Source organism: Biomphalaria glabrata, chromosome 1 (genome assembly GCF_947242115.1).
Source record: "Biomphalaria glabrata chromosome 1, xgBioGlab47.1, whole genome shotgun sequence".
NCBI classification, from domain to species: Eukaryota; Metazoa; Mollusca; class Gastropoda; family Planorbidae; genus Biomphalaria; species Biomphalaria glabrata.
In genome coordinates this window covers 50,518,100-50,579,047 of record NC_074711.1, presented here as the reverse complement: position 1 = coordinate 50,579,047, position 60,948 = coordinate 50,518,100, and the positions used below count along the sequence as shown (strand labels likewise).

General features: G+C 35.3%; 2 protein-coding genes across 15 annotated transcripts in view; both read left to right on the top strand.

Moving 5' to 3' along the window:
- The first annotated feature begins 3,243 nt into the window (after positions 1-3,243).
- On the top strand, positions 3,244-49,050 carry LOC106066414 (myosin-IIIb-like). 5 transcript variants are annotated; one of them, XM_056041917.1, is made up of 30 exons: positions 3,245-3,451; positions 12,514-12,669; positions 23,570-23,635; positions 23,758-23,888; positions 28,261-28,363; positions 30,164-30,266; positions 33,176-33,323; positions 34,090-34,186; positions 34,324-34,446; positions 35,465-35,573; positions 38,283-38,393; positions 38,638-38,837; positions 38,962-39,027; positions 39,142-39,258; positions 40,875-40,986; positions 41,215-41,270; positions 42,251-42,322; positions 42,952-43,071; positions 43,494-43,579; positions 43,673-43,765; positions 44,099-44,190; positions 44,501-44,710; positions 45,657-45,670; positions 45,845-46,020; positions 46,596-46,685; positions 46,890-47,007; positions 47,331-47,378; positions 47,917-47,982; positions 48,296-48,415; positions 48,500-49,050. In XM_056041917.1, the coding sequence occupies exons 2-29, from the start codon at positions 12,562-12,564 to the stop codon at positions 48,398-48,400; spliced, it is 2,940 nt and encodes a 979-aa protein (XP_055897892.1). In that variant the 5' UTR covers positions 3,245-3,451; positions 12,514-12,561; the 3' UTR covers positions 48,401-48,415; positions 48,500-49,050. The 5 variants fall into 5 exon arrangements, with proteins under 5 accessions (XP_055897907.1, XP_055897892.1, XP_055897886.1 ...); XM_056041932.1 differs by having other exon boundaries at positions 3,244-3,451; positions 41,215-41,274; positions 42,255-42,322; positions 48,296-49,050; XM_056041911.1 differs by having other exon boundaries at positions 3,246-3,451; positions 48,296-49,050.
- Positions 49,051-54,750: 5,700 nt separating this feature from the next.
- Positions 54,751-60,948, top strand: part of LOC106080036 (lachesin-like) — a 137,513-nt gene continuing 131,315 nt past the window's right edge. Inside the window, exons 1-2 of one of the 10 annotated variants that reach the window (XM_056041735.1) lie at positions 54,751-55,101; positions 57,258-57,610. The gene's annotated coding sequence lies outside the window, so the exon portion shown is untranslated. Of the gene's footprint in view, positions 55,102-55,196; positions 55,216-55,767; positions 55,786-57,257; positions 57,611-60,948 lie in introns of those variants that run through there. The other 9 variants (XM_056041724.1, XM_056041697.1, XM_056041704.1 and 6 more) reach the window with 9 other exon arrangements.

Here is a 60,948-nt window from a genome sequence, read left to right as displayed (position 1 = left end):
GAGTCAGTAGCTGACGGTTTTCAGAGAGGTACGGTGATGTGGAAAGGCGAATCGACACTGGCAGTATTTTTAAATCTAAAACAAAGTCTGGAGGCAGGGTCGAAACGATCGTGAAAGGGGATGATAAGGCCAAGGTAGCAAGACAAGACTCCCGTTAGGGTTGCCAAAGATGTTGCGAGAGCATCCTCATTGCACTGTGTGGAGTTGTAAAAGAGCTCCCGCAATTTTTGTCAACGTCCAGGCGCCGTCTCTCAATAGACTGTTACATAAAAGGCGTGTCCCGCATGGTTAGCCTGGTAGAGAAAATGAATATGGCGGGGTTCCGGTGTACGCGGCCTCCGACCGTCTAGTTTCTGGAAGTGCGCACGTTCTGCACTATCTTGAATGGCGTTGCGCATGGCGGGGTTATAACAATATACTATAATAGTCTATGTGTATACTGTTCATTCAGGCCGGTGAGAGGAAGCTCTTGTTCGCTTTTACTAGCCTTAAGGTTCCGAGTGCAATGCACAACTCTACACAATAATTTCAAATGGAGGCAGGGATTGTTGTTGAAATTGATGAACCTGAGAGTATGCTAAGTTCCTAACGGACAAGACGGTTCACAAACGCTACAGATCTAGCATGTCACGCAAAAGAACGCTGAAGTAAGGTTTACCGCAAGGCTCGTCATTACCATGCACGTTACTCTTAGTCTACATAAACGATCTTACATAACGAGTGTAGTGTCGATCTATGCTCTTTGCCGACGACCTATTAAGACCGGGAGATCCGCTGCAGCTCTCATGGCGGAAAGCCAATGTGACCTCGTCACGATTTCATGCTACACCCGTATGTGGAAAATGGAAATAAACTGCTCAAAGACGGTCTACCTGCCCTATTCACTTTGGGAAAAGACATCCACCAAGAAAACATAAACATGACAATTGATGGGACAAGGCTCCAATTAGACCCACGACACAGGTACTTGGGAGTAACTCTGGATCCTAATCTGGTTATGTCTTATCATGTGCAAGAAGTACGACTAAATACCTCAGCAAGATTGGACGTTATAAAGTGGATGGCCACGACGAAATGGGGCGCCAAAGCAAACGTGCTAAGTACGCTCTATGTACGGTAAGGTCGCAGGTCGAGTAAAGTCTCTTAGCACAAGTCTACGCTTCGCAATCGTCTCTAACAAGCCTAGACTCTGTGCAGAATCAGGCTGAATCTGTGGTACATTTCAGACAACGCCAATTGGTGAACTCATGGCAGACATCTCTGGCGGAGGGAACGAGCCGTTTTGTTAGCGTACGAGAAATAGTGCACTGTAAACCTAATAGGAATGTGTTCCTAAAATGTAGAAATGAAGGTAAACACTTGGACGTCGCTGGGTTGAAGCGCTCCCCCGGACTATGACGGCTGTGAACGTCATTGTTTGGGTCTTGGTGGTTCTCCTAATAACATTGTACTGTGTGAGACGCTATAGTCTAATGTAAAACCGTTTCGGTAAAGTCTAAAAGTCTTGAACTAACCACTAATAAATAAAACATGTTAGTTGGTGTTAAGTCTGTTTCAAATCTTAATATATAACTAATAAGTAGGCCTATTTAAATATTGATTAAATGTCATAAAAAAAAAGAATCATCACTCAACCCATTTTTGTAACTATAAATGAATGTATAAATTAATTAACTCAATGGTTAATAAAATTACAAGGTGATAATTTTTATTGTAAATTTTTGGAGGAAAATTGAAATTGAGGGGTGGGATGACACCCTGAGCAAACCGCACTGGTTTACACTGACCCTAGAAAGGCCACTGGTTAAACCTCAAATCACCCCCTTGCTACGCTCATGGAATTTGGTGTTTGATTTAGTTTTTTTTATATTTGAGGAGGGTGCTTCCCCCTCCAACTCTAAAAATTGTTGACTAGTTTTCTTTAGTTTATCTCAGGCTGTATAGCTTGACTTGAATCAGGGATTCACTTTGTTTAATGGAGCCCAGCGACTGGTAAGAAAATAGACCAATGTGGAAGATATTTCGAACAGGGGGAAGGAATATTTTATTATATATTTTTTTAACACATTTTGTTTTTACATAAACCGCAACGAAGACCCCCCCACACACACACACACACTAATTGGATGAGATAAATCTCGGTCAGTCGTTGATCCCTGCAAGATTGGTTGGTCACGTGGTACAGCTTTGCTCCAATGTGTCACTAATATGTTAAGGTAAGTGTAAGGGAACTCGGGGTGAGTTCTTTACTACATTCATATGGCTCGATAATCTAGGGTATGATTCTTACATGCAGACCTTACATGTGCAAATATTACAAAATATCACTCAACGAAGGTGTATAAAATTAGTCTTTATTTACAGCCCACAGCAAGTACACATATAATATTGAATACGTAATCATCAATAACTGAAATACTAAAATGTGCCCATCTGACACACTACAGGGTGCTTAGACTAGATTCATTGAACAAAAGGCTATCAATGCCATACATAATATTACCCACAAATAGTCAGTTCTCATACATAACAATGAATAGAAATATAAGTTATGACATCTCCTTACGCTAGGTATAAAACTGGTAAACAAAACACAAACACCCTACTCAGACCAGGTCAGCTCTCCAACTGCTAGATTGACCGCTAGAAACCTAATTGTCCCCCCTTGAAAATCTCGTGATAAAAACAATTCACACACCAACCAACAAAATAAACCAAAACACACACACAATCTCACATCTTACACACCCCCACTCTTGACAGTAAGTCACTTTGACAACAACCCAGACCGACAGATCATGTTCACTGGCGCAAGACGCAACTATTTGTCTATTTCACTTCCTGCTCTAAATGTTGAACACTGTGTCTTGTCATTGTTATGTTTACATTTTATTTATCAGGTATAACATCTAGATCCAATACTCTCTGCATTATTTTATATTCAAGAGTGGAGTTCTTTATACAAGGCCTATATATTTATATAAAAGAAAGTCCAAGAAAATGACCAACTATAATAACTTAGCTACGATCAATTTCGATTCACAATAAAATCAAAGACTCAAATGCGTCACATTCGTATTCCTTGGTTAAAAAATCTCACCATCCCCCAATAATAAACAAACAAACTTTAAATTCATTTTTAAAAAGTATACGTTCCTAATAAATAAGGTTAAATCTGTTAACTAGTGTAAATGTGTAGGCCAGTGCCTACCGCAAAGTGTGGACTGTGTGCGTGTGTTACCTCAGCTAGAGAAACGAGTCTATATTAAGTCAACTAATTCAACTGCCATTCACGATCTCTCGTACAATAATGAAGCCCGCAATAAAAATGAAAGGGAATCCCCGGTCTAATATCCTGTCCTTTAAGGATTACTTTCTCAAGACAGTCGAGGTACATAACAAACCTGTTCAGATTATTCTGCATGGTACAGAATCCTTTCAAATTAATAAGGTAAGTAGACATTTTCGAATCAATTAGTAGACATAAGCCTTTTTAGGCACTTAATTGAAGAAATTACTATCAGAACTATAAGTAGTTCAAGGCCGGAGACATTCTAATTAGCAACCATTGAAAGGCAGAGTCGAGTTTCTCACCTTTTTAAAGATAGCTGAAGGCCTATATTTGAACGTTGTTTTTCAATTCATGAAAATGTAAATCACCGAAACTGTGAGCAGAAACTTTAATAAGTGATCATTAAAATATTTTTGTATAAATAGATATATTATGAAAATTTCTCTAGAAACTAGAAACAACTTTATTATGAGAATTGTTTTGAGTTTTGACTCCTAAGATTAAGAAAGATGACAATATTTCGCTATGTTAACCCTATCCGCCTGTGACCCCAATAGTGTAAGTCTACATCCTAGCTCTAACACTTTTTTTTGATGTTATACTTAGCACTAGATACTATCGACAAGCATAAAATATGCATGTTAATAAAACAATTGTAATTTGCTAACAAATAAGATTTACAAATTTGCCTTTAATTTTATGCCTCCTAATTTCTATATAGTAATGATGCCTTTGCTGTACTATCTATCTACGTAGCTATGATGTTGTTTTATCAATCAACGTAGCTATAATGTCATTGCTAAACTATCAATCTACGTAGCTATAATGTCATTGCTAAACTATCAATCTACGTAGCTATAATGTCATTGCTAAACTATCAATCTACGTAGCTATGATGTCATTACTGAACTATCAATCTACGTAGCTATGATGTCATTGCTAAACTATCAATCTACGTAGCTATGATGTCATTGCTAAACTATCAATCTACGTAGCTAAGATGTCATTGCTAAACTATCAATCTACGTAGCTATGATGTCATTGCTAAACTATCAATCTACGTAGCTATGATGTCATTGCTAAACTATCAATCTACGTAGCTATGATGTCATTGCTAAACTATCAATCTACGAAGTTATGATGTCATTGCTAAACTATCAATCTACGTAGTTATGATGTCATTGCTAAACTATCAATCTAAGTAGTTATGATGTCATTGCTTAGCTTACTATTATTCCGCCTATCTATTACAATTATCTACTAGCAATCTATTGTGCACTAAATACTCTTCCCTTTGTCATCTGTACTTGAATTGGTCTTGAATCAGACCAGAAGAACTATGTCAGAAATAGAAAAGGATATGCTCCTCTTGTGACGGTAACACTATCCTTGACTATAGGGGATTTTCCTAAATGGAGTCCCGGGTGTTTACAAAATACGGAAGCACCGATAAGCTATTTAGTTTTAAAAGCACTTGATCGTTATTGCGCATATTTTAGCACCGCAGAAACAAAATAAAATTAAAACTGTGCTGTTTGTATCTTAAAGTAATTACAAAGTTTAGACCAACTCACTCTGTTTGTGTGTCTGGTAAAAATGTTTGTACACATTATTTCTCCCACACACTTATTTCGGATCAAGTTGAAATTTCGCACAATTGTTTCTTGTAACTTAAAAAAAAGAATCAGTAAAAAAAAAAAATAATTAACCAATTAGTTAATTAAATAATGGTATTTAATTATCTCGTTTTGGTATCGAACAAGGGAAAGAAATTGTACTTGGCAGATGTGGTAGTATAAGTTGAATTAGTCCCCTTAATAATTTGTGTAGAGAATTACGTCGTCACTTAAAAGTTTGAAACTAACAATAGCTATGAAACATTCTATTCTCATAAGCACTTAGCAGGCACAGTGGTTAGTGTATTGGCTTGAGGAGGCTTAAGCCATCGTGTTGGCATTAAAGTCGTACAACTTTTTTTTTTTTAAATGCATTTCAAAAGCGATGACGGTAACATTCACACAGATCACAGATGCCTTCTTCTTTCTCTCTTTCCCCGCTTTTTTGTTTTTCCAACTGGCCCAGACAAGTGATAGGCACTTAGAGTATTGAGAAACTGATAGGCACTTAGAGCATTGAGAAAGTGATAGGCACTTAGAGCATTGAGAAAGTGATAGGCACTTAGAGCATTGAGAAAGTGATAGGCACTTAGAGCATTGAGAAAGTGATAGGCACTTAGAGTATTGAGAAAGTGATAGGCACTTAGAGCATTGAGAAAGTGATAGGCACTTAGAGTATTGAGAAAGTGATAGGCACTTAGAGCATTGAGAAAGTGATAGCCACTTAGAGCATTGAGAAAGTGATAGGCACTTAGAGCATTGAGAAAGTGATAGGCACTTAGAGCATTGAGAAAGTGATAGGCACTTAGAGTATTGAGAAAGTGATAGGCACTTAGAGCATTGAGAAAGTGATAGGCACTTAGAGTATTGAGAAACTGATAGGCACTAAGAGCATTGAGAAAGTGATAGGCACTTAGAGCATTGAGAAAGTGATAGGCACTTAGAGCATTGAGAAAGTGATAGGCACTTAGAGCATTGAGAAAGTGATAGGCACATAGAGTATTGAGAAACTGATAGGCACTTAGAGTATTGAGAAAGTGATAGGCACTTAGAGCATTGAGAAAGTGATAGGCACTTAGAGCATTGAGAAAGTGATAGGCACTTAGAGCATTGAGACAGTGATAGGCACTTAGAGTATTGAGAAAGCTAAAAGAATGAAATTGCGCTAAACAAAAACAATTGGTAAAATATTTCTAATCGCAAAGATGTATTATTGTTAATCTAGATTGATTACGAATTTCATCACATGACTGATCCAAGCAGATTGTCACAATTACACTTAAGCTTTGTTTAAAAAAAGGATTTGTGTGCATTTTTCCAATTGTGTAATTTAGTTGACAATCTCTTTTAGCTTCCTAACGTTTGTCATAGGGTCCATTGATTCTATAGCGTCCTTAAATGTCTACATATTGCTTTCTCTTCTTTTTATCTCTTACTTTATATTATTCCTTAAAGGCAGGGTCAGTTTCACTCGGTGCGGTGATTTCACGGTGTCACCCCCCCCCCCTCAACTTTCTCCTATAAATTCATTTCCCAAATAAAACGTTCATTTGTTCTTATAGTTGAGTTACAATACAGTCAGCTGATGACACGACTTTAAAATGAGTGTTATAGTTGAGTTACAATACAGTCAGCTGATGACACGACTTTAAAATGAGTGTTATAGTTGAGTTACAATACAGTCAGCTGATGGCACGACTTTAAAATGAGTGTTATAGTTGAGTTACAATACAGTCAGCTGATGGCACGACTTTAAAATGAGTGTTATAGTTGAGTTACAATACAGTCAGCTGATGGCACGACTTTAAAATGAGTGTTATAGTTGAGTTACAATACAGTCAGCTGATGACACGACTTTAAAATGAGTGTTATAGTTGAGTTACAATACAGTCAGCTGATGGCACGACTTTAAAATGAGTGTCGATCGGTACGTGACGTTTTGGCGCCGCCGTTTTGGCGACGGGACGTTTTGGCGCGAGCCGTTTTGGCGACGGGACGTTTTGGCGCGAGATATCATTTGACGATAATTTAATAAGCACGTAGCTTTTTTTTTAATGAACCCTTGAATTCCAGCGACTTAGGCAAATAACCATGGTGTCTATGTATACTTAACTTAAAGTATTTTGAGAAACATGGTACATGTATTATATTTTTACTTATATTAGCAAGTGTTTGGTATGTATAGCTGGAGATACCATACAGTCATTCAATACACCAATGTTAATGTAAACAAATAATTGCATCAATTTTTAGTCTATCATCGTTTCATTTTGTTTTTAATTTTAAAGTAATATCTTAAAAAACGTTTTTGAAAATAAAAGTGTGCCTCTTAATAAACACACATAGGCCTACACCAGCCAAAATGTTTATTAAAGAAAATGATGTGAAAAACAAACACACATTTACATTTAGTACGTGAAAAATATGTCTTAACACAAACACTCATGCAAAACCAAGATATGAATAATTCTTTTAAAAGAAATAATACAATAAACTTACATAATGTATTTCGCGCCAAAACGAAGCCTTAGCATGGCACTAGCGGATCCAGAACTTTGGAGTGGGGGGGGGGGGGCGATTTTTTTCCAAACCCTAACCCTAACGCCCAGTAAACCCTAACCCTAACGCCCAGTAAACCCTAACCCTAACGCCCAGTAAACCCTAACCCTAACGCCCAGTAAACCCTAACCCTATGCATAAACGTCCGTAAAGCATATATATATATATATAAGAATAATTCAGCAGTATTTCTCAGTATTTTCTTGCATTCTTCACTGCAGAAACGCATTCTCCTGACATCTACAGCTCTTTATCCATCAGTGGAGTTCGGGGCGTAGCCCCGACGCCAAAAGCGTTTTCTTGCATTCTTCACTGCAGAAACGCCTGCTCCTGACATCTACAGCTCTTTATCTATCAGTGGAGTTCGGGGCGTAGCCCCGACGCCAAAAGCGTTTTCTTGCATTCTTCACTGCAGAAACGCCTGCTCCTGACATCTACAGCTCACTATTCATCAGTGAAATTCGTGGCGAAGCCCCGACGATAAAAGCGTTTTCTTGCATTTTTCACTGCAGAAACGCCTGCTCCTGACAACTTCAGCTCACTATTCATCAGTGAGTTTCGGGGCGAAGCCCCGACGCTAAAAGCGTTTTCTTGCATTCTTCACTGAATAAACGCATTCTCCTTACCTAAAGCTCATTATTCACCCTATTAAAAAAGGACTTTTTGAATAATGTTGTACTTGAAAAATATTCTAATTTGAATTTATACGCCCTTAATACATTGCAAATAAAACCGATTTGTTCCTTGAAAAGATCAGATACCCCACATATTTAGATTAAGGCTTTGAGGATCGCCTCCGAAAAAAAAATTCGATAAATAATATTCAATAAAATTCAAGCATAAATTGTGAGTTATAGTCCCAAATTTAACTAGAAAAATATTAGATTGAGTAAAGGTTGGAAAAAAAGGTACTCATCTCAATCGTGACTCATACTGAAAATTTTTGTTTGAATTCTAACTTTTCCAAAGTCTTTCTTAAAATAATTATGATAAAATCATGTGAAATTACATAAACTCTGTCTGGAAATGGGAGGGGCGGTAGAATGAAAACGATTTATCCTCGCTCCTTTTTATAATTTCTGCTAATGATTGCATTTGGCATTAAAGAATAAGGGTGGGGTGACTCGATATAAGAATTTAATTTACAGCATATATAAATTATATTAGTGGCTGATTTTTTTTACATTTTGTAATTTCTTAACTATAATACAAAAAGAAAAATTATTGCTTTGTCCGATGAGGGAAAGGAGATGGCATGTATCGCCCCTCCCACCTTTTTCCTTTTTCATTTTATGTTTACTAATCATAAAATTTGAGATTAGAGTGTGGTGCGACATAATATACAAATGGTTTCACATATCAATTATATAGATATTCAACTATTTTTGTTCACAAACTATGATTCCTCCATACAAATAGGACCACTCCCCACTCAGAGGGCTAGAGCGGGGAGGGCAGTACATGCAATCGCCCCCCCCTTACCCCACCGAATCGGCCAAGATACCAGAAGGGGAGCGACATAATATCAAATTTATATATCAATTCAACTAATCTTGTTCACAAACTATGATTTCTCCATAAAAGTAGGACCGCCCCCCCCCCCCCACTCAAAGGGTTTAGGTGGGAAGGGCAGTAGAGGTTTCGCCCCCCCCCACACACACACACCAATCGAACAACAGGGAAACGACATAATATAAAGATCGGTTAAAATATCAATAACATGTTTTAATCATATAGATATTTAACTGATTCTTTTAGCAAGCTGTGATTTCTACAAATAAATTGGACCGCCCCCCCCCACTCAAAAGTTTATGGTTGGGGGGGGGGCGGATTGATTTCTATCGCCCCCTCCCGACCCCACCAAATCGGCCAACATACTAGAGAGGGGGGGCGAAATAATCTAAAAATAGTTTGAAATATAAATAATTAGTATATATTATTAACATAAGTAATAAATTCGTATATAAATTGTGTGACTTCTATACTAAAATTCGTCCGCCCCCCCCCCTTCGGCCGAGTGGGGGGGGGCGATCGCCCCTACCGCCCCCCCCCTGGATCCGCCAGTGTAGCATGGTGTAATAAGAAAAAAGGGCCCAGGCCAAACAATATCATAGAACCTATCAAATATCATATAGTGTAAATAAGACTATGTCCTTTTATTTACCGAGGAGAGTTGGGGGGGGGGGGAGGGATAGGGGAAGTGATACTCGAATTTACGGGCTAGTCCAATGCAACGCAATACATACTAGAATTAAATAAGTATGGGGGGGGGGGGCGTTTAACTTTTTCTAGGTATATTGTTATAAGTAAACAAAAAAGGGAGGGGCTCCATTATAATGTTGAGGGAGGGGTCCATGGCAAAATAAACACACAGCCTGGATAGAAATCAACGGACGAAGTCGGTGGGTAATACTGGTTTGTATAGTATAGTCAGAAAAGTAAATACTTATTACATTACATAGATTGTGTAAAAAGTTCTATGAAAATTCGCCGGGCCGGGCCGGGCCGGGCGGGGGGGGGGGGCGCTCCCTCTGGATCCGCCAGTGATACAGACGTATGTCTTAACAGTGAGCTCATACTTGCTAGAAGTGTTGACACTCGCTGTCAAGAGAGTTAAAAATAACAGTCAACGAAACAATAGTCATACAAAAAATGCTTTGCAACGTCAAGTGCATTGTCCATGTGTCACGGTCACGCGTTGATTGATCTCTAAAGGATTTACGATGTGTAGGCTACCTGTAAGCTCGAACTAAGCAAAAAAAAAAAAAAGAGTGTATACCATTATGACCATGATGTAGCGCTATGTCTCGTGTAGATGTGATCTTCTGGTGTCAACTTGATCATATGGTGTTGTTTATTTACACACAAGTTGTTAGACTTGAAAGTCACGTGACAAAAGCTTTCTTGTGAGTAGTGTGTTTTTTTTTAATGCTCTCTATTTTGTGTGTGTGTGTGCAAAAGGGGATGGGAGGGGGTTTAACAGAATCAATACAGTTCATTGGTATGGACAATATATAATGAATACATTAGTGTGACTAAAGTGAGGAGGTGGGGCCGGAAAGAGAGAGAGACAAAGAGAGGGTAGCAGTAATTATCTCTTTGTCTTAATGGAGTCAGTAAGTTTTTCAATAGTCCATTGACTATAAATCTGTTTCATTGCAGAAGGGTATTGGTTATGTGACATAGTTTTATTATTCAACCTATGGAGACTGTCATTAATAAATTGTTAATGCGACCCATACAATTTAGCCGAGATCATTCCATGGGCTTACCTCTAAATAATGGCTGAAGTAGATATTTGTAATAAGCAGCCTAGCAATAAATCATCAGTAAACTTTTTTTTAACTGTCGCTGGCTTTGTAAAGTTTCAACACAGCGTACAGAGATCGAATCTCTTTTCAATGTATTTAACTAGAACAAAAAAAAAAAACAATACTTTAAAAAAAACAAAGCTTATAGATATTAAGTGTAATTGTATCAATAGGTTCAATCAAATGTGTAATTAAATTTGTTATTGATCTAGACTCTAGACTAACAATAATAAATCTGTGCGATTAGAAAAATTTTCACCAAATTGTTTTTGTTTAGCGCAATTTGATGTTTCTCAATGCGCTATGATCCTATCACTTGTCTCAGTACGCTATGATCCTATCACTTGTCTCAGTACGTTATGATCCTATCACTTGTCTCAGTACGTTATGATCCTATCACTTGTCTCAGTACGCTATGATCCTATCACTTGTCTCAGTACGCTATGATCCTATCACTTGTCTCAGTACGCTATGATCCTATCACTTGTCTCAGTACGCTATGATCCTATCACTTGTCTCAGTACGCTATGATCCTATCACTTGTCTCAGTACGCTATGATCCTATCACTTGTCTCAGTACGCTATGATCCTATCACTTGTCTCAGTACGCTATGATCCTATCACTTGTCTCAGTACGCTATGATCCTATCACTTGTCTGGACCAGTCGAGAAGAAGAAGGGAGGGGAGAAAGAAGGAGGTTAAAGGTTGAAGGTTACCGTGGTAGCTTTTTAAATGTATCTTATTTAAAAAAATTGCACGACTAGAATTTCAATTGGAGGGTTCAAGCCTCTTCAAGCCAATACACTAACCACTGTGCCAGCGATGCTATCTAGTGTTAGTCTCAAGCTTTTAAGCGACGACCTAATTCTCTACATAAAGTATAAAGGGAACTAAATCAGCTTATACCACCACTTCTGTCAAGAACTATTTCTTTCCTTTGTTCGATACCAAACAGAATAATTAATGACCAATTGACACTTTTTTTTTTGCTTTTTTTTTTTTTTTATTCATTGTTGTGCAAAGTTTTGACTTAAGCCGAGATTGAAGAAGTAACGTTTACAAACATTTGACCAGACAGACAGACAGAGTTGATATAAGCTTTATAATCAAAATGAAAGAAAAACAACAGTCAAAAATAGGGATTGAAACCCGATCTCCCTCCCCTGGCTACTGCCATGACGAAGATAATCTTTATCACTGAAAGCGGTTTTATAAAAACAACATGACAATCAAAGTGTCATTCTATAGATGAGTTTCATTTGTCATGTAAAATGTTTCAAATAGGCGCCTTACAACCTTTTCAAGCACTCCTTCTTAGCCTAATTTTATAAGTACCTCTCAGCATTTCTTGTTATTGTCAACAATTCATTCAACTATAGTTTGTTTTAACCACACATTGTGTTTCTTATTGGCAACAATTCATTCAACTATAGTTTGTTTTAACCACACATTGTGTTTCTTATTGTTCATGTTTGCATACATTCAGGTGTCAAGCTGACCGGCCTGGGAGAGGGTCTCTTAAAAAATCTTGACGCAGAAACCTAGGTCTATTTCTAAATATCGAAATCTGATCCATCTGTAATTGGAAAAGTTGGCGACCTTATACATTTAACATTGCAAAACTCCCTCTGTGATTATATTCAAGTCAGCTTCAGACGTTTCCATTTAGATCTAGTTCAAATCTTACTGTAACTAATTTAGTTGATTAGGTCTGTTTTTAAATCTTTATTTCAGAGGTAGCACTAACATGTTATTGTAAATTTGGAACTAAACTGATGTACGATGGACTCAGAAAGAGGAGACATTGAAGATTTGTCCACTATAGCTGATTTAGATGAAGATATCTTATTGCGTGAGATATCATCCAGATATCTCCAGGACAAAATATATGTAAGTACATCAGATACATTAGATAGTGGAATACAAACATTGTGATGTAGACCTAGGTAGTGCAATACAAACATTGTGATGCAGACGTAGATAGTGCAATACAAACATTGTGATGCAGACGTAGGTAGTGGAATACAAACATTGTGATGTAGACGTAGGTAGTGGAATACAAACATTGTGATGCAGACGTAGATAGTGCAATACAAACATTGTGATGCAGACGTAGGTAGTGCAATACAAACATTGTGATGCAGACGTAGGTAGTGGAATACAAACATTGTGATGCAGACGTAGGTAGTGCAATACAAACATTGTTATGAATACGTAGGTAGTGGAATACAAACATTGTGATGCAGACGTAGGTAGTGCAATACAAACATTGTGATGTAGACCTAGGTAGTGCAATACAAACATTGTGATGCAGACGTAGGTAGTGCAATACAAACATTGTGATGCAGACGTAGGTAGTGGAATACAAACATTGTGATGGAGACGTAGGTAGTGGAATACAAACATTGTGATGCAGACGTAGGTAGTGGAATACAAACATTGTGATGCAGACGTAGGTAGTGCAATACAAACATTGTGATGCAGACGTAGGTAGTGCAATACAAACATTGTGATGCAGACGTAGGTAGTGCAATACAAACATTGTGATGCAGACGTAGGTAGTGCAATACAAACATTGTGATGCAGACGTAGGTAGTGCAATACAAACATTGTGATGCAGACGTAGGTAGTGCAATACAAACATTGTGATGCAGACGTAGGTAGTGCAATACAAACATTGTGATGCAGACGTAGGTAGTGCAATACAAATATTGTGATGCAGACGTAGGTAGTGGAATACAAACATTGTGATGCAGACGTAGGTAGTGGAATACAAACATTGTGATGCAGACGTAGGTAGTGGAATACAAACATTGTGATGCAGACGTAGGTAGTGGAATACAAACATTGTGATGCAGACGTAGGTAGTGCAATACAAACATTGTGATGCAGACGTAGGTAGTGCAATACAAACATTGTGATGCAGACGTAGGTAGTGGAATACAAACATTGTTATGCAGACGTAGATAGTGCAATACAAACATTGTGATGCAGACGTAGGTAGTGGAATACAAACATTGTGATGGAGACGTAGGTAGTGGAATACAAACATTGTGATGCAGACGTAGGTAGTGCAATACAAACATTGTGATGTAGACCTAGGTAGTGCAATACAAACATTGTGATGTAGACCTAGGTAGTGCAATACAAACATTGTGATGTACATCTAGGTAGTGCAATACAAACATTGTTATGAATACGTAGGTAGTGGAATACAAACATTGTGATGCAGACGTAGGTAGTGCAATACAAACATTGTTATGAATACGTAGGTAGTGGAATACAAACATTGTGATGCAGACGTAGGTAGTGCAATACAAACATTGTGATGTAGACCTAGGTAGTGCAATACAAACATTGTGATGCAGACGTAGGTAGTGCAATACAAACATTGTGATGCAGACGTAGGTAGTGCAATACAAACATTGTGATGCAGACGTAGGTAGTGGAATACAAACATTGTTATGCAGACGTAGATAGTGCAATACAAACATTGTGATGCAGACGTAGGTAGTGGAATACAAACATTGTGATGGAGACGTAGGTAGTGCAATACAAACATTGTGATGTAGACCTAGGTAGTGCAATACAAACATTGTTATGAATACGTAGGTAGTGGAATACAAACATTGTGATGCAGACGTAGGTAGTGCAATACAAACATTGTTATGAATACGTAGGTAGTGGAATACAAACATTGTGATGCAGACCTAGGTAGTGCAATACAAACATTGTGATGCAGACGTAGGTAGTGCAATACAAACATTGTGATGTAGACCTAGGTAGTGCAATACAAACATTGTGATGCAGACGTAGGTAGTGCAATACAAACATTGTGATGCAGACGTAGGTAGTGGAATACAAACATTGTGATGCAGACGTAGGTAGTGGAATACAAACATTGTGATGTGGACGTAGGTAGTGGAATACAAACATTGTGATGGAGACGTAGGTAGTGGAATACAAACATTGTGATGGAGACGTAGGTAGTGCAATACAAACATTGTGATGCAGACGTAGGTAGTGCAATACAAACATTGTGATGCAGACGTAGGTAGTGCAATACAAACATTGTTATGAATACGTAGGTAGTGGAATACAAACATTGTGATGCAGACGTAGGTAGTGGAATACAAACATTGTGATGTGGACGTAGGTAGTGGAATACAAACATTGTGATGCGGACGTAGGTAGTGCAATACAAACATTGTGATGTAGACCTAGGTAGTGCAATACAAACATTGTGATGCAGACGTAGGTAGTGCAATACAAACATTGTGATGCAGACGTAGGTAGTGGAATACAAACATTGTTATGCAGACGTAGATAGTGCAATACAAACATTGTGATGTAGACCTAGGTAGTGCAATACAAACATTGTGATGCAGACGTAGGTAGTGCAATACAAACATTGTGATGTAGACCTAGGTAGTGCAATACAAACATTGTGATGCAGACGTAGGTAGTGCAATACAAACATTGTGATGCAGACGTAGGTAGTGGAATACAAACATTGTTATGCAGACGTAGATAGTGCAATACAAACATTGTGATGCAGACGTAGGTAGTGGAATACAAACATTGTGATGGAGACGTAGGTAGTGGAATACAAACATTGTGATGGAGACGTAGGTAGTGCAATACAAACATTGTGATGTAGACCTAGGTAGTGCAATACAAACATTTTTATGAATACGTAGGTAGTGGAATACAAACATTGTGATGCAGACGTAGGTAGTGCAATACAAACATTGTTATGAATACGTAGGTAGTGGAATACAAACATTGTGATGCAGACGTAGGTAGTGCAATACAAACATTGTGATGTAGACCTAGGTAGTGCAATACAAACATTGTGATGCAGACGTAGGTAGTGCAATACAAACATTGTGATGCAGACGTAGGTAGTGGAATACAAACATTGTTATGCAGACGTAGATAGTGCAATACAAACATTGTGATGCAGACGTAGGTAGTGGAATACAAACATTGTGATGGAGACGTAGGTAGTGGAATACAAACATTGTGATGCAGACGTAGGTAGTGCAATACAAACATTGTGATGGAGACGTAGGTAGTGGAATACAAACATTGTGATGCAGACGTAGGTAGTGGAATACAAACATTGTGATGTGGACGTAGGTAGTGGAATACAAACATTGTGATGCGGACGTAGGTAGTGCAATACAAACTTTTGTGATGTAGACCTAGGTAGTGCAATACAAACATTGTGATGCAGACGTAGGTAGTGCAATACAAACATTTTGATGCAGACGTAGGTAGTGGAATACAAACATTGTGATGCGGACGTAGGTAGTGCAATACAAACTTTTGTGATGTAGACCTAGGTAGTGCAATACAAACATTGTGATGCAGACGTAGGTAGTGCAATACAAACATTTTGATGCAGACGTAGGTAGTGGAATACAAACATTGTTATGCAGACGTAGATAGTGCAATACAAACATTGTGATGCAGACGTAGGTAGTGGAATACAAACATTGTGATGGAGACGTAGGTAGTGGAATACAAACATTGTGATGCGGACGTAGGTTGTGGAATACAAACATTGTGATGCGGACGTAGGAAGTGCAATACAAACATTGTGATGCAGACGTAGATAGTGCAATACAAACATTGTTATGAAGACGTAGGTAGTGGAATACAAACATTGTGATGCAGACGTAGATACTGCAATACAAACATTGTTATGAAGACGTAGGTAGTGCAATACAAACATTGTGATGCAGACGTAGGTAGTGGAATACAAACATTGTGATGTGGACGTAGGTAGTGGAATACAAACATTGTGATGCGGACGTAGGCAGTGCAATACAAACATTGTGATGCAGACGTAGATAGTGCAATACAAACATTGTTATGAAGACGTAGGTAGTGGAATACAAACATTGTGATGCAGACGTAGGTAGTGGAATACAAACATTGTGATGCGGACGTAGATAGTGGAATACAAACATTGTGATGCGGACGTAGGTAGTGCAATACAAACATTGTGATGCAGACGTAGGTAGTGCAATACAAACATTGTTATGAAGACGTAGGTAGTGGAATACAAACATTGTGATGCAGACGTAGGTAGTGCAATACAAACATTGTTATGAAGACGTAGGTAGTGGAATACAAACATTGTGATGCAGACGTAGGTAGTGCAATACAAACATTGTTATGAAGACGTAGGTAGTGGAATACAAACATTGTGATGCAGACGTAGATAGTGGAATACAAACATTGTGATGTAGACGTAGGTAGTGCAATACAAACATTGTGATGTAGACCTAGGTAGTGGAATACAAACATTGTGATGTAGACGTAGGTAGTGCAATACAAACATTGTGATGTAGACGTAGATAGTGGAATACAAACATTGTGATGCAGACGTAGGTAGTGCAATACAAACATTGTGATGTAGACCTAGGTAGTGGAATACAAACATTGTGATGTAGACGTAGGTAGTGCAATACAAACATTGTGATGCAGACGTAGGTAGTACAATACAAACATTGTGATGTAGACCTAGGTAGTGCAATACAAACATTGTGATGTAGACGTAGGTAGTGCAATACAAACATTGTGATGCAGACGTAAGTAGTGCAATACAAACATTGTGATGCAGACGTAGGTAGTGGAATACAAACATTGTGATGCAGACGTAGGTAGTGCAATACAAACATTGTGATGTAGACGTAGGTAGTGCAATACAAACATTGTGATGCAGACGTAGGTAGTGCAATACAAACATTGTGATGTAGACGTAGGTAGTGCAATACAAACATTGTTATGCAGACGTAGATAGTGCAATACAAACATTGTGATGCAGACGTAGGTAGTGGAATACAAACATTGTGATGGAGACGTAGGTAGTGGAATACAAACATTGTGATGCGGACGTAGGTAGTGGAATAGAAACATTGTGATGCGGACGTAGGCAGTGCAATACAAACATTGTGATGCAGACGTAGATAGTGCAATACAAACATTGTTATGAAGACGTAGGTAGTGGAATACAAACATTGTGATGCAGACGTAGATAGTGCAATACAAGCATTGTTATGAAGACGTAGGTAGTGCAATACAAACATTGTGATGCAGACGTAGGTAGTGGAATACAAACATTGTGATGTGGACGTAGGTAGTGGAATACAAACATTGTGATGCAGACGTAGATAGTGCAATACAAACATTGTTATGAAGACGTAGGTAGTGGAATACAAACATTGTGATGCAGACGTAGGTAGTGGAATACAAACATTGTGATGCGGACGTAGGTAGTGGAATACAAACATTGTGATGCGGACGTAGGTAGTGGAATACAAACATTGTGATGCGGACGTAGGCAGTGCAATACAAACATTGTGATGCAGACGTAGATAGTGCAATACAAACATTGTGATGTAGACCTAGGTAGTGCAATACAAACATTGTGATGTAGACCTTGGTAATGGAATACAAACATTGTGATGTAGACCTTTGTAGTGCAATACAAATATTGTGATGCAGACGTAGGTAGTACAATACAAACATTGTGATGTAGACCTAGGTAGTGGAATACAAATATTGTGATGCAGACGTAGGTTATAAAAATATTCCCCCAATCTCACGAGAAGATTGCATGAGAACTACATGGGAGGGGATATATTTACAGCGACTGCTAGTTATCTTGTTTTGGAAATCTTACTATGACTTTAGTTACAAACTTATGTGTACACAGAACTTGATGACAGTCGCAGAGCGACATCTTCACGGCCACCGAGCAGCTTGGCACAAAACATTGTGAACATTTCTTGGCTGAGATTGTCAACATTTTACACAAAGATGTTCACGTGAACTCTGACTTTGTAGTGACGATAAATGCTCACAGTGGCCTACACGCCATGTGAAATGTATTGTTATCATTTCGTTCTCTGACTTAAACAGTTTAGTGCTACTTGGATAGATGTTTCTAGTGAGGCGTCTTTCCATTAGGTATCTAAGCTGTCACTCAAAAAGTAACATTTGGTTGACATGTCAAATAACTAGATAAAAAGAATGTTTCAAAGAAATATATAAGCCTCGTATACATGGATAGGCTGAAGTTTCATTACTAGTATACATGGATAGGCTGAAGTTTCATTACTAGTATACATGGATAGGCTGAAGTTTCATTACTAGTATACATGGATAGGCTGAAGTTTTATTACTAGTATACCTGGATAGGCTGAAGTTTCATTACTAGTATACATGGATAGGCTGAAGTTTCATTACTAGTATACATGGATAGGCTGAAGTTTCATTACTAGTATACATGGATAGACTGAAGTTTTATTACTAGTATACCTGGATAGGCTGAAGTTTCATTACTAGTATACATGGATAGGCTGAAGTTTCATTTCTAGTATACCTGGATAGGCTGAAGTTTTATTACTAGTATACATGAATAGACTGAAGCTTCATTACTAGTATACATGAAAAGACTGAAGTTTCATTACTAGTTAACATGGATAGGCACAAGTTTCATTACTAGTATACACGGATAGACTGAAGTTTCATTACTAGTATACATGAAAAGACTGGAGACTCATTATAAGTTTACATGGATAGACTGAAGTTTCATTACTAGTTAACATGGATAGACTGAAGTTTCATTACTATTATACATGGATAGACTGAAGTTTCATTACTAGTATACATGAATGTACTGAAGTTTCATTACTAGTATACATGAATATACTGAAGTTTCATTACTAGTATACAAATCAATGAAGTCAATGTCTGTTCATTGCTTGATGTTATCAAAATCTTGCTAGAAGTTCATTGTTGTCATTATCTATGTATATAATTCTCCTCTTCCCTCAAGAGTTTAGACGAGAAGATGAAGTAAAGGAAAGATCACTCTTTTATTTCTTCGGATAGTCACCCCACGAAAAAACAAGAGGGGGGGGGAGAACAAGTGGGTATTCACATGTCGATACGGATGACTGCGCGCTGGACTGTCAAACCCTGCCCGCTCCCATCCCCCATCGTCCTTCGGGAGGTTTGGACTATGAATAAACTATCGTCAACTCTGAAGGAACATCCGAAACATGTAAAACATTTTACAAGTAAACACTAAATAGCAGCGCCAGACTTAACCATTGTGACCAAGAAGTCATGGAAAGAGAACAAGTAATCTACTATGTGTATTTACAGGTCACTATATAGCAGGACCGGACTTAACCATTGTGGGGCCCTATGCGAAACGAATTTCATGGGGCCAAGTTCGGATAGGGAAGCGGACAATAAGTGAAATTTAAGAGTTTGTATTAGAAAATATATTTTGTTTTTGCATTTTATTCATTCTTTACTACGTACAGAATTACTTTACGAGCCTTGCGTGTAGCAAAGTCATACAGTATATCATAATAATTCTGTTTCCTACATAGATCACGCTCAATAGCAAGAATTATCAAATGTTTTAATCTATCTATGAGAATTGTTGACCTCAAGTAATGCATAATGCCGTTTTTATTTATCGAGCGTAGGTTTGGCTTTTTCCATATAGAATGACACCCCAAAATGTCAATGTTTGTCTATATATTCCATATATTTTAAGGACTTTTTCTAAGGCCTAAGGCCGCCTTGCAAAATAGCGGCGTATTGGTCGACTAGTATTTATGTATTCTTTCTGTTCTATTAGAAATAGTTGTTGCTTGAATAGCGGGCACTGTGTTGGGAAAAGTAGGTCTTGGTTCATCTTTAACGAACAAGTAGATTACCTCCCTTAGGACCTTATAAAGTTTTCCATTAGTTTTCATTTTTTAAATAAATATCTTTTGTTCTAAAAAAAATATTTAGAGGTGAATTTTTTTTTTATTTAAAAAGAGAAAATAACTTCCTGTCATAGCGAAAAAAATCAAACTTAAAAAATCAAGATAACAAAAATATGTCAGTGTTATAAACAAACTCGTAGGCAGCTCCTAAGAGTCGCTTGTACGCTCACTGTCTCACACTCATCAAATTACACACACATTAATTAGTTCAATTGCTTTGTAATGAGTGTCATCCTAACTTACTGAATAGCACGCGTTTTTTCTTTAATCCTGTTTTTAAAATGGTTATTTACCATGCGCATAGGATATTTATTTAAAAATAGAACAGCTTGCTTTTAGAAAACTAAAGTAGCTGTAGAGCTTTTAGATGACGAACAGGAGGCCATGAAAAAAACTTTTCACACAACTTGCAGCTAAAACTTCTTCGTGTTTGGGTTAATATGAGGATCAGTTTCTATCAAGCTTGGTTTTTCTGTAAACCATTCAACCAAGAAAAAAAAAGGAATGAACCACCCCTCCGCAAGTCAGTCTGCTTATATGTATACTAGTTTAATATTTTAGCTATGCATATCTCAATATGAAAGCAATGCTTATCTTATTAAGTTGCACTCGGTGGAGCATCTATCCCGTAAAGAGGATCAGTTAAAGTTTTTTTTCGGTAAGCCCAAAGGACTAAGTGCTAGGGAAGTGCTATAGAAGTGCTATCAGGAATCACTTGAAAAAACCAGCACAAGAGGTTAGCTTTTTTTTTTAAATGGCGAAGAGAAAGCAACACTTGGCATCAGTTGGTTTCAGGATAGGAGAGCACTTATACAACCACAACGGAGCACATCTTCCAGAAGCAAGAAAACTTCAATCTAAGGCGAGGACAAAAAGAGTCTAATGGGCCTCCAGAAGACGTTTCCAAAATATGACCATTACACGTGGGAACTGAAAACCTTTGGAATATATATATATGTACATTTTTTTTTTTTTGCTTTTCCCGCTCGTGGCCTTGTAACCATTTCTAAGATATTGTTTTTCTATTTCTAAATCATCTCAGCTTGTTAGCTAGAGAATCTAGGGTTCATCTAAATTAACCTAAACAGACCACACGGCAAAAGTAAATATCTTATAAAGTACAGACGTTAAGATAATTACGTCCTATGCATTTAATGTGCCAATCTAGTCGTGCGTGTTTAAATAGCTTATCTCCTCAGTAACAATGTGGTCAGAAAAAAAATCATACCAGGTACCCAGAAAATTCTTTTTGTCTGAGACGATTGCTATTGCTCCATCTGATTGTTGTATGCCTATGGAAATATACAAAGTCTATTGATTTTAATACATTCATTGAGGATTCATGTTTTAGCTCTGTTATGTTTCAGCTCTGTTATGTTTCAGCTCTATGGTTTAGCTGTGTGTTTCATCTTTGTATGTTTCACAACTCTGTTATGTTTCAGTTCTGTATGTTTCAATTCTGTATGCTTCAGCACTGTTATGTTTCAGCTCTTATCTTTCTGCTCAGTATGTTTCAGCTCTCTATGTTTCAGCTCAGTGTGTTTCGCTCTATTATGTTTCAATGTATGTTTCAGCTCATTTGGTTATGTGAAATCTTTTAAAACTATTTTCTGTGATTCTCTTTACAATTATTTCACGACGGGGAAATAAAAAAGTAAAGTATTTTACCAAAGGCATTTTGACATCTCTAAAACCAAGTGCATTTGTAGGTCATCAATAACAAACTATTGAAAAGGCTCTCGCTTTTGTTTGCAAGTTTCGGGGTTGCATAGGTCAAGGATTTTGAAGACGTCATAACTAATCTAATGTTCGCAATCTACAACAAACTAAATTTTTATTTCTCTTCCTGAAGTGTTTGTACTAGCATTACAAATATTTAATTACATTTGAAAAAAAAAGGTCAAAATTTAGGCCTAATGCTCTAAAGATCTGATTGATATGCAAATAAGACTTACCTGTACATACTACATTCTGAGGTGTTTCGAAATAAAGTTAGCATACTCGGAAAATGTTATAGGGGTATATATTGAGACCTGAATTAATTAGCCTGAGCGTTTAAAATTGGGAAAATATCTCTCGCTTCTGTATTTATAATGCAAGTAGGAGATAGCATGTAATCAAGGCGCGAATGCCGCTATTAGCTTACATTCTACAATCTCTTTATGACAGACTCAATTTTCATTAAATAAAGAATATTTTAAAACATTGCTACATGATCATATGTGCACTTCTGCAATTCACATTTGTACAAAGCTTGTAACAACTCTGTCTGGTACAAAGTTTAAACATCCTTTTTTTTTCCCATTTCCCATTGTCGTATCCAGTTCAAACTTTGCACAATTATTTATTGAACCTGACAAGACATGAATCAATAAAAAAATTAAGCAATAAGTTCATTAATTGTTGATTAATTATTTTGTTAGATATCTAAATAAGGGGAAAATGCTACTTAATGAGAGATGTGGATTTATAGAGTTAGTTCCCTTATTACATTTTGACACGTTTTTTCTCCCACTTTCCATTCATGGATCAAGTTGAAATTTTGCAGCAATTAGTCAGTCGGTAACAAGACATTAATCAATTCAAACAATTAACCAGTTAGTTAATCATTTAGTACTAATTAATTAATTTTGCTTTATATAGCAGGAAGGAAACTAAACCCTGTAATTTTCAGATAAATGGTTGTAATTAGCGATTATTTCCCCTTAGAAAACTTTGATTTTAAAAAGTATTGTTTATTGCTTATTGAAAGTCCTACTTCTGTCGGGCACTCTTTGTATTAAGCAGAAAATTGAACATCTTGATTTTTTGTGTGTGGACATAGGCTACTTCAGTAATAGGGCCAAACATCATTTCAAATGATTTAAATTATTTCAACAATTTTCATTTACTAATTCTTCTTTTAAATACTTTTACCAACGTTTTTTTTAAATTAATTTTAATTAAACTTATATCATTCCATTTTATTTTCTAAAACCAAACAGACGTATGTTGGTGATATCCTGATAGCTGTCAACCCGTTCAAAGATATTGACATTTATGGCCCTCATGTAAGTCCAGCATAGCAAAGTATACAAGTAAGGCGTATTGAAGCTTTCATCTGTTCATACATTGTAAAATTAGTCAATTTGTAGCCCAACACGTAGGTGTAACTTGTTGACTTCTGTATCAGTACAGTCAGATGTACAAGAATATACCACAGAGTAGCCGGCCTTCACACATCTACGCTGTGGCTGATGCAGCGTACCAAGCTCTTACTGGTCACAACGGAAAAACCCCTGGTAACCAGTGTATAATCATAAGGTCAGTGTGCGTTATAATAGCTTAGCATAATAGACATTACGTAGGTGTTATCTGTTGTTCTTAGAGTTCAGTCTTAGAACGACCACAGATCATCTCGTGGACCATTTCCTCTTATAGCTAGAGTCCTATTGAGTATAGGGCCCTGTTTGGGAAAACAAATTCTTGTTCACTTACAAGTGGAAAGCGTTAGAGTAGCTGCTCGCTTTCCCCATGGCTAGGTTTTAAATACCTTTTACCTTTTTTGGTAGATTGTAGGCCTACAGAAGTCCACTGTCAAACATCTCGTCTCAAGCTCATGTATACAACAAGCAAGCATCGTAGCAGACTGTTTATATATATATATATATATATATATATATATATATATATATATAGGCTTGTCTTCTTCGAGTCCAAAGATTAGTGAGGAATGCAGTATTTCACGTGGATGCGCATCCCCAGCTGTGACCTACATATTTTGCCACAACCAGGGCAAGCATAATCATTGTCCGCAGGTGGTCGATTTAGATTTTCCTTTCGTCGTCTGCGTCTGTCCTCGGCAGCGAATTTTCTTTTGGTCTCAAATGTGTATCCCGCGGCCTTTGTAAATGACCTCCAGTTGTCTCGTTCTGAGGCTGCATGCAACCAAGTGCTCTCTTCAATGTTAGCTAAGGCAAGTTTACGCCTAAGCTAGTCTTTGAAGTTTGGCACTCTCCAGCAAGCATGACTCGATCAGAAATTGACCTTGTGCGACCATATCCAGCATGTACGCGAAACAGCCTCCGAGAGGTTGAACATCGTAAAAAAGCTAGCTGGAACGAAATGGGGAGCGAAGGCGGGTGTGCTGAGATCACTGTACATGGGTGCAGTTCGTTCTGTATGGATTACAGTCTACCTGTTCAGGTCTGGGCGTCGCAAACGTCTCTAGCAAAGCTAGACGCTGTTCAGAATCAAGCCATCAGACTCATCTGTTGGTACGTGTCGCACAACGTTAATTGCCGCCGGCGAAATTATGGCCAACATGCCGCCGTTGAAGTTGCGCAGAGAGCGAGCCGTCCTGTTAGCTCACGAGAGATACAGGCGGCTAAAGGAGGGATGTCCGCTCAGAAGTCTGGTCGACAACTGGGAGGACAAGAGACATCTCTAAACTGGCCCTGCTTCATCCATGTGGCGCGTGGGCTGGTCAGAGAGATGAATCTACCGGTGGAGCGGGCTGCTCTTTCACCGTCCGGTTCCTTCCCCCCAGCTAAAGCTTTTGGCATCCCGACGCTACAGAAGAGCCTTCTTGACCCAGAGGTGACAAAGCAGTGCGATCCTACACGGCTACTACATGTAGCCAGAGACTATTACTTCATATCTGGCTGGAGTGTCCGCCATCTACACGGACGGATCTGTGCAGACGCTGGAGGGCACTGTGAAAGCTGGGTATGGGGCGGTGGTTCGACTCTCTGGCAATCCCGAAAGTGTGGAGCTGAGTGGACCCTGCCATGGGAAAAGCAGCACGGAAGCTGAACTGGAGGCAATGCTCATAGCATGGAAGTGGGTAGCGGAAAGAGTCGGAAATGTATCCACGGCCTCAGCGGACGTGGTCATTTTCATCGACTCAATCTCTGCCCTCGGTGCCGTTGAAGGGCAGCATGCAGATATTGGTAAGGTAGATGCGTTCCTCGCGGTGGTGGAGCGCCTTCTGCAGCTCAATGTAAATAGTTTTATTCAGTGGGCTCCATCCCATTGTGGTCTGGTCAGTCATCATAGTGATGACTTTTTAGCGAAGTCCGCGGCAGCAGCGAGCACCATAGATGATGAAGCGTTCACTCTCGCGAGTGTACTATCCCTAGCCCACACCCGTTTGTCGGCACATTGGTTCGACAGTTGGGACGCTTCCGATAAGGGCCGAGAGCTACACAGGCAAATGAGTATACCAGACCGAAAAGACGCATGGTGGGAGCTCTACCGTGTGGAACAGGCCTTCCTAGCCCAGTTCAAAGTCTGACACTGTCCAATAGGCGCGTACTTTGGACGGTGGAAAGAGAACTACGACACACGGTGCCGCCATTGCGTCGAGGACGATGAAACAGTAAACCACATTCTTTATGAGTGTCACGTTTTACATGAGGGACGATCGGGACAAGAAAATGAGAGAGAGATAACTGGTCCATGTGCGGCATTAGGGCTGTCCTTGTACGGGGACAAGGCGATCTTAAAACTCACTGCCCGCTTCCTCTCCCGTGCTTTAAGGGAGTAATTCTCAGCATGGTTCGTTACTAATGGGGTTTCTGATTCGATCTTTGAAGCGTTTCCGTGGGGCGCCTCTGTTACGTTGACCATCTTTAAGCTCACCAAAAAAGACTGACTTTGGCATACGTTCGTCTCCCATACGGGATACGTGCCCTGACCAGCGTAACTGTCCATAAGAAATCCCTCTATACTGTCCATACCATCATTCGCAAGGACATCGTTGTAGTGCGGTCTTGCCACCGTATGTCCATGATGGTGCGCAAGCATCTTTGGTGAAAGCGCCTAACTAATCTTAGTTGCTTTCTGTATAGTGTCCATGTCTCAAATCCATATAGAAGGGTTGAGAGAACCACCGCCTGGTAGACATTGATTTTTGTAGGCAGGCGAAGCGATTTTCAGCCTGAAGGCGTCCAAAAGCGCTACTGGCCCTGGCCAGACGGTTATCAACTTCCCTTGAAAGTGAGGCGTCATTTGATACTATACTACCCAGATATGTGAAGTGGTCTACCACGTTAAGGGGCTGTCCATTTACGGTGATCGGTGTGGCTGCGTAGATTTTATTGGATGACTTCTGGAACATGACTTCTGTTTTCCCAAGGTTTATAGATAAACCGAAAGAGGCGGCAGCGTGTGCAAATTCCTTGACCGCGTTCTGGAGATCATGTTCATTATGAGCTAGCAGGGCGCAATCATTTGCATAGAGAAGCTCCGTTAGTATAGTAGACGTCGAAGATTGAACACCTTGCCATCCGAACGAAACTTGATGTAGATGCCTTCGTGCAATCGCTTCTTCATTTGACCCAACATTACGCCAAAGAAGGTTGCGAATAGAGTAGGAGCAAGTACACAGCCCTGCTTCATACCATTTTCTATTGGGAAGTGATCAGACAGGTCACCATTGTATCTGATCTGACCTTTTTGTCCCACGTGAAACTGCTTGAGAATGGATAGGAACGTAGGTGGGCATCCCAGCCTAGCTAAAATCCTCCACAAACCATCACGACTGACCGTGTAGAAAGCCTTGGTGAGGTCAACAAAGGCAGCGTACAGGTTTAGGTTCTTTGCATTTTTCTTGTAATTGTCGCAGAACAAATATCATGTCAGGTGTACCTCTACTGGCCAGGAAGCCACAAAACAGATCTTGCACTAAAGAATGGGTTAATCGGTCGAGCAATAATCGGGCAAAGATCATTCCTGCTACTGACAGAAGTGCAATGCCTCGATAGTTGGAGCAGATAGACTTGTCACACTTTTTGTATGATTACGGAATTCGAAGTTCAGGTGGGACCACGCACTTCTCCCAGCATAGAGAGAACAAGTCTGTTAGCCTCTCGGTTAGGGCGGCACCACCCATTTAAAATATTTCAGCCGGAAGCCCATCAGAGCCAGGTGCTTTTGTGTTTTTTTAATTTATGAATTGCTGTTTCATCTTCCCCAAATGTCGGTGGGTCGTCGGGCTCCTCTCTCATAATTTTCCGATGGACATTTGCCAGCGATTTCTCTTATATGTGCCTTTTATCCCCAAATAGCAGGCTGTAGTGTTCTGTCCAGCGATTTAGTATGTCCGCCTCTTTGTATCAATGTGCTGACTGAACTCTTTGTATCAATGTACTGACTGAACTCTTTGTATCAATGTACTGACTGAACTCTTTGTATCAATGTGCTGACTGGACACTTTGTATCAATGTACTGACTGAACTCTTTGTATCAATGTACTGACTGAACTCTTTGTATCAATGTACTGACTGAACTCTTTGTATCAATGTGCTGACTGAACTCTTTGTATCAATGTACTGACTGAACTCTTTGTATCAATGTGCTGACTGAACTCTTTGTATCAATGTACTGACTGAACTCTTTGTATCAATGTACTGACTGGACACTTTGTATCAATGTACTGACTGAACTCTTTGTATCAATGTACTGACTGAACACTTTGTATCAATGTACTGACTGGACACTTTGTATCAATGTACTGACTGAACTCTTTGTATCAATGTACTGACTGAACTCTTTGTATCAATGTGCTGACTGGACACTTTGTATCAATGTACTGACTGAACTCTTTGTATCAATGTACTGACTGAACTCTTTGTATTAATGTACTGACTGAACTCTTTGTATCAATGTACTGACTGAACTCTTTGTGTTTCAGTGGTGAAAGTGGTGCCGGTAAAACTGAAAGTACCAAACTTCTGATCAAACAAATTGTTGAATTGTGTAAAGGTAATACACAACTAGAGCAACAAATTCTGAAGGTAATGAAAACCTAACCAACATTGTGTCACGAAACATTGGACATTGAAAACTCCTAAATGAAATTAACAAGTACATCCACCCCCCCCACACACACACACACACATCCTGGTAGCAATTTGAGACGATTTCGTGACGTATTCCCGGAGAAAAATCTGGCTACACTCTCTAATCCACTTCCTGACTAATAATATTCTTCTAGATCTAGGTAGAGACTAGGTTTGGGGTAAATCACAACAGTAATAAGATCTGTACGTTTGCCATACCAAGATGATCTAACCTGGAAAACGTTTCAGAAAGCCTGCAATTATTTAAATCAGTGATGCCCAAAATACGGCCCGGCCCGCGAGGTGGTTCCATCCGGCCCGCCGATATGTCGGCACAAATTGTAGAAAATCACCCTACAAAAAGAAAGAAAAGGTTGAAAAATGTATATTTACCTTCGTTAGGGCTTCAATCTTTCTCTAATGGATTGGTACCATGACCTTTAACATTTGTGCATTTATAAAATGGGACCCTGAATGTGGAATCTACCAGAAGTGATAATAAACCAACATATTTGATTTGAAAAGAAAATGTGGCTGTTTTAAATACAAACAATATATAAACAGATTATTAAAATAAAAATATGACGGTATTCTTGATTCGTTCAACTACGCCTAGAGATTGGAATATTCACCTAAAAGAGACAAGAAAATGAGTCAGTGGTGAAACTAGATACAATATTGCTCACATTTTAAGTAGAGAAATGAAGCCTTTCTCTGAAGCTTATTTAAAGATTAACTTCAAATATCCCATTAATTAAGTACTAGATTCACAGGCTTCTATTACAAATAGTTTCAGGTAAATTTCATTTTTGTACTTTTTCGTTCATGTGGCCCGCGACACGAGTGTCGGAAATTAAAATTGGCCCGCAGGTCAAATTAGGTTGGGCATCACTGATTTAAATTATTGTGTGTGTAGGTCTATATTGTGTCTGCGTGTTTACATTGTGATGTATTGCACTAACGTCTTTACCTTCACCTATCCCTTAGTCAGTTGGACCGTTGGGGCACCACACAAGATTTGTCGACCATCTTTCTCCACTCCTGTCTTTTGCCTTGGATAGAACCTCTTTCAGTGGCAGGCCCGTCCATTCTTTTATGTTGTCTTCCCATAGCATTCTCTGTCTGCCTCTTCTTCTTTTTCCTAGTAGGCCTACTGTTCCCTGAAGGAAGGTCTTCGCAAGCCTCGAAGACCTTCTGATATGGCTATAGTTTTAGATTTTGTTTTTTTTACAATAGTTGGCAGGTCATCGTGGGGTCCAATCTCTGTAGTAACCTTGTCTCTAATCTCTTTGTTTGTGATGCGGTCTTTAATTGTGATACCTAGGATCCTTCTTTAGCATCACAATTTCATTGCTAGGATCCACATCTCTAGCTTTGCAGTCAGCGTCCAAGATTCGCAAGCATACAAGAATGTAATCATGACCAGGAGGCGATCAGTCTGACTTTGGTTTCGAGACATTGTCTTTCTATAATGTTTTCAGTTTTGTTAGTGCTTCTGTGGACTGTGTAATTCGGGCCAGTAGTTCGGGTTTGGTTTAAATTGTTCAGAGCTCGAAAAAATCTAAGCCTGTTCTTTCTTGCGCTCCTTAAATATCTGGTCACCTTAACATAGGTAATAATTACTATTAAATTGTGTAGATTTACATAAATAAAATTATGTCACAAAATGTCTCAACCTGTAACACCTTTACGTAGTTTTTATGTAGTAATTGTTTTTGGTAATTAATTCAAAGCTACCATTTTAAACTCTGAAAGGTCAGTCCATTATTAGAAGCTTTTGGAAATGCTCAGACAAATCTTAATGACAACTCAAGTAGATTTGGGAAATATATTCAGTTAAAATTCAATGATGGCCATTGTAAGTAATACTGCCATGTTGGTAAGATTTTTTTAAATTATTTGTTTTTGTAATTTTACATTTCAAAGAAAAATAAAGAAAAGTATTGAATGTCTTTGTGTGTATATGTGTGCGTGCGCGCGCGCAGTTTTGATTTGCTGAACTTGGATTTATAGTAGACACATAGGCCTACTTTGATATAGACCTACTCAATGCTTGGCAACAAAAGATAGCTACAGGCCCTCCTCCCCCGACTACAGGCCCTCCTCCCCCGAAATATTGTTTTGAAGCTAAAACAAAGGAGTAAGTTGCCTTACGTTGATGACATGGGCCCCCTATACCCTGTGACCTTATTAAGTCTAAATCCGGACAGTGGCGTCACTTGGGTGGGTGACTGCCGGTGGTCGGTTTAGGTTCTCTTTCCGCCGTCTACGTTTGTCCACGGTTGAAGATTTCCTTTAGTTAAAAAGGTGTGTTTCGCGGCCATCGCAATAAATCTCCAACTGTCTATGTCAGTTAAAGCAAGCTGGCACCTCTGTTGCGCCGACCACTTTTCAGCTCACCTAAAAGCACTGTCTTTGGCATACGGGATATGTGCCCTGTCCAGTGTAGCTGTCGAACTATAAGCAGTCCCTCTATACTGGTATTTGTAGTGCGGTCTTGCCAACGTATGCCCATAATGGAGTGCAGATATCTTTGGTGAAAACGTTTAAGAAGTCTTCGTTGCTTTCTGTAGAGTACCTATGGATCCGTATAGGAGAGTTGAGAGAACCACGGCTTGGTAGACACTTATTTTTTGTGAGCAGAGGCAATTTATTCCGCTACATTCTCGCTACTAAATGCTCTAGCTTGTTGAGGGGTGTGCCCATTCAATGTGATCTTTTGGGCTGAGTAGATTTTGTTGGGCGACTTCTAAAACATGACTTCAGTTTTCCCAAGGTTTTTTGCTAAGCCAAAGGGTGCGGGGCGGCGTGCACACATTTGTTATCGGCGAGCTGGAGCTCATGTTCTGTGTGAGTAAGTAAGGCGCAATCCTCAGCATAATGGAGCTCTTTTGTTTTAGTTTGGGATAGTTGGCGCCGAAGGTTGAAAACATTACCGTCTGAATGAAACCTGACGTACATGCCTTCGTGCAATCGCTGCTTCAATTGACCTACATTGCGCCAAAGAAGAGAACAGAGCCTGAAGAAGTACACAACTCAGAGCCTGAAGAAGTACACAACTCAGAGCCTGAAGAAGTACACAACTCAGAGCCTGAAGAAGTACACAACTCAGAGCCTGAAGAAATACACAACTCAGAGCCTGAAGAAGTACACAACTCAGAGGCTGAAGAAGTACACAACTCACAGCCTGAAGAAGTACACAACTCAGAGCCTGAAGAAGTACACAACTCAGAGCCTGAAGAAGTACACAACTCAGAGCCTGAAGAAGTACACAACTCAGAGCCTGAAGAAGTACACAACTCAGAGCCTGAAGAAATACACAACTCAGAGCCTGAAGAAGTACACAACTCAGAGGCTGAAGAAGTACACAACTCAGATCCTGAAGAAGTACACAACTCAGAGGCTGAAGAAGTACACAACTCAGAGCCTGAAGAAGTACACAACTCAGAGCCTGAAGAAGTACACAACTCAACTTTATGCTATTTACTTTGGGGAAGTGATCAGATAAGTCACCATTGTGTTTAATTGAACTCCTCAACCCATCATAGACAAATCCATGTATTTACTAAAACTTAATTACACATATATATGTGGTTGAAGTTTTTATCCTTGTACAAGGTATTTACTAAAACTTAATAACACATATATATGTGGTTGAAGTTTTTATCCTTGTACAAGGTATTTACTAAAACTTAATTACACATATATATGTGGTTGAAGTTTTTATCCTTGTACAAGGTATTTACTAAAACTTAATTACACATATATATGTGGTTGAAGTTTTTATCCTTGTACAAGGTATTTACTAAAACTTAATTACACATATATATGTGGTTGAAGTTTTTATCCTTGTACAAGGTATTTACTAAAACTTAATTACACATATATATGTGGTTGAAGTTTTTATCCTTGTACAAGGTATTTACTAAAACTTAATTACACATATATATGTGGTTGAAGTTTTTATCCTTGTACAAGGTATTTACTAAAACTTAATTACACATATATATGTGGTTGAAGTTTTTATCCTTGTACAAGGTATTTACTAAAACTTAATTACACATATATATGTGGTTGAAGTTTTTATCCTTGTACAAGGTATTTACTAAAACTTAATTACACATATATATGTGGTTGAAGTTTTTATCCTTGTACAAGGTATTTACTAAAACTTAATTACACATATATATGTGGTTGAAGTTTTTATCCTTGTACAAGGTATTTACTAAAACTTAATTACACATATATATGTGGTTGAAGTTTTTATCCTTGTACAAGGTATTTACTAAAACTTAATTACACATATATATGTGGTGTAGTTTTTTTTTTTTTTCATTAACATTAAAAGATACAAAGATGCATATATTTTATTTGAAGGCAATATTTGTAATATTCGGTTTGAAGTCAGCTTTAAAACCGAATGTTGATATGATCATCCACACTGCCGTATAGATCTAGATATTACCTTTTCCCATGCTTGAAACTCTTGTCTAGTTTGTTTTGGAGGTAGCCTAAAGGGAGGAAATCTTTTTTCTCTTAGGTATAAGAACCTCATTACTCAAGATCGCCAGAGTTGTCTTTCCAAGACATATCAGGCCGTTATTCAATCAACGACTTTTTCAAAGCATGGGCTTTTATTTCTTTTTTTCCAAGAGAGTCAAAGTAGTTTTTAGGAATGTTTTCATTTGAAAATAATTTCTAAATAGTTTAAAAAGCACTCAATATATTGACGGTCATGTCTAATTGTTTTCTTTCCCATATGCACAGTGGTTGGAGGGAAAATTTCCGAATATTTATTAGAGAAATCTCGTCTCGTTGGACAAGGAGCAGGGGAACAGAACTTTCACATATTCTATTATTTGTTTGGATCGGACATACACAGGAAATATTTATTGAGTGCACCTAGACATTACAAGTACGTTTAATTTAGACATTACACATATGTTCAATCATCAATGTAGACATTACAAGTATGTCCAAGTTTGTCAATCTAGACATAACAAGTATGTTCAATGTAGACATTACAAGTATGTTCAATGTAGACATTACAAGTATGTTTAATATAGACATTGTGAGTATGTTTAATATAGACATTGTGAGTATGTTCAATGTAGACATTACAAGTATGTTCAATGTAGACATTACAAGTATGTTCAATGTAGACATTACAAGTATGTTTAATATAGACATTGTGAGTATGTTCAATGTAGACATTACAAGTATGTTTAATATAGACATTGTGAGTATGTTCAATGTAGACATTACAAGTATGTTCAATGTAGACATTACAAGTATGTTCAATGTAGACATTACAAGTATGTTTAATATAGACATTGTGAGTATGTTCAATGTAGACATTACAAATACGTTAAATATGACACTTTATTAAAACCCTAAATCAAAAAATTTTTTTTTTTACATTTTATTGAATCTTCACATCATTTTGTTTTTCTTTTCCATTCCAGTTGTTTTCTTTTATTTTCCATTCCAGTCGTTTTCTTTTATTTTTTAAAACTAGAAATCAAAATAACTTATTAGGCTTTTTAATATCACATTTCTATTTCACTCCTTAAAAAAAAAAAACACTTTTTTTCTAGTTGGACTAAAAGTAAACCAATTATTGTCAAATTAATACAATTTAAATATTTTTGGCTCAAAAATTCTTTTAAATTCTATTTTAGGTATTTGAATAGTAGCAAATCAACAGATTTAAAGTCTATTCAAGAGCAGTTTGAAACTGTAACAAGTGCAATGGATTCAGTAGGGTTTACCGATGATGTAAGATAGCCATTTCATTTACTGAACATTAGCTTATTTATGTATATAGAACAATCATTCAATGTAAATATCAAAGGAAATAATTGAATTACTTTTTGTTGATATTGATATAACAATAATAGTCCTCTCATTGACAGGAACAAGAGAATGTATTTAGTATTATAGCCAGTATTCTCCATCTTGGCAACATCACATTTACTGTCCAGGAGGATGAGAGTGTTACTGTCACTGAGAAAACCGAAGCCTTACTGATGGCTGCAGTATGTACACAAAATAAAATAATAATCAAATCTAATAATAGCTTTAATACTTAGCACAATATACATTTTCAGGAAATATCTTTACACAAATAATTTATTCAACAAAACACAGAAAGACATGAATTCATGTTTTTCATTTGACTTACACAGTTTTAATCTCCCAATGTAATTTTCTGAAAAATTATTTCCCTTAAATTATTCTTTTGTTTGCTTTGCTGAAAGATTTGGATTTTTTAATTTTGACTTCTAGTGAAGGCCAAGACTACACTCTTAAGTTCAACCTGCTTTTAGGGAAACTTAATTTTTTTTTAAACGTTATTTTTAATGAAAAAAAATTGTATGTGAACATTCAAATCTCTTAAAATGTACATTTATTAAAAATGTAACAGAAATATTTTGAATTGTTTACTTTCATATTTTTGCTAAATATTTTCCTTGACAATTGTACTCCATCATACAAATTTTTTCCATGGTAGCCTATATTAAAAGATTTTTGTTGTCCCGATTTTTTACATTTTTTTTAAATGTATGATTTTATCTTTCTATAGAGATACTGATCATACTACCCTGTATGTTTGCTTCATTCACTTATATGGTAGTGTGGAATGAATCTCTTGACTGAATTGGTTACTTTCATTATTTATAGACTGTCAAATGACACTTTTAAACTGATAGACCCATGGATTATTCAAAAGTTGAAATGCTATTTTCTAAGCTAGCAGTGCAATTAGGTTGAGTCAGAAAACAACACTAATGTCCTGAAATCATCTTCTTGTGTGATGACAATACATCATCTCTTAACAATTAGTGTTAGAAGTGTTTTATTTATTCATTTTAAAAGGGTTTAAATTCTAATAAGTTCATTTGAAATATTATATATATTGAATGCTGTAGTGTATATCTAACTAGGGTGTATTATTATTATAATTAGTAATATTATTAGATAATTCTCTAAATCTTCAATTAGAGATCAAAGGGATATAAGGTTGACATTTATTCCTTTTAATTTTGTGTACAGAGGTTCTTAGAAGTTGACAGTGAAGATTTAAAAGAATCTTTATGTTATACATTTATTCAAACTAAACGAGAAAAACTTAGAAGAAATTATACAAAAGAAATGGCTGAAGGTAAGTCAATACTTTACTTAGATATATTTAGACTCAGACACAATTTACTTATTAATCAAAAGAAATATAACATTTAAAAAATTAACTACTTACTACATTTCAGAAAAGAATAACTAAAATATAAAAAAAACAATATATAATATGCATATCTCTTTTTGTATAGACCCATTGTTTTAAATGACTTAAGTATAAAATACTAATCTCTAGTAGTTTGCTTAAAAAATTAAAATACTTTGGCATTGATGGTCCATTGCACCAGTGGATTAAATATTTTCTGATAGGGAGAGAACAAACTGTAATAATAAATGACTCTAAATCAACACAAATAACAGTAAACTCAGGTGTACCTCAAGAAACAGTCTTAGGTTCACTCCTATTTTTAATTTACATAAATGATTTACCAAATTGCATAAGTTCAGGAACAAAAGTCAGATTATTTGCAGACGATTGCATAATATATAGAACAATAAAAACAACACAAGATACAGAAATTTTACAAAGATAATTAGATGAATTACAGAAATGGGAATCTAATTGGAGTATGTCTTTCCACTCAGAAAAATGTCAGCTATTAATAGTAACAAAAAAACTAAAACAAATTAATTCCACTTATCTTATTCATGGTAAACCAGTAACATAGATTAAAAACGCAAAATACCTAGGTGTTATAATAAATGAAAACTGTCATGGAATCCCCATATTGATGAAACTATCAAAAAATCAAACAAAACATTAGGGTTTGTTAAAAGAAATTTCTATAAATCAAATAAGAACATAAAACTAAAATGTTATTTAACCTTGGTTAGGCCAATAATAGAATATGCATCCTCTGTTTGGGACCCCTCAACTCAAGAAAACATTAAGAAACTGGAACAGACACAAAATAGAGCAGTGAGATTCACAAAAAATGAATATTCACATTTGACTAGAGTAACACCTTGAGTAAAATCACTAAATTTAGAAAGCCTTCAGGATAGAAGACTTAAAAGTTAAGTAGCAATTATACATAAAACACTGAACCATAATCTTCAAATACAAAAGCAAAATTAAAATACTCAGAAAGACACAGAGATAAAGGCACATTCCTTGTTCGATATGCTAGGACAAATTTTACTAATGCTCTTTCTTCCCTAGCACTATTAGAGCATGGAATGGGTTGCCTGAGCTAGCCAGGAAAACCAGGGACTTGGCAAAATTTAGGTCATTTGTTAATATGCATGACTAAATGCATGACGCGTAGGATGTAATCATCTTTTTTGAAGTAATGTCTGTATCATATAAGATAAGATGTTTTCAATTTTAACAGATTGAACCTTTTTATAGGTAATGATTCCCTGTCTGATAAAGCTTTATTACTTCCAGTGCTGTCATTCTATCTAGCTTTCAACTAGGTGTTAACTCAAGTATCCAGCTGATTTGGTTGATAAAAAAATTGTTTTATAGGTAGAGGAAGGCCCAAAAAAGGGTTGACCATAACGTCATGTTGAAAAAGGTATATTAATTAAACATCTTGACCAGATTTAAGAACAGTAGGGACATATGAAAAAAGGAGAGGGGGAGAACATGACTGACATGAGTGTTTAAGTACATGATCAAAGTAAAAAGGTTGCCTATAGCTAATTGAGGGCCTATAGCTAAGTGAGGGCCTTTTTAAATGCTACCCTGCATCAAAAGGGCGCCTGGGTGGAAAGGATTAGGCCAAAGGGTAGCAAAATGAGACTCCTGTGATGGTGCCTAAGAAGTGTAAGAGCATCCTCATTGCAATGTGTGGAGTTGTAAAAAAGCTCCCACAACCTTGCCACAATCCAGGCGCCGTTTCTCAAGGGGCCTTTACATAAATGGCATGGTTAGCCTGGTATAGAAAAGGAAAATAGCAGGGGTCCCAGTGTATGTGGCCTCTGGCCATTAGTCTGACCCCCCACCAGACAGAACAATGTGCCTGTTCCCATTCAGGCTGGTGAGAGGGAGCTGTTGCTGGCCTAGATTTTCAAGAAGACAAAGAAGATCCTCAGGCATTTGATAAATTAATAATGAAACTTGGATTAAGCTCGATCTCTAGCAATCAAAAATTTTTTGGAAGTAATAGCAATAAAAGTTATAATATATCAATTACCAATATGTACTTTTAATGTAAACAAAATAAACACGCCATGAGAATATAATATTAAATAATATGTTACTATCCAGTGAACGCTTTGTCTGTGAACAAATTGCCAGTGAACGAAATATTTGTTGTGTGAACTATTTTTTGTGAACCAATTGTTGGCGAACAAGTTGTCAGTGAACAATATGTCTAGTGGATGAATAGTCTGGTGAATGCATTGTTGGGTGTACAAATTGTCGTGAACAATTAGTCAGTGAACAAAATGTATATGAATGATATGCAGTGTTCCCTACACATTGGATGTAATCTTCTTCTTTGAATGAACATCAGAAGATAAGTCTTGCAGTGTTGCATCGTTGCTACATTTGGCATGCTCCAAACATTTCTGACTTAACTCAGATCTCTCAATTTATCCTGGTCAAAGCCAATCAGTTGCAAGTCTCCACACAAATATCTCCCCTTCAATAGTAAAATTTCATAGTTAAATCAAGCAGAATCTAGCATCTCATGCTTTTGCTCACAGATACTTATATTATTGTCTATCTTATTTGATGCTGTTTAAGTCCAATCCCACCAGTCCTAATGTGTATTTTATTTTGAAACAGATGCAAGAGATGCCATGTCTAAAGCTCTATATGGTCGTTTATTTGGTTGGATTGTAAATAAAATTAATTGTCTTCTGGTACCAGAGAACCAAGCAGCCAACTTAGAAATAGGTAGGTCTAATAGCCTTGAGAACCAAGCAGTCAACTTAGAAATAGGTAGGTCTAATAACAAAGAGACACCTAGGTTGTTATCATCCTCTTTATTGAGGTAACTTTTGTATTATATAAGAGAATACTATAGTAGTTAAAATAAAGCCTTGCAGATTGAAATTTTAATAAGCAATATTTTTTTGCAAAATACTATGTAATAGCTGGGGTTTTTTAAAAATAAAAAACAAAAATTTTCTATTTGCAGGGATTTTAGACATATTTGGTTTTGAAGATTTTACAAAAGATGGTGGTCACAACAGTTTTGAGCAGTTCTGCATCAATTTAGCCAATGAGCAACTTCAATATTTCTTTAATCGTCATGTTTTTTTCTTGGAGCAAGAGGAGTACAGGAAAGAAGGAATAGCATGGACTGAGATTCAATGTGTGGACAACAAACCTTTACTGGTCAGAGTCCAGTTTACACTGAAATAAAAAGCATCAGCATAATTATTGCACATTAGTTTTTAGTAAACATTACTTTTTTAGAGGAACTAATAATTTTTTTTTATTTATTTATTTTTACATTTAGGACTTGTTTTTAGGAAAACCTATTGGCATATTGTCCATACTTGATGAAGAAAATAGATTTCCTGGGGTTTGTCTTTTTTCTTGTTAATTTATTTTATATGAACAATGATTAATAAATATCAATAATATTTTCAAATTATGAATAATCTACTGAAATTAAATATGTAATTATTATTTTCAGGGAACAGACCAGTCATTTGTTAATAAACTCACACAAGTTATGGAAGGAAATGAAAACTTCCTCAAATCACAACAAACCAATAAACCAGTATTTTCAATCAACCATTACGCTGGCAATGTATGTTTTACATGGTTTGAGTTTTATAGCTTCTGAAAATGTTTTTTAAAATGCAAATTCTGCAACATCTGGCTATTTGAGTTAGATTTTTGGGTTATTAGAACGTACTGCATGCATAAAATAAAATTAAAAAAGGATATAACCAACTCTTCTGAAAGTTTAACAAAGTAGATTATAAATATTCTTTGATTACACTATGAAAAATGTTGAACAATTCAGAAATGCATAGATCTAGAAATGTTGGGTAATTATCTGTAAAAAAAAGTATGTAAAAATTTAATTAAATTTATAATGTATGGTACACTCAATATGAAACACAAAATATTATGATTAGGCCTTAATATTAAAAAAAAAAAAAAGCAAAAGGAATGAAATACTTAGAGAGCCCTCCATGGTATGAATATTTTTGTTGTGCTCAGCAGTTTTTAAATTTTCTTTTTCAAATAAAAAATTAGACATTGATTCTTTTGTTTTAAATATTTATTGTAAACAATGACTACAGTAGCACATTATGATTATCAATTGGGAATGGGGTCTGTCCATATAACTGAATATATAATATTATAATGGTCTCTTTCACCAAAAATATCGGGTGTCACATTGTAAATAAACATAATATTGCAGTAAAATATACAGGGAAACAAAGGGTTATATATAGTCGCCCAGTAGTTCTCTAACTGTTGTCTTGGGGTCTTTAAAAAAACTATTGGATCCAAAGAAAGATGAAAATTTTTACAATTAAAATAATTTCTTTGCTAAAAGCAAGTTTATTCAATCAGATAACTTGAATAATAATTAACTCATCCCTTAATACTGTTTTATATGTCTATTATATACTAGATCTATTTTACTTCAAACCTAAACTAAAGGTTTGAAGACATTTTTCATTTAGACATTACTGACTAGCTACTGAGCTCTTTGTGCAAAGACAAACTAAGATCCCAGCCACAGATGAATCCATTCTAATACAGGAGCAGTTTACTGAAATATCTGAAAACGAGGAACTAACCAATGTTCAAACAAGAATACCACAAATTCTGGTTTCAATAACAGATTTGAATTCCTGCATAATGAATCATTGAACAGAAGTTGCTTTGCCACCTTCTTATTTGGTAGAACTCAGATTCGGTGCCATCATTGAGCTCAACCAATGAAAGAAACTGAGTATAGACATTCAGATTTGAGGCTGCAATCTACAAACATTGAGCCAGAAGTCATCGAAATAGACTCATACAATCTCATAACATTTATCCAAGTCATTCTTCTTTTTACATTTTATTTTAAACATAAGTCAAAATTTAAACAAACACTCCTTCAACAAAATGCTTTTTATACATTTGTAAATTATATACTATGCATTTATATAGCCTTTTCACTTGGAAATGGGCAAATTTTGACAATATAAGGAGTCCACAGGTTAAACAAATTTGACAACCTTTGTAGTAGCCTACCACTATTGAGAGAAATAATCTCTGATCATTTACTGCAAGACCACTTAGATACCATACTGTAAAACAAAAAAAAAAAAAGGCACTGATGATAAATGATGTTTAGGTAAATGACCTTTTACTGTAATTCCTATATTGATTGACTACTTCAACTGGTTGTTGTATCAGGTTGTTTACACATGCACCAATTGGCTTGAAAAGAACAGGGACACACTTCCAGAAGATATAACAACATTACTGAGGTCAAGTTCTAACTTGCTCATCAAGACTATTTTTAAAGGTAGTTTTACTTTTAGCATCAGTTACTACATTCAGCATAGCATTAAAATCAGGCAGTTACTCAAGTAGTGTATTTAAATCTGTCTATAACTACTATCTAGTGTACATAAAAAGAAACTTAACTCTTTGGTAGTATGATTACATACAGAATTATTATTTAAATTATATTTAAATTTTACTAGACATACTTAACTGTAGCAATAAAAAAAGACTTTTGTTTACTGACTAGCTTTCATATCAAGAACTGGAAGTCTTGCTCTGCAAGGGAGATACTCCAGGAATCATGTAGGTAAACATGGATGTCAAATCTTTTCATAGTATCAATTATATAATTTTTATTTTAGACTACTAGAGAAAATTTGAGATGAGACATTGATTAGTCCATATGTATACTATCATCTAAGAAAGCTTTAATTGTAACAATGACTTTTAGAAAATTCATAATAACAAAGCTTTTATCAACTCACTCTGTCTGTATGTCTGTCTGGTAACATTTTTATACTCCATTCTTGGATCAAGTTGATACTTTACACTATTATTTTGTATGCCTAACAAAATATGAATCAATAAAAAAAAATTAATCAATTAGTTAATTAATTATTGGTGATTAATTCTTTTGTTAGGTACAGGAAAAGGGAAATACTATTGAGAGATGTGGTTGTATGTGTGAAGTTATTGCCCTTATACATTTTTTTTTCCACAAATCATTTGAAATTTAGCACAATTATTCATAGTTGATCACAATACATGAATCAATTTAAAAAATTAACAAATAAGTTAATCAATTAGGGTAATTCAATTATTTTGTTTTATATAGAAAAAGCTAGCTTATTCATGCAGTATTGCAATATATGGCAGTGATTTTTATGTTTTTCCCCTTATATAGCTTATTTTTTTTATTTGAAATATTTTTGTATACTTTGCTTGTAAATATTATAGGAGATGAATCAAAGGTCAGCTAACCTTTTACTTCAATATCATTTGCTATATTGGTCTACTAGTTTAATAATCAGTCAGTTTGTAGTGTAATTACTAACTTGGATTTCTATTTTGTTTCAATATTAAAATTGTTATTTGTTATTCTGTGAATTGAGTTGAAGAAGTTTAACCCTTGAATCTCTGCTTGTAACTTGTGTGCTGCTGTTCAACAGAGACTAGAATACTCACACATTAATATTCATACATTTTTGTCGTTACTTACTTTATAGTGAAATTATTAATGACAACTTTTGAATAGAAAACTATTTTTTTTTATTTTGCTTTAGAAAGTATTTCAGCAAACTCCGATAGCTATGGACACAACAGCTAACAAACTAACTGTTGGGACACAGTTTAAAGTAAGGCATCAAGTCATTCTTTGCTTCATTGTTGAAATAAAATTCTAAATTATACAGTTTGGTTAAAATACAGAGAATAATGAAGTCTATTTAAGAAAAGATTATAAACTTTTGAATTATAATATTGTTGATTAAAAACATATCTCTGATCAGCTGATATAATTTAAAATAGAAAAGTAAGAGATGAAACAAATATTTGTAGGCAAACTGTTGAGGAGGGCGCAGTGGCTGAGTGGTTAAGCGCTTGGCTTCCAAACCTGTGGATCTGGGTTTGAATCTCAGTGAAGACTGATTTTGAATTTTGGGATTTTAAGGCACCCCTGAGTCCACCCAACTCTCATGGGTACCTGACTTAAGTTGGGAAAGTAAAGGCAGTTGGTCATTGTGCTGGCCACATGACACCCTGCTCATTAACCATTGGCTAAAGAAACAGATCACCTTAACATCATCTGCCCTATAGATCACAAAATCTGAAAGTGGAACTTTACTTTTTTAAACTGTTGATACTAATTGCATGGCTTGTCCTACAATGTCATCTTCATTTCTATGTCACTTTATATTATATATATATATTACATTTTTGGGTAAACTTTGTTTTTTAAAGTTTATTTAATTTTTTGTGTCCGCAGAACTCTTTAAACATATTAATGGAAAGAATGACAGCTTCCAGTCCAATATTTATTAGGTGCTTTAAACCAAATCATGAAAAGTTACCTGAGAGACTTGAGCCAGAATATTTAAGAAACCAAGTTAGTTGAAAGTTAATGTTTCTACATTCTTATAATATTAGTCTACATTGTATTAGCTTGTCAGTTTTTAGAATTAATTATTTCTGCTGAGGAGGAAGGGAAGGATATACCGAAGCAAATGAATTAAATTTATAAATATTACAGAAAATCACAAAACAGAAAAGATAACTGTAATCATTTTTACAACCTTTGTATAGAAAGTATTATAACATATCACAACACACAACAGAGCAAAGTGTCAGTCATCTCTCCTAAGCATTAACACCAATAATCTAATTTTCATTAGAATCAATTTATTTTTAATTTCAATTTATTTAATTTTTTCAATTCATGTTGAGTCTAGTAGAGTTTTGACTTTTAATTAAATGTTGACACTTTTTAAAACATTTTTTGGATAAATAAAAATTTATTTTTTTCTACAGCTCTTGTATACTGGAATGCTACAAACAATAGAAATCCGCCGGCGAGGGTTTGCAGTCCGACCTACATTTAGCCAGTTTATACAAAAGTAATATGGCAATTGATTAACAAAATACCAACATTTATTTATGGCATATAGTATCTTGTTTTTTTGTCTAATAACCAATGAATGTTTTTTCAGGTACAAAATACTATCTGATTATCAGATGAAAGAAACAGTAGATAATTGCATCACAATTCTAAAAAAAAGTTTTCTCAGTGGTTGGTGTATAGGGTATGTAAACAAAACTACTGCATTAATTATATACAAAGTTAAAGTAAAGTTTCCCTTTCACCCAAAGATCCTGAAATTAAAAATCCCTGTCTTCACCAGGATCCTAACCCGTGACTCTCAGTTCAGAAGTCAAGCGCTTTACTGCTCAGCCACCATGCCTTTGCATTAATTAATATAGATTGTATTAAAATAATAATTTAGCATGTATAATATTTTACGTGCTAATAATTTTACATGTTGCCCACAAATTTAACAACGTCTAAGCTATTGGCTATCCTTTGTTTTTCTACTTTGTTTAACTTCTCTTTACACAATTTTTTTTTTGTATTACAGCGAATCAAAAGTTTTTCTGAAGTTCAAACATGTTGAAAAATTGACTCAAATGTTAGATGAACGAATAAAATCAGTAGTTCACATGCAGCGAGGTGAGAATTAGAATTTCTAATTTACCCAGGTAATATACATATTAAAGGCTTCCATACCATTTAAGTTGAGATTAGTGTTAGTTTAAGAAAACCGGATTCTGGTTAGGGCGAGGAAAGATTAGTGTAATCATTAGAGTTAGGAATTAGGTTAAGTGTTTGGGTAAGAGTTAGGGGTAGCTTAGGGTTACCCTGGTGTTTGCAAATAAATCCTTTTTTTCACTTTAACCAGTGCCTAGAAGTTAATGAAAAAAATTCCACAAAATTTGATTCTCAAACTTATAATTCATTTGAAGTATCATTTTACTTTTAGTTGTGCGTGGCTTTGTGCAAAGAGGAAGATACAAGAAAATGAAAGAAAAGATTCTGGCAGCTAAACTAGAGCAAGAAAAAATAGAAGCAATGAAAGCAAACATTTTGCAGGGAAGGTATACAGAGTTACCTCCAAAATCTGTAGCAACTATTTCCAAGACAGACAATAGGAGCGTGTTTGAGGTTGTTGAATTACAAAATGCTAAGTCAGGTAATTAATCATATTTTTAAACACTAGCAAATTATTTTAAAAACAACCCAAAGTGTGTTCTGGAAGAACTCCAGTAGTCTGCTCAAAGTTGATAATGGTTCAGCAAGGTTTTGTTAAATAGTTTCAAATGATGTATGACAGGCTTCAATAATTTTGTTCCCTAAAATGTAACAAATCAACTGTAAAGCAACAAATACTATGTAGTATTAAACATATTAACAAATGACCTGCAACTTTTTTTTTTTACAATACATAGTATTTTGGGTAGTTGATACACCATTTTTTGATCATTGTAGGAATCATTCATTGAGATGTTGGTTAGTTGCCTGGTTTAGTCTAACATTTTAGAGATTATAAAATATGCTACTAAGTATTTAACATATTAAAAACTTTGATAAGAAACCTGATAAAAAAAACTCATACTATAATTTAAAAAAGTATTTTGTCTTGCAACTGGTAAACATGCTTTTAAGTCCTTGGCTGCTTATTAGGTTAAGAATAGATTTGTGCACCATTGTAAACTATATTTCATTTCAACATAGCTATTATTCTTCTTTTCAATAAAATGAAATATGGTAATGTCCAACTTAACAATCCTAATTTATTAATTTTCGATACAATTAACATACCTCTTCATGAATCAAAGCCCAGAAATAACAAACATTAATGTAGGTTAAAAGCTCTTAAAATTTGATATTGAAAATAAACATAAAATGTATACATCTTTGAAAAACATACTTTTTGCATTTAATAAGTTTTAGGGATTTCAAAGTATATTTGCATTTTAAAAGGTTGCACTAATCAACAAATGTTTGGAAATACTTACCTATTAAGTACAAAAATTTTATAGATGTAGGCTACAATATATTCATAGCTCAAGTGTATATGTGTAAGAGTGTATATAATACTAATAGTGAATGTACAGAGTCAATTGTTTATTTCACAGATGAATCGCCAGATGTAAGTTAAATTTGTTTTAAAAAATGGACCAATAAGCATTTAGAGAATTTTAAAACATAATAAAAAATTTAGTTTCTAAGACATGTTTTTTTTTATATATATACCTATAGATTTTATAAAGTGGTAATTAGTATCTTGAACAAATGCAAATGATTGATGTTGACCACAAATTAGGTTGAATTTCTTGACGATATACCAGCTCCACCAACACCTCCAAATTCAGCCAAGTTTGGACCTGCTGACTCAAAACTTTCACTAAAAGAATGGTTTAGAAAAACCCAGATTCATAATGTTAGAGACAATCAAAAAGACAAGTTTCAAGATTGGTTTCATGGAATTATTTCCAGAAGGTAATTATAGCTTTAATAAGCTTTTATTACAGTTAAATATGAACTCAAGAATTTATAATAATACTAGCTAAAACCACACTTTGCTATGGGGGAAAGTATAGTGAGTTTTTTTTTTTTAATAATAATTTGGAATTCTGATCTTCATCATTTTTCAAATTGTATATTATTTATATATTTTTTGTACTTTTTTTTTTTTACCATTATTCTTCATTTAATAATATGGAGTTGTCTCAATATGTCTTTGATTTGTCTCCCAAATAGCTCTTTTTTCTTATTTATATCTACACTTCTTTAGCGCATCAATCTATTTTCTTTTTTTATCCCTACCATTCATAATAAAACATTATTTTGTAGTGATAATATTTTTATACAATAGAAATTTCAAATAAACATAATTAAGGTAATGTACCATCAACCATTTTTGTAGTTGCATTCCATGGCAGTAATAAACAAAAAATGTTTTTATTTTCAAATATGGCATAGAATGCATGGAATGCCTGACCAAGGTTTCATTGATGTATGAGTCTGACAGTAAGCGAGGGCTAGTACAATAATGTTTTAATTGTATTTTATAGAGATGCAGAGAAACTGCTAGCAAATAAACTCATTGGATGTTTTCTAATTCGAGTCAGTGAAAGTCGATTTGGTTACACATTATCTTTCAAGTAAGTGACTAAATTATTTAATGACAATTTCCACAATTATGGTTTTAATGACTTTGTCTTTTTAAAGATTTATTTATTGTTAGTAAAAAAAAAGGTGACTAAGTTACTTCACAAGTAGCAATAATTAACATATTGATCCCCTTATTATAAAATATACTGGTAACAACATGTCCAGTTTTATTGAATGAAATATTCTAATCTTAGGGCTGAAAACAGGTGCCGCCACTATATAATAGAGCAACTCAAAAACAGAAAATTTATTATCATTGGAGAAACAAAAATTCACCGCTCTCTTCATGACTTAGTCTCATTCTATAAAAAGGTATGGAAACTTTTATTTTAATGTTTGTTTTACCTTTTTTTTCTGTTATGTTATCCTTCTCCCATAAAACAATAAAGTCTGTTATTTGTTTCTATATTACAAATATCAATTTAAATTATTTGCCTGTGTAATCAAACACTATACCTGAATTCAGTGCTTTATCATTTTCCTTGAGTTAAATTGATTCCACATTAGAAACATTACCAACTATTTTAATGAATTCATTATTTTGTTTAACTTGTGTTTATCATTAGTTATTGATACTCAAAAACATTAAAGCTGTTTTTAAAACTTGTAGAGCTAGATCTCTTTTTTTCTTCCAGAATAAGCTTTCAAATTGGCCAAATTGTTTGACTGTTCCATGTGGCCAGGTAAGAATTATGACCACTTATTTCTTTTAACAAATATTTGAATTAATTTTTCTAATCCTTGGATCATCCAATGGATAACCGAAGGGCAAATAAGAATTGGTCAGGCTAATATAATATTGATGCAAATTAAATCCAGTTGATGGGAATTATTTAGTACTATTTCTATTCATTTTAAATTAGCGTATAGATTCCATTTCTATCTCAGATGTAATCATCTTCTTTTTTGAAGTAACTGTAATCAATAAGATAAGAAGATATACTGCATAGTAGCTATGCTAATTTGTACCCTTAGCAATCAATCACTAAATGAAATCCAACTTTTTGATGTAAATTCAATATGTAATGATTAATTGATTAATTAAGACCATGGTATGAACATATATTTTGTGTGCTATCATATACTTTGCCTGCTCTTACAATGTTTATTATGTTTAATGCACAATTGTTAGACAAAATTCCTTTTATTACTTTTATTTTAAAATTCTATTTTTATATATTACATTTTTCCATTAATTATATTTTTTTCTTTCATACTCAGAACTCTGGGGAATGTGACTACTCTGATTTGATTGGTTCCCAGACTTATTTTGAAATGGAGAACACTGTGAGAAATTGTTTTCTTTAACCTTTACTTATCTACTCTCTGGAAACAAATGGAAGATGATGATTTGTATATATGTAAAATGTAAATTTATTGAATTAGAAATAATTGTTCCATGTTTGGAACATTGATCTTAGAGTGGAAAATACTTTAATACTTTAGAAGTAAATTTAAAAAATCAAAGGCTATAAACAACTTTTAACCTAAAAATGTTCAGACTCAGTGAAAGCAAAAAAAAAAAGTATTATTGTAACAAGTTTATTTGCCTCTTTATTTTGTTTTTGTTCAGACAAATATTTGACCTTCCACTCCCCAGCCTCCTCAAGTTCCTCCAAGAAGTTACACTGCAAAAAATAATTCCTCCAGGATAAACAATACAGCTAGTCATCAACTACCAGCTACAACCAGAAAATTGAATTAAATGAAACTAATTAGTCTATCTGTTTATTAGATATTTAATTAAACTGAACTGATTAATCTATCTGTTTATTAGATATTTAATTAAACTGAACTGATTAGCCTATCTGTTTATTAGATATTTAATTAAACTAAACTGATTAGTCTATCTGTTTATTAGATATTTAATTTTGAATCAATGCTTATTTCAAGAAAAAAGTTCATCTTGGAAACATGGAATGTTTTATATGGAATGTTTTATCATATATTGGAAAATAAAATGTCAATGAAAGAGCTTTGCAGTTTAATTGATTGATTTAGAATTCACCAAAAAGTTTTTGATTTTAAATTTTTCTGGCCTAACTGAAATTCTTTCAACTTTCCCAAATCAACTGAGGTGCCTCAGATGTTCTATACAGACCAATTTCTACCTGTCCAAAGTCTCATCCACTTAAGTGTTTTGATCTTTCCATCACTTATTATCTCATTCTATCTCTAATGATATTACATTTTGTAAAATGACCTTTCTTTATATGAGAAACCTGGCATTACATACATTTATTTTCTATTTTGTATGCTATGATATTAATGTTCAATTTATATATAAAGTGTTATTTTGTTCATAGAAACCATTGTGATTACTAAGATATGACAATAAAAGACTTCTGTACATTTTGCTCTGTACATTTTGCATCTTTAAAATCTTTTCATTCAAAGTGTTGAATGGGCAAATTTTACAAATATTTTTCTGTGGAAATCTCTGGCTGACTTCACCAGCCATTATTGAAGTATTTCTATAGCAATAATTGGGTATTTTTATATTTAAACATTTTTTTAGGTAATGTTTGGCAATTAAAAAAAAATAAATTAAAAAAATAATTGGATGAAAACATAGATAGCGTCATTGACTCACAGTTCTTCTGATTTTGAATAGTTACTAAATGTAGTGAATAATGCTTATAGGCCTACAATGTTGCTACTCAACCGGATTAATTACAAGAATATCTCTGATTATAAAAATTTCATTTAAATGGTTAAAGAATTTGTATCTTTGGACTGAAGTAATGATGTAGCAAGGCTGATGTCTGTCAAAAGTTGCAAGTGGTGTAGTACAGGCCTGCACATATGCAGAAGTGACAATTAAAGTAAATCACGCGCACACATATTTTCATTTCTAGGCCGTCTCTCCATCATCTATCTACATGACAAAGAAACAATAAAACCTCTACCCTTAGAGGTACAACGTACATAGAGAGATACATTTTGTAAGTAGGCCTATACATATGGCATAGAGCCAAAATGGAGCCTACGTTAAGAGTTTCGCTAGAAGCAGAGCTTACAATTACATCACAGATAAGATAATAGATAATTTAAAGTTAAAGATATACTAATACTGATATCTAATAGGCTAATTCTTTACTTGGTATAGTCAATATAATGTGAATATAGAACTATCATTAAGGATCTCGGTTAAAACATACATGCATATATAGAAGCTACGTGTATATTTAGACCTACCTGTAGAGTTGTAACCAACTAGTTAAATAGAGCATTGAATAGGTGAGTATGTAGAAGTTGGACTTTAGCCATTATTTATAAATATGAAAGGCATCTTAATTTTGTCTGTAAGCAATGAGTTAAAGTAACATAGTCTTTCGTTCTACACATTTGTTGTTTTAAAAAAAAATAGTTTGACACATTAAATGTACAATAAGAGAAATATCAAGCATTTAAAAAAAAATAGTTTGACACATTAAATGTACAATAAGAGAAATATCAAGCATTTAAAAAAAATGGGGAAGGGGGGAACTGAAAACCCAACATTTCACTTTACATTGACTTTATAGCAATCTTGGCCATCCAAACTCTCAATATAACATCAGTAAGCAAATGAATTTTGAAAGTGAATAATACTTAATAGTGGCTAAATACCCCGATATTAATATATTTGTATTCTTTCTCTTCTTATTCTCTCTCTCTCTCTCTGCCTTATCTCATTCTATATTTGTCTCACTTACGTCCCTAATTCATTATTCTCTCTACGTATGTGTTTATATTCAGTGGGAGTTCTCTTGGTATGTGTGTGTGTGACTACCTCAACTGCTGTGTTAACGCAATTTCATTTGTTAGTAATCCATTCACATTATGAGCTTAAGATTAGAACAAAAGGAAAGAAAGAGAAGATAAATCTGTCACAGATTAGAAATTAATGATTTGTAAACTGCGTGAGTTGACTTTAATCCCAGACTGCTCACTTCACTTTAAACCTCAAGTCATTGACTCAGTCCACCAATAGAAATCACAGAGGTGGGAGGAGCTGGCTTTAGGCCCACCCTATGAGGTAAGTTTGGCTTGGAACATATCTATCTTAAAGCGGTCATCAAGGGACTTAGAGCCGAGTATTCAAGCAGTCCCGTCTATTGATTCCCTCCCAGAGTTTTTACCGCTATTGACTCACCAGCGGTCAGACGACGTGGGGGTCTGCCGGGCACCGCAAGTGTTTGACATCATCAATATTTTAGTCCACAGTTTGACTCCGAGGTGTGAAGTTGTGCATCTTATAGTCTGAGAGTTTTGTTGTTATTGTGGTGTCTCTTGGTTCAAAGCCAACGTCGGAAAGTCTCAGCATGCCACCAAAACACAAGCTTTAATGATATTTTCTATTTTCAAACTGTTTAAATTGACAGTTAATAGAATCTAACAAAGTTTTGGGGCTCCCCAGATTTATGAAATATTTAGAGCCAATAAAGACTGAAAAAAAAGTAGTCCTATAGACTTAATATTCAACATACACGACATTTGTCTAAATTACAGTCTCTAGACAGAATATTGAAACGCTTTGTTAAAAATTGATGTCAACATTTAAAAAAAAACTCAATCAATTTCCAGTGAGTCAATAAAAAAAAACAACAACAACGTTATTTTAACATCAAATGGTTGAAAAAGTTGGAGTAGCAGACGATTTCTGAAAAGTTAAAAACCATTAGACTTGAATTTAAAAAAAAAAAGGAATTAAAGATAATCACTAAATGCAATGATAATAATAATGGCAATCTAAAGACAGCAATTACAGCCCTAGCCTATATATTGTTTTGTATGAAAGTCCACAGTGTGCTTGGCAATCTGTATTTTGTGTTTCTGCATATCTTGTGTTCTAACAGCATGCTTAGACAATAGGATGGAATTAGATTTAGAATGTGTTTAAATTGAAGGATTAAGAAGAATTAACACAAAAAAAATGCAATTTTATTAAACTATGAAAGAAAAAAAAAAGGAAGAGGGGAGGGAACTGTTGGGAAAATGTGATTGAAATGAGATACAACAGCCAGAGCAAAATATGTTATAAGCATCAAGCAAAACATTTAATATATTATTAATATCAAGCAAAACATTTAATATATTATAAGTATCAAATAAAACTTCCTATACAACGTGTGAGGCCATACCAAAGTGTGTATGAAGAACAAGATTAGTTCCTTCAGAATGTAATATAAAAGCAGCACAAGGCAACAGCTATATTACAATAGGAAGGGAAACAAATACCATGCAATCATACGGTCATCCTTGAACGAAATGATTTCAATGAGTAGCTCTGATTAAAGGGTTTATTTCGTATACTAGTGTAACAACAATGTCCTGTGTTTAATACTGTGAACAGGATATCAAAGAACAGAAGCCAAAACATAAACACAATAGATTAAATACTCTAACAAGCAATAGAAAAAAAAGAATACTTTTTAAATACAAAACTAATCTAAAATAAAGAACCGCTAATTTACTACAATTTATCGGAAAATTACAGGGTTTCAGCTATATAAAACAAAATTAATTAATTAGTACTAAATGATTAACTAAACGGTTAATTTTTGGATTGATTCGTGTATTGTCATTGCCTATGAACAATTATGCCGATTTTCAACTTGATCCAAGAATGGGAATCTAAGTAGATAGTATCAAAACGTAGGGTAATATGGGGATTAAATCCATATAAACAAACATCTCTCACTAAGTAGCATTTATTCCCCTTATTTCGATTTCAAACAAAATAATTAATCACCAACAATTAATTAACTAATTGGTTAAATTTTTCTATTAATTCGTGTCATGTGAGGTTTAATGAATAATTGTGCAAAGTTTTAACTTGATCCGAGAATGGGAAATGGGAGAAAAAAAACTGTTTTTTTTTTTTTAACCAAACAGACAGACAGATAGACAGAGTGCGTTAATATAAGCTTTGTAAAAATGTTTGCCAACTTTGCCAACATTCAAAGTAAAGCTCAATGACTAGTCAGAGTTTTCACTGCCACCAATTATTACTAGCGAGTATAGATGTAACAATATCAACACCTTACCTTGGATTCGCCGAATAAGTTAATAATGGAAAAAAAAAACCTACCCACAATAAAAAGTCCTACCGTTCTTTTAGGTTTATTTGTCTTAGGGAATATAATAGCATCAGAACCGATAGCCTAGTAGAAAAGTATTATAATATGATTTTTTAATAGTAGAGCACTTTGAATAATAAATCTGGCAACATTGATAATAGACATATTTTTGTTTTTATAAAAGTAATAACAGTTTTTCCTTTGTGTTTTTGGGCTTGTAAAGGTTTTGCTTTGAGATCTATTTAATAGATTGAACACTTCAAAGTATGTCAGCTGTTGTGCATGAAGAGTTTAATGACCAACAATAATATTATTTATGAACCAACTGACTTCCAAATATTCTCAATACAAACAACTGCTAACAGAGTCAATGATAAACCCAGACTCGTTGACAGTGTGAGGGCCAGACAAGCTACAACAGAGAACGTCACAGCGCAACACTTTGGTCTCGTCTGGCACCAAGTGAACGAGTCAGTAGGGATGTCACCGAACAATCCACGCAGTGTGGATAACTCTGTTAGCTAGGTTTACCAAGAGTGTATAGGTTTTAAAGAGACATAGAAGTGCATTTCATGCGAAGTAGATCTATGACAAGATAAAGTCGCTATTGACTAAAGATTCGCTAATTTATATATTGGTAAAAATGAAAAAAAAAAAAAGGGGGTAATACATAGCAGCATTAAATAAAGGTGCAGGACTGTTAATTGCTGAAATAATTTTAATTAAAAATGTCGACTGTTTAAAGTAACCAATATCTCTCGGATTTATTTAATCAATAGAAAAACAAAGCATTAAGACCTTCACATGTCAGCGACACAGAGTAGCCATGCGTCATGCAGTTTCTATTGACATAAGACTATTATTTGTGACAGTTGACATTAGGAAGCGACAGTAAGAGATGGCTACAGAACTATAAGACTGTAGGGGTCATGGGAAAATTAAAATGTTGAACACGTAAACAAATATTCAATGCTGGTAGATCGAAATGTGAAATGTTCAGTTCAGTTGAAATGTCGGACTAGGATTGAATGCTAGAGAATAGGATTCCAACGTTTTAATCTGCAGGTTATCAAACAAACATTCCTGACAGATGTGAAGTGACTTTAACAAAGTTTGTTCTAATGATTCTTTTTTTTTTTAGTTGCAATCACGTGATTTCATTGTCTCGTTCTAAGACATATCTTCTTCTTCTCTTTCTCTCTCCCCGTCCTCTCTCTGTGTGTGTCTCTCTCTCCCCTCCCTTCTCTCTCTCACTCCCCTCCCTTCTCTCTCTCACTCCCCTCCCTTCTCTCTCTCACTCCTCTCCCTTCTCTTTCGCTCTCTAAATTTAACTCCAATACTTAATGGATTAGCGCTACGGTGAAGTTAAGGTAGGATTTGGGATTAGATTGAGAATGACACTAAGAACTGTTAATGCTAAAGATGACATCAAGTTGTAGTTGAGTGTTACAACATAAATGACATTCCTTGTCTTCTATTGCCTGCTGGTTTAGTCTGACATGTTTATGTGTCTGAACTCAAATTCTCAAGATTCTAAATAAATGTGTTGCAAAATTGTTGTTTTCTCTTGTTATATTTGGACCCCATATCTAAAATAGCTTAGTACCTTTTCAAATACCACACTGCTAATTGTAATCTTAAAGTAGAACAATAAATAAAATATAGGCCTGTTTTTGCTTTCAAAGTTTAACTACTAATTGTTAAGTTAAAGTAGAAGAATTGATATAGGCCTACTATTGCTATCAAAGTCTAACAGACATCAAGAATTTCCATTAACATTACAGCGCGTGTAATTAATTGTGGCCAGAACCAACAGTAATTCAGAGTGGTTACTACAGACTGTCCATATTATAAAGATAACAAATACTGGCTTTCTTTAGAGTTTAATATCATTGATGAGAACCAAACACAAAAAAAAAAAAAATCAAACTCACTCCCTTTAATGGGAGGAGCTGAGCCTCTCTCTGAGTCTCATGTGTAGCGGTACAGGACAGTAGCGCGAGATGACGCCTCAAGGAGTCCAGCACACACGCGACACTCTGTGTGGATACACTCTGGCGTTATTTCCGCCTTTATTGAATTACTTTCTAAAACAGATCAAAGTTTTAAGGATTGATTGAAAAGTGATGTGGATAGACGAGCCAGATTTCTCTGCAGTTTAATGCCAACATAACGATTGTAAACATTTGTTTCCTAGTGCAGGATATCAAAAGTAAACATTTATTTAGATTCATTGCTGTGTTTGTGCGCTCGCGAGGTACTCCTAGTCTCGCCCTTCAAAGAAAGTTTCTAGAGTATAGATAAACTTCGACATTTAGTAGCACGTAGAAACAACAGAAATGTAAGTCATGAACACAAACTGGTTACTTAAAACTTGTCAAAGAAGGCAAACTATTTCTTCGAATAGCTTTAGTGGGAAAATACTGCCTTGTCTATTTACTTTTCAAAATAAAATGTGAGCAGTCTAAACGTTAAGTGGCATTGTTGTAATAATGTATTATTATGTTGAAATCTATTTCACCTGTGCAGATTCAATGTTTGTAGACTTGACTTACACTCCGCATAGTTACACTTTAGCTTAGTCTTTACATGCACATGCTAGGTCTGGATTGTTCATAGTCAAATGTCAGTGCAGTAGACTACTCATAAATATATACAAAAATGATTATCTTACTTATCATTAAGCAGCAATGAGATTTTGACTATAATAATAATGTTATCATTACTACTACTAATAGTAATAGTAATAATAATAATAATAATAATAATAGCGTTTCACGTGACTATGCAAACCCAGTAGCGGCCTGCTTTTTTTCCCTTGTGATGCAGACAAAGCCGTTGTTCGCTGGCGGGGTATTTACGTTTTTTTAGCGGCCCCCGAAAGGGGAAAAGACGCTATTAGTTTTGTGTGAAATGTCTGTCCGTCCGTCCCGTTTATATCTCGTGAACTGGAAAAGATAATATCATCATAATATTTTAGTCCATTCAAAGTTCTGATGCAATGGCTACTTTTTCTTTTCTAAAAGTGAAAAATCTAATTTTTTAAATCACTTTATGCAAGCAGTTTTTTCATAAAAATACACCACTTTTACAACTATTCACTATTAATAGTAACAAACATTGGAAGCTCTTTAGTAGGGAGATATCTTAAAGTCATATTTCTAACACATTTATGTAAATGGTTTTAGATTTTTTGTCTAAAATTTTTTTTTTTATTTACAATTGTATTGCTACGTTATGTAAGTTCTGTCCTACTAACTACTACATTTACCCAAAAATAATGTTAACTTTTTTTTAAGAGAAAAAAATCTATTTAGTATACATATAAGTTGGACATAATTTAAAACAACAATTAATAAGTAGTTTTTCATATTATCACGTGAACGGCAGTGCTCTACTATGGAAGTAGAACACTTAACAAAAGGCATTATTTTTTTTTACGGAAATGTTTTTTTTTCTTTTTTTTTTTAGGATTTGAATAAGAGATTGACCCTTTACAAAACAATTAGATCAATAAGATTTTCATTATAAGTCATCAGGCCAGGTTCACATCTAACTTCACATTTACTTTCACCTATCCTTTGGTTTGGGCACCACACAAGATCTGTCAACTTTCTTTCTCCATTCTTCTCTGTCTTTGATCGAATTTAATTCTGATGTTCTTTCTGAAAATATTGATACCTGCCTTTTTACCTGCCAGGGTGGACCACTTCGGGGGCCGATTTTGAGTTTGTGTTTCCACACAAACTGTCTTTGTAACCTTGTTTTTTGTTTTTTTTCGTCTTCTGCGCCTGTCTTTAACAAGGGTTTTCATAGATAACTTCTTAGTTAGCAGTTCAAAGTTACCAGAAACAATTCTTTGATTTAGACATCTAATAACCTCTGATGCACTCTAAGGGATGGTTGCCTAGTCTTGTGGTATGCGCCTCTGACTGCCAACACGATAAGTTCAAACCCTGGTCTTGTGGTATGCGCCTCTGACTGCCAACACGATAAGTTCAAACCCTGGTCTTGTGGTATGCGCTTCGGCCTGTCATCACGATAAGTTCAAACCCTGGTGGCTTTCACCCTGCCGTGCTGCAGGAGGACCAGGACGTCGGTTTAACAGTCTTCAGTCCTGAAGGAATGCTTTTTAACTTATTTTTAAAAAAAGATACAAGGAGATGGAAAGTTGCTTTCATTTAGTATCAAGAACTAGGCAAAGACTAAATTGTAAGTTCGCTATTAAAAAAATCTTGTACAAACTCTAAAGCACTCCATTGAATGGTTTGAACCTATAGGACTTGACTAATTTAGAGACTGATTCAAATGTCAAAGTAAAACGTACAAACTACATCTAGATTTTAAGTACAAAGTCCAGGAGTCTTTTGAACAATTGTTTCTACAATGACAAAACAGGCTATCCATCAAGATGTTCAAATTATTTGGGCAAATTATTTTTAAGTTAATTTTTTAAATGCCAGGTAACAAATTAATTATTTTCCATTTTTCTCACAGTGAGAAACAGTAAGATTGAATTATAATTGTCAATAAACTAGCGTGTGCTCGCGACAACATAAAAAACGCGATCAAAACATATAAAAGTGAGTTTTAGCAACTCCTGGTTGGTACAAGTTTGTACGCGTTTATTGGTTGTACAAAGAAAGATTATAGATCTAGTCATATGGAACTACTAAGTTGAAAACTAAATTAGACTGATACTTGCAGTACATAACACCATCAGACTTATTAGTTCTTTATTGACATTTTGTGTTGCGTTTTAAAGTTTTTTAAAATTCTTAATGAAGACTTGACAGAATTCAAAAGGAATAATTGAACAAAGAAAATGTTTTGAGGAATGAAAGACGTTGGTAAGTTTGTCAACTATTGGATTCTTTCTGTTTTTTGTTTCTGACATTGTCTAAGTAAAAGAAAAAATACTTTAGATTGTAAAAGTCTTTCTTTGTTAATAAAAAAATATAGGCTATGTTCTGTACACAAATAATTATAGTTTTAGTAGCGCTAAAATCTAAGGGGGTACTGTAAGATTTTAAATTATCACTGCGAGAACTAAAAGTGTCCAAGTCTTTACGTCAAGAAAAAAAATAGTAAAAAAAAAGTAAAAAAGTGCGTTGTATGTTCAAAAATATTTGATCTACAGAAAATAGAACAAGTCATTATAAATAGTAGAGACTGCTATGGTGACAAATGTACAAAATGTTGCATTCACTTAAAAGACTATTTTTACAACTTTACCAAGTAACACAAATTTGCATAGCTTATCAGAAATACGTTGGAAAAATAAATATTTTAATCACTTTAGAAATAAACAAAACACTTTAACCTCTCAACCGTGCCAAGAATTCCAGTAAACTGGTTAGTTGATAACTACATTGGTTAATTGATAACTACATTGGTTAGTTGATAACTACATTGGCTAGTTGATAACTACATTGGTTAGTTGATAACTACATTGGCTAGTTGATAACTACACTGGTTAGTTGAACACTACATTGGTTAGTTGATAACTACACTGGCTAGTTGATAACTACACTGGTTAGTTGATAACTACACTGGCTAGTTGATAACTACATTGGTTAGTTGATAACTACATTGGCTAGTTGATAACTACACTGGTTAGTCGAACACTACATTGGTTAGTTGATAACTACACTGGTTAGTTGATAACTACACTGGCTAGTTGATAACTACACTGGTTAGTTGATAACTACACTGGCTAGTTGATAACTACACTGGTTAGTCGAACACTACATTGGTTAGTTGATAACTACACTGGTTAGTTGATAACTACACTGGTTAGTTGATAACTACACTGGCTAGTTGATGACTACATTGGCTAGTTGATAACTACACTGGTTAGTTGATAACTACACTGGCTAGTTGATAACTACATTGGTTAGTTGATAACTACATTGGCTAGTTGATAACTACACTGGTTAGTCGAACACTACATTGGTTAGTTGATAACTACACTGGTTAGTTGATAACTACACTGGTTAGTTGATAACTACACTGGCTAGTTGATGACTACATTGGCTAGTTGATAACTACACTGGTTAGTTGAACACTACACTGGTCAGTACATAGCTACACTGGTCAGTACATAACTACACTGGTTAGTAAATAACTACACTGGTTTAGTAGATAGCTACACTGGTTAGTATATATTTACACTGGTTAGTACATAACTACACTGTTTAGTGCAGAGCTTCACTGGTTAGTACATAGTTACAATTTATTCACGAAAAACTAAATGTATTGAAAGATAACAATATTTAAAAGCTCTTATCGAGAAAAAATGTTTGTGTTTCTATGTCAGGAGTGTTAAAACGTTACAAGAAGACAATGAATCATTCTTAGTTTTTATTTATAGGCAAGAATTGATGACGATTTTGACGAAAGCGTAACTCATATCGACTAAAAAACAAACGGAAATAAAATATAACATAGCAACTTTATCAGAATAAAACATAACATTACAAATTTAAAACAATAACAATACAACTTTAATACAACAAAATACAAGGAGGCGTGGAGGTCTCGTTTTGATTTCTTAGGATGTTCCTTCCTAAGTCCACCCAACTCTGATGGATTCGCGACATGAGTTTGGGGAAGATAAAGACGGTAGGTCGTTTTTCTGGCCACATGATATCCTCGTTAATCGTTGGCCAAAGAAAGAGATGACCTTTACAGCATCTGCCTTTATTGGTCGCAAGGTCCGACCAACGAACTTTTTTACTTAACAACAAAACACAACACAACACAACAAAATACACCACAACAAAATGCAACATAGCAGAGCACAACAAAACACATCACACCACAACAAAATGCAACATAGCAGAGCACAACAAAACACATCACACCACAACAAAATGGAACAAAACATCACAACATGACAATAACAATATTTACCTGCACAGTTATTACTGAAATTCCGAGTAATTAGGATCATGTTAGTAATTGTACTAAATATATTCTGTTACGACTTTTATACATGATACAAGGCAGACGTATTTGGTTTACTAATTCATTATTCAAACATTTTTGTTAAAATTGTGATAATTGTTTCCATTACAAAAGGAACCACAACTCTACTTATTTATTATTTGATTGTACAGTGACAGTAAATTTGTGTTGCCACTGATAAATACAAATATAGTTCTACAAACATCTACGATAACCTTTAGTTCCTGTCTACCTTGTAGTTCCTGTCAACATTGTAGTTACTGTCTGCCTTGTAGTTCCTGTCTACCTTGTAGTTCCTGTCAACATTGTAGTTACTGTCTACCTTGTAGTTCCTGTCAACATTGTAGTTACTGTCTGCCTTGTAGTTCCTGTCTACCTTGTAGTTCCTGTCAACATTGTAGTTACTGTCTGCCTAGTAGTTCCTGTCTACCTTGTAGTTCCTGCCTATCTTGTAGTTCCTGTCTACTTCGTAGTTCCTGTCTGCCTAGTAGTTCCTGTCTACCTTGTAGTTCCTGTCTACACTGTAGTTCCTGTCTGTCTAGTAGTTCCTGTCTACCTTGTAGTTCCTGTCTACATTGTAGTTCCTGTCTACTTTGTAGTTCCTGTCTGCCTAGTAGTTCCTGTCTGTCTAGTAGTTCCTGTCTGTTTTGTAGTTCCTGTCGACCTTGTAGTTCCTGCCAACATTGTAGTTCCTGTCTGCCTAGTAGTTCCTGTCTACCTTGTAGTTCCTGTCTATCTTGTAGTTCCTGTCTGCCTTGTAGTTCCTGTCTGCCTTGTAGTTCCTGTCTGTCTTGTAGTTCCTGTCTACCTTGTAGTTCCTGTCAACATTGTAGTTCCTGTCTGCCTAGTAGTTCCTGTCTACATTGCAGTTCCTGTCTACCTTGTAGTTCCTGTCAACATTGTAGTTCCTGTCTGCCTAGTAGTTCCTGTCTACCTTGTAGTTCCTGTCTATTTTGTAGTTCCTGTCTGCCTTGTAGTTCCTGTCTACCTTGTAGTTCATGTCTACCTTGTAGTTCCTGTCTGCCTTGTAGTTCCTGTCTACCTTGTAGTTCCTGTCTACCTTGTAGTTCCTGTCTGTCTTGTAGTTCCTGTCTGCCTTGTAGTTCCTGTCTGACTTGTAGTTCCTGTCTATCTTGTAGTTCCTGTCTACCTTGTAGTTCCTGTCTGCCTTGTAGTTCCTGTCTGCCTTGTAGTTCCTGTCTATCTTGTAGTTCCTGTC

Bases quoted from the DNA above. Each gene is read 5' to 3' on its own strand.
- LOC106066414 (XM_056041932.1), top strand. From the start codon at position 12,562: ATGGACTCAGAAAGAGGAGACATTGAAGATTTGTCCACTATAGCTGAT. The intron at 39,028-39,141 runs GTTTGTCTTTTT...TATTATTTTCAG, and splicing joins AAGAAAATAGATTTCCTGGG to GGAACAGACCAGTCATTTGT. The intron at 43,580-43,672 runs GTAATATGGCAA...ATGTTTTTTCAG, and splicing joins TTTAGCCAGTTTATACAAAA to GTACAAAATACTATCTGATT.